This window comes from Sciurus vulgaris (genome assembly GCF_902686455.1).
Source record: "Sciurus vulgaris genome assembly, contig: HiC_scaffold_155_arrow_ctg1, whole genome shotgun sequence".
Lineage (NCBI taxonomy): Eukaryota > Metazoa > Chordata > Mammalia > Rodentia > Sciuridae > Sciurus > Sciurus vulgaris.
The window spans coordinates 1,931,989-2,004,077 of record NW_027632898.1 but is presented as its reverse complement, the minus strand read 5'-3'; the positions used below and the strand labels follow the sequence as shown (position 1 = coordinate 2,004,077).

Here is a 72,089-nt window from a genome sequence, read left to right as displayed (position 1 = left end):
TGCCTGTGTTTGGGATTTAATAGAGGGAGCATGGAAAGTGGCCCTTTTGGGGATGCTTTGTGTGCCTGTGTTTGGGATTTAGTAGAGGGAGCAAGGAAAGTGGCCTTTCTGGCGGCCGAGACGCAGACACTAGCAGTGCGTGGATTTCCATTCCCTTGTGGCTGGAGTTGACCTGTAGCTGGTAGGCCACCAACTGGCAGAGGCCAGGCCTGGTTCAGCGATGGTGCAGCCACTGTGGCTGGGTTAATCAGTGAGCATCTGATGCGAGGAAGGCAGCAAGCTTCGTGTCTCAGAGGCACCACAAGTAGGTGGTTACTGTTTGTCCCCGTGACCAGTCCCGCATCATTATTACCTGATGCTGGCATATAGGGTACTTGGCCCTGAAACCAGAGAGCTTGGTGTGAGACCTGCCCACACCCACTGGGCTCCTTCCTAGTGACCACCAGTGTTAGCACTGAGGAGGGTCCTTAGCCTGGTTCCATTTACCTGTTTTCTGAGCTGCCGCTCCCCAGAACGCCTTTCTGTATGAATCCACATGCAGGGTGCCAGTGGTTCCTTAGGGTCACCCAGACAGTGTTCAGGTGGCTGGACAACATGGTAGGCCTGGGTGCCTCCTGGTCAACCCTGGAGCTCAGAAGACAAGGGCAAGCATGGAGGCTGGGCACTGCCATGGGAGACTGGTGGAACACTGCTTCCACTCTGCCTCCCTCTGAAGAGCCTCTGGCTGCCCTTTCTTTCCTCGGTCCAAAGAGAAAAAGCTGCCTTTCTACTTCTCTCCTATGCCAGTGACACATGCCTGGTACCACACATGTGCACGCGTGAGCACACACCAACACACACGCATGCTCCAGTGCACACTAGCACATGTGCACACAGACACCATCAGTACATGTCTGCACACAAACACACGCACTCACACATGCCCCAGCACACACATGCGTGTATATGCCTGCTCAGAAGGAAGCCACCTGGTGGACACCCATGGCTACAGAATGTCCCTTGCCTGTACAATACCCTCTGGCTCCAGTGGCCACTGGGTCCTGAAAATGTGGCTAGCCAAAGGGAGGGGGGTTTGCCATCTTCCCAGGGAAAAGTCTGCACTGTGGTCATCACTGCCATTGTCAATCTGGCCCCAGGGGGGGTCCCTGTGAAAACACCTCAGGATAGTCTGTGCTGTCTTGCCGTGGTGTCCAGGAGGGTGGGCTTCATGTGGAGTGCAGAGGCACACCCTCACCTGCAGGGGGCTGTGGTAGGGCCAGTGTGTCCTTGTGGGCATGTGACAGATGGGAGCTCCTGCCAAGCGAGCAAGGCAGGGTGGAGCATCATCGCTACCTGAAGAGGCTGGGCATGGGGCACAACCTGCCAGCACCTAGGAAGGGTGGGAGTGGTGGGCCTTGTGGGGCAGTTGCACACATGGCCGCCCGTGTGGAGGTCGGTCATGGAGACCTGCTCTGCTTCCTCCTCATGCTCCACCCTCTCTCATCATGGGAGGGAGAGTCCGACCTCTCACATGTGGCAGGACACTGGGCACCTCTTCCTCTGCTCTGAAGAGCAAGCCTTGCTTTTGGGATCATCCCAGGTGCAGCTGTTCAGGCAAACTGGGGAGGTGAGAGCCACTCTTTCTGCCTGGGCAGGTCATGTCTCACTTTGCTGCCGGTCGCATGGGCAGGATGGAACTTCCAAGCCACAGGGTGGAGCCCAGGTTGAGTCCTGGCATGGCACTGCACGTGCCGACTTGAGTGCCCCAGGGAGTCTGGGACCTGGGACCTGAGCGTCTGCCTTCCTACATGGCCCCCACCCAATTCCCACCTTCACTTTAACCTTCAGACCTGGACACTTGGTCCCACATGCCATGTGCCTCTCACTCTCACCCAGCTTGTTGAGGACCCTGATACCAAAGCAGCTTGTTCCCCTGAGCTGGCCTTGACCCCCTGGGGGAGGTGTGCCTGTCGCTCCCCAACCTTCCTACCACCTTGGCAAGGAACTGCTGCGCTCCACCCACAGGTAGGGCTGGAAGTGTGCCCCTTGAAGGTGAAGTGCTGTGTACATTACTCGCACCCTTCCCCAGGAGAGGTTTGTCCCCTTCCTGCTCAGTAACATTTTTGGCTGTGTGAAGTCCTGATCTAGGAATTACTCTTTTGTGATTTCATCATTATAAACAACACCACCCATGGGTTTTACTATGAGGTATGCAACACTCTAAAGCGGTCTTTATTCACTAAAATGGGATGGAGCCCAGGGCGTTTCCTGGATTCTACATTGATTTCACTAAGTACTTTGTAGGGTGAAGTAACGTGCAGTCAGTGTGAAGTGTTGCTTTACATGATCTCATTCAGCTGTTCCCTGCTAGCTTCCCATCTCCGCTACTGAAGTCCTGACATGACTCGTTGTCTCCATTGCTTTGGGCTGGAGGCAAAGCAGGAGGGTGTGGGGAGGGAAATCTCTCAGCTCATGGCAGCTAGGATGCAGAGAGCAGAAGGATGGAGCTGGTCATGAGTTAAGTCCCCAAGGACTTGCCCTGAGGACCACTCCTGTGAGCCAGCCCAGCTCCCACAGTTTCCACCACTGCCCAAAATGCCACTGAATTGTTAGTCCACCCCTGGGTCAGCCCACTAATGAGCTCAGAGCCCTCATGGGCCAACCCTTCGCAAAGACCCCTCTGACACTGCTGCTCTGGGGACCAGGCCTTCAACACAGGAGCCTTTGGGGGACATCCAGTGCCAACTATAACATGCCCACTGATGTGTCATTAAAGCTAATCTCAGGGCTGGGGAGATAGCTCAGTTGGTTAAGTGCTTGCCTTGCAATCACAAGGCTGTGGGTTTGATTCCCAGCACCAAAAAAAAAAAAAAAAAAAAAAAAAACTCAGAGCTGGTTGGCTTTGACCTTTTCTGATACATGGTTCACAAAACACAACCTGTGTCTCCCAGGAGGCCAGTAGGGTGCAGGTGGAGACCTGGGAAGGGTGCCACAGGAAGAGGCACGAGGAACAGGACAGTGAGTCATGGAGGGACGTTGGCCTTGCTGGGGTAGGGAAAGGTCTGAAATGTTGGTGCCGTCATATTAATTTCAAAGTCATTTTGCTACTGAGTCCCAGCAGCATGTATTGGCACATCATTACCCCATAATGGCAATTGTGTAAATGCACATTGGTAGAAAGAGTACAAGTGCCGAAGATATTTCCATTTATGCAATAAGAGAAGCTTACTAGAGTTTATAGATCTGCTCACAGAGGTTGTGCTATTCTGCCATATTCCCTCCCTCGGCACTGGGGGGAGGGTGGCTAGGCAGCGCACCTGTCAGCATCACCTGCATGCCACACAGGGTGCCTTGAGCTGAGACCCGGCCTAAGGGACCAGGACGTAGGTGTGAAGAGGCTGGCTCCACCACTGCAGGCTGCCAGACATCCATGGGCCTGGCTCATGGGAGGTCCAGCCTGACTTCCAGGGCCCAATGCAAGGACCACTGCTGTCAGAACATAGAGAACAATGGTCCATCCTCCGGTGGTGAGACAGTAAGCCTCCTGCGTAGTGGGAGGGAGGCCCCTGCCCTGAACTGCCCAGATGGCCCTCTCAGCACCCTACCTGGGAACAGGTTAAAACCCATGGTCACCCGAGCGTTGTAGTCCAGGTGAGCAGCATGGCACTCGAGGTGCTGTATTCGTTGAACTAAATCATCAACTAACTTGAGTGTCTTCATGACAGGGTTGTTCTGTTTTGCCCAGTTTTAGCCTGAGTAGCTAGAATGCCCATGGTTCCAGGAACAATTCCTGAAGTAATGCAGTGGAGAGTTCCCAAGTGTCTTAAGCAAGAGGGGCGTGGTGAATGTGGCATTCTTACAAAGGTCAGGCCTCAACCCGGTGGTCCTTGGCCACCCTCTGCAATGCAGTGCCTGCTTGGAGGAGCTGGGCTCTGGACTACCCACAGGTTTACTTTGTGGGCTGCTGCTACTCCTGAGATGCAGGGTTAAAAGCCGGTGCTGTGGAATCATTGACTGAGAAGTGATGTTTTCAGGCTTTTGGCAAAAAGAAGCATTTTCAAAAAATCAGGTGAACTTGGGGGAAGAAAGCCCCGAATAAGAGTCGAGGGTCCTACCCCATGGACTTCTATAGCCCACCTGTGTTCATAGCCCATCTGTGTGCAGACGGCATCCCATGGGCTTCTATAGCCCACCTGTGTGCAGATAGCATTCCACAGGCTTCTATAGCCCACCATGTGCAGATAGCTTCCATGCCTTTCCTTCTGCCGGCTGCAGACTTCCAAGCAGATTCAAAAAGCGCTCCTGCTATTTTTTTCCCTTCCCCCCACCCTCCCACCCCTCTTTTCCCTCTGTACAGTGCTTCCTTCCTCCATACTTGCCCCCCTCCCTAACCCTAACTCTAACACTAACCCTTCCCTCCCCCCATTATGTGTCATCATCCACTTATTAGTGATATCATTCGTCCTTTGGCTTTTTGAGATTGGCTTCTCTCACTTAGCATAATATTCTCCAATTTCATCCATTTGCCTGCAAATGCCATAATTATATCATTCTTTATGGCTGAGTAATATTCCGTTGTATATATATACCACAGTTTCTTTATCCACTCATCAATTGAAGGGCATCTAGGTTGGTTCCACAGTCTGGCTATTGTGAATTGAGCAGCTAACAACATTACTCTATGTAAATTTATGATTACACAAATGGTATGCCTTTACACCATGTACAAACAGAGAAGCAACATGTATCCCATTTGTTTACAATAAAATTAAAAAAGAAAAAGAAAAAAAAAAGAATGAGGGAGAAAATAGAATAGCATTGTAAGGATAGCAAGTTGGGGTGGGGTTGCCATGCTTCTTTAAATATAGTATTAGCTTGAACCAGTTGAAATAATCATTTCTATAGGAAATGGAATAGTGGCAATTATATCTATTTTAAAACAGTTTGCTATCAAATTTTATTGTAAGAGGATTTAATGTTGTGTTTTAATATGCATACAAATTATAAATAGTTCTACCTGATCCAGAGGGCCTTCTTTTAGGAAAAAGTAGTCAAGACAATTAGAATATGATAACATGGCAGTGGCTCCAGATGGGAATGCCTTTGTTAAACCTCTACTCAATCACTTTAGACTTGTGCAAACTTGGGCAAGTTACCTTCTCTGTGCTTATTTGGGAGTAATAAGTTCATCTAATTCTGAAGTTGTTTGGAAAATTAAATATTATATAATATGGTATGTACATATATAATCATTAGAACAGTGTCTGGCAGATAGAAAACATTAAATAACATGCTATTATTAAAAAAAAAAAAAAAAAAAAGCGTTCCTGCCATGGTGCCGCCCTAGGAGGCCCCAGGCCAGAGGGAGTGCAAGTGGGTGTTAGCAGGCGGGAGCAGCGCTGCAGACCCAGTGTGCACAGAGACCCTCCACTGGGACCCTGGCTGGTTCCAACTGGTCCCCTTTTTTTCAGCAGGAAGGGGAGGTGGCTCTGGCAGCAGCAAAGACAGAAAGCTTCTCTGGGCTGGAAGGTTCAGGACCCAGGTTCAGCTCCAGTCCAGGAAGCCTCCCTCAGTGTGGCCTCTCTCAGCAGCCACGCCTTTCCCAATCTCCGGGATTTCCTCCATGGGCTCCATATTAACATTCCCTTGGTGGACATGCATATGTTAATTAACTTATGGTAGTCTTTTCACAATGTGCACATATATCAAAACACCATGCTGTATACCATAAATATATACAATTTTATTTGTCAAAAAAGTAAAATAGAAATGAAGAAAACATGAAATTTCCACCAGCACAGTGTTGATTGTCATTATTTCCCTTGTCTCACAGGATAGCAGGCCTGCTCTGTACGCTTCCTGGGGTGTCCAGGCACAACAGAGGCAGCTTCTGGAACCAATGAAGACAGATAAACCTGTCTCCCTTTGTTGTGACCACCAGTGCTAGGTGCCCTCAGGGAGACTGTTCTGTGCTACTGAGAAAAGAAGGAGGGATTTCTGGGAAAAGGCCAGTGGTTGTGCCAACTGCTTGGGCATCTCAGACCTGATCTGGGATGAGGGCCACCAGGTTCCCTCAGCATTTACTTAGTGCTTCTCAGTGATGGTCTTTAGATCGCTGGGGCCTTTAAGACCTTGCTGGAGAGACCACCAGGGATGCAGTGCAGGACATGGGCTGTTTGTGCCTTGTTGACATCTCTGCACACAGACCACGTTCACCTCTGGCTCCTGCACCAGGGTACTCAGATGCTTGAGACCCCAAAATGGCAGAGAGGGGAGAGCTGCAGTCCAGCCATGCCCCACCCTACCTGCTGGCTCTGCTCAACCAGTGCCTCCTGATGCAAGAGGTCTGGTAGCCTTGTCCAGATAGAGGTGACTACGCTAGGCTGGGCCCCTCAGTGACCTGGCCCCATGACCCTGGCCCTCCTCCACTTTTGTCTTCCTCAAAGCCTACCACCACCCTGCAAGCCAAGCTCTCCCTCTTGGTGGCAACTCCAAGGACCAGAGTTCTGGAGGGTCCCAGAACTTAGAAGAGTCACTGGCCTGCATGGAGTGCTTAGTGAAGATTGTCAAGATGGAGGGACAGAGGGACAGAGAGGCAGGAAAGAGGAAGACAGCATGGGACAGCTGCTGCTCTTCATGGGAGGAGCATGGAGCAGCTGCCATGACACGGATGTCAATCCTTTCCAGGCAAATCCAAGATTGTTGACTGTACCAGGGGCTCCAGCAAGCAATTACAGTCAGAAGTGCTTTTCCACCAAGGTACATAATGACTCATGCTGAGAATGTAATTAAAATATTGTGGTAGTTTAAAAATAATACTCTATTAAGATAATACACCAAAATGGCTAATTCAGAAGGAGTGCTTCCTGCCCTGATTGCATGTGGCTGATGGTACATCAAACGCTTTCATCTGAACACCACGCTTCATAGAAACACTTTGGTGGGATGTGTACTGGATTCCAGGTAGCTGACATTCTAGAATTTCTGTACCCCCAGATGCATCCGAGCAGTGTCTCAAGTTGACTCAGGTTTTGAAGTCTGGGCCTTGAGACACAGCGAAGCTCTTCAAAATGCCCTTTCTGGACAGTCCCAGCAAGGGTGGGGCTGAGTCCTTCCTGGAAGCCTCTGCCTCTGTCCTGTGGGCTTGGCAGGCCAGAATTCCAGATTATAAAGGATGCTGAGCCCTGATCTGCCAGGGAGGAGGGCCAGTGTGGTCCTGGCCAGCAGAGCATGTGAGCACCCAGACCTGCCTCCATCTCAGGGAAGATGAGACTCTGTCCTCGTCAGTAATGACCGGCATTCTTCCCTTGTTATATGGTCTTGGAACTGTGATTCCACACCAGCACTAACAGTCATCATGGACATGAGAACTGCCTTCTAAAGGACCTCCGGCTCCCTGTGTGCCCTCCTTACAGGAATGCCAGTCAGACCACAGCAGACCCACCTGTTCCAGTATAACCTCATCTTAGCTCACCAAGTCCCACGTTTTTGATTTTCTGAACTTTGCAATGAAATGGACACAGGTATATTAAAATAAATTAGAAATCATAATCCAAAGCTTATTACATCTTTTATTATTGTTAGTACTATTAATGAAGCCAATAAAATTAAGGGATATTATGACTTCATTCACCTATTTTCCTCAAAAGAGTTGAACTCTGAAAACATAAATAGTTCTTTCAAAATAATGTACATGTATATTTATTGCTCAACATGCAACAAAATGGATAACAGGATATAATGGGCTAACTTTATCAGTTATATCTGCGCCACCCTATCGCCCACATTGGCAAAGAAGGTAAGCATGGTCCCTACCAGGTGAAACAGGAGCTAAATCCCATCTCATGATCCAGTGCAGGGCAGACTAGCTGTGGAAAGACCAGGCCAGGCTGGCTCCACCTCCATCTGGAAACTCTGGGAAACAGTGCAGTGCGGGGGCGCCTAGCACATAAAACTCATGCCAGGGAAGTGTGCCTGGCACATAAAGACCCATGCCAGAGGTTGGTAATCTTCCTCTGGAGGATGATAGCAAGGACTCGTCATAAGTTGGGTGCTGCCAAGGCCTTCCCTGGAAGACGATAGCAAGGACTCGTCGTAAGTTGAGTAAAGCTGGAGCCCCTTCCTCAGAGTGTTAATCTCTCTTCCTTTTTTGTTTTTCACCAGAACTCACAATATTACGCTGATTAATTATGTTTAATAAAGTTCTTCGTTTGAAGGATGATGGGAACACAAACAGTTCATATGAGTCAACCCAATTCCAGTAAAATAAAGTTCATTTGTTTACACAAAGCACTAATATTCCTATAGGGAATGGTGGACATTCTGAAGCAATATGTCTTGTGATGTTTTTGTTAACTTTTACAAGATTCCCAGACATCTAGTTACATATAAGTGATTCCCTTAGCTTCAGTGATCAACATATTTATTACATCTGGTTTCTTCTACAAAGTAATAAGCCTCCCACAGAAATACATTATATTTAGTTCAAAAGAGAAGTTTTAGTTCTTTTAGATGAAGATTTTTTACTTTGAGGATAATAACTTGGTTCTTAATAGTATAATATGATTTAACATAGCATAGACATGTAATTATAGTCACAAAAAATTAAGAACAAATTACTAGAAGTTATAATTAATCTTAGCGGTAAGAGATCAAATAGAAGTTAAACTTTAAAGAAAAAAACAAGTGGTGTACATCAACTTGCTTTTGTAAGTTTCGGGTCAAAAAAAGTTCATTGTAGGGAAATGTTGACTAAGATGAATGTGCCAGATGGCGCTAATTGACTAACTGTGCAGACCTAACTTCTGTTATCTATTAATAAACTTCTAAGAACTTCCTTCTTCATATGAAATCATAAATATTTTTAGTAAAAAGTGTAAAAGTATATAAACTGTTAAAAAATTCAATAAACTTGTCAGCATCCTAACATTGACCGGAGTCTGTGTGGTTGCTGTCCATCGCCGACACTGCGCCGTCTAATCACTCGGGGCTTTTGTATTTCAGGCCATCAAGGACCCCTGGACTCTGCTGCTTGGGCTGGTCCCCGGCAGTGCAGCTTCCTGTGCCTCATCCTCACACAGGAGGTGAGGAGCAGCCTAGGCACTGCATCCAACCAGCCCAACAGGGAGTGAGCTGCATGGGAGTAGCCTGGAGATCTTGTGCTGTGGCATGCCACGACCTCCCCAGGACAGGAGGACAGGGTACCAGTTTCCTGGGCCACTGCTATAAAACTCTGGAGAAGGTGCCTTAAACAACAGGATAGGGCTGGTACTTCCATTCCAGATAATGAGAAGCAGTATGTGGTGTGGATGGAAAGGGGCCTTGCGTAGTCAGAGGTGCATGCCAGGGGACAGAGAGAGGGGAACTTGGGGCTGGGCCTGGGTCTGAGGCTCAGCAGGTGCAGAGCTAGAGGGGAAGATCCTGGCTTGCTGAAGTCAGAGGAAGGGAAGGTTCTAGGTAAGAAGTGACCTCTGTGATAGTTTCTGCCCAGGCACTTCATGTCCAGAGGATGGAAACAGGTGGCAAAATCACAGCTTTGAAGCCGAAGGGTCACTTGTAAACTATTGGTGCCATCCCCACCCCAGTTGGCCCCACACCTGCTGAGCCCTCGTCAGGCCAACCAGCAGCCTTCTCTGTTTCTCCTCCCTGTGTGTCCGGTCTTACTGCTTGGCCTCCCTTGCAAACACCATGACCCAACCTAACTGACACTCCAGGTCTCCCACACAGGGCAGAGGCCTCTGGGAACTGGGCAGGCTCCTTGTTTCTGGAAAAAAAAATAAACAAAGGGCAGCCTGTATCTGGCCAGGCTGAGCAACCAAAGGCCAGGACACCCTGGACCTTGGCTTCTGCTTTGCTGGTAGAAATGGCTTCTTTTTATTTTCATTTTGTCTGCTTTGCTTTGGAAGTAGGATTTCTCATGTGGGTCTTGATTTGAAGGTGAATGTAGAAAGAAGGAGAACACTGAGAGGAGAAAGGATGGAGGGCAGTGTGCCACCGGCTGAGACTGCTGGGCATTAGGAACACTGAGCCCAGAGTGGCCCTTCTGAGTGGGCTGTGCTCAGGGTTCCAGTGGGTGCCTTCAAAGAAACCAGCGGGAAGGGCTCTCCCAACTGCAGGATTGGCTTGGGATACACCTGTGTGCCAGTGTGGTGTTAAAAGAGAATTTTAGGTGTAATGGCAGCCCTGGTCCATAATCCTTCACTTTTGAAACAGGCATTTCTGCATAGAAGCCAGGTTTCCTGACCAGCAAGCTGCTCTTTTCCCCATGGAAGGGACATCCCCCTTGGCCATGGAGGCAGCCGGAACCATTGTACTGTTGCATGGTGGCAGGGGAGGCCGTGGGAGCAGCTGCAGAGAAGGGCTCAGGAAGGGCTTGGGTGGATGAGCCCTGCCTGGAGCTGGTGCCAGGGCTGCCCGCCCCTCCAGGCCTGCACTCCTCTCACTCCAGAGAAAAGGCCCGGCCCATGCAGGAGCAGAGGGACTGGGCCAGCTGCCTGCTCCTTACCGCCCATCACAGTGACAGCATCACTGCCATCACCATGGTCACTACTGTCACCACCGAGTAGCTCCTGTGCTGGGCACACTGACCCTCACCAGCCCAGGCAGCAGTGAATGAGATTCTCACTTCACTAGAGGAGAAGAGCTTCACCATGGAAGGAACTCCCCTGGAGCCCACAGCAAACTCAAGCCAGGAGTCCCGCAGGGGAAGTGGAGTCTCCCCTTCTCCTGGAGCTCCAGCCAGCCCCCCACCCCATCCCTCTGTCTCTCCTCCCCCGAGTTCCCACCATTTGTGCATCTTTCTGGGCCCTTTACAGGTGACACATGGACATTTTAATGCCTCTCCCATAAGTGATGTTACCTGTTCTTGATTCAAAACACAGGTGAATCAGAGATTTATATTTCTCTTTTGAAAAATATTTCATCCTTAAAATATAAATCTTTATTCTTTATCCATGGACAGTGGAGCCCAGCTAAAATGCAGGTGGGCTGAGATTCCACAAACTCACAGCCTTCTGATCTGAGTATGTGAGTCACAGCACAATGCATCGGCTATTATCTGTTATTTAGAGACTGGACCACAGCTGGGAAAACAGGCCCACAAGTCCCCCCAGAAGGCACCATGCCCTCACTGGCTTACCTGCTGAAGAGCCCTTGGAGAATGTTTCTACCAGCTGTGTGCTGGTAGAAACTCAGTGATTCTCAACCTCCTGGTGAGGTGGGCGCTACTGTTCCTATTTCACAGATGAGGACATGGGGGGACTTGCCCCAACTCCTCTCTTCAGGCCCTGCTGCTTCAGTCTCCAGGCCTGGCCACCAGGGAGAGCAGAGGAAGCCTAGTCTCATCTCAGAAGCCTGGGGGAAAAGCAGAAGACTGGATCCACCTGTGCAGTTTCATCCACTGGCTGGAAGGAGCAGCACCACTTTGAGCCACTTGGAGAAGCCACTGGAAATTTCCTAATGAGAGAAAAGCAGTCAAGGCCTCTATCTCCACAGAAGTCCAGAGATCCCTTCAGTCTGCTCAGCTCTTGGTATAAAATGACCTGAAACATGCATAACTGTCAGATAATTCAGCCATTCATACCTGTCAGAAATGTTGCCAAAATGCCATCCTGCAGCACCAGCCAGGCACACCGAGAAGGCCACGGCCCAAACCCGCCTCCACTCTGCCCTCCCTCCTTGGCCTGTGGGGAGGACCCTTCCTGTTCCATTCTGTCTCCCTGGGTTTCTGCTGCCCTTCCTTGCATTTCTCTCATGGACCCGATGTCCCCTTGCTGCCGGTCTCTATGAAGCTATTTCTGGCCACAGAGCATGGCACAGGGCCCACTCCTCACCTAGTTGCTGCTTTGCCCCTGGTGGGACTGGTGCTGTGGTCAGTGCACAGGCTGCAGAAGTGCTTTGCTCTATTCCTCCCATTGTGAGGGCTCGCTCTCATGGTTCAGTCTTCCTTGCCTTTTTTGGCAGGCCATGCTGCCCTCCTTTCTTCCTTTCTTGGCAGGCCGTGCTGTCCCTCCTGCTCCTGCTTGGCCCTGCTGCTAGTGACAGGCTCCTTCCAGGTGCTCATGCTCCCACCTGCTTCATGAAAGGAACATGGACCTTCTCCTGGACACAGTACTCCCTGCCCTGGTAGGTCTAAGGTGAGCTGGTCCACTTGGGCTCTGGTGCCCATCTACCATGCCCATGGCCTCTGCCACATAGAGTCCCTGCTGACTCTTCTTGGCACCTGCACTTGCCACTCCGACGGCCACACTGCGACTTCAGCCAGGTGGGTTTCCCATGCTTGCCGGCTCCTCCCAGGCTGCCTTGCCCCTGCTGCTTCCTCGAGCGTCTGTCCAGAAGAGTACTCTGAATGCTGAGCACTGGCAGGTGGCCTCTGCCCAGCTCCTCCTCCCAAATGGGTGGGAGTCTTGGATTGCAGTCCTCCCTGCATCGGCTGCAGGTACCATTCTGGAACTTTCTGGCTTTCAAATTCCGTTAGCGATGAGAAACTCAAGGTCCCTCCAAGGTGCTCCCCTGTGTTGCACTCTTCCTCCTTAGCTCTGAATGCCCTTGGAGTTTTGGGATTTCTCTCTTCCTTCCTGGAGAGCCTGGTGGGCCCCGCTGGCCTGACTCCCCAGATTGGAAGCTCATCTCCAGCTCCATTGTCTCTCATCCTCCCTCTGGCTCCTGCTCATCCCAGCAGCCCTGGCCATGGTCCCCAGTCTCTCTTTCTACTTCCTGCATTCTTGGGCATGTCTCTGTGAACCCCTAAACCACAGCACTGGTTCCCCAGAGACTGTTCTCAGGTCCATGTGTCTAGTGACTTTCCCCAGTGGGAAATCAGGTGTGTGCAGTGAAGTACATCACATGTGGGCCCGGCCTCTGCGTGATCCCACTGTCCTCATTCCTCCACTCCTGCAAGCTGTGCTCTCAGAGTCCTCATCCACAGCCCATGGGATGGGGGGAGCTCCAGCCCTTTGGGCCACCTCTGGGTGGACCTCTGCCTTGATGGCCCACTCTGTCAGTGAAAGCCTGCCATCTGAGTGTCCTCACAGCTCTAGTTCAGGAGAAGTAGACAGTGAAGTCGCCACAACCCCAAGCAGTGTGGGCCTCTACTGGGGTCTCTCCAAGATGCTTGAGCCTGTGATGGTTGCAGGAGGCCCCTGTGTCCCATAGCCATCCAGGGGAGGTTAGAAAGTCCTGTGTTGATTCCCAGGACTCCAGCAGAGTCTTCCCTGCCCCACCTCCCAGACACCTGTCTGTTCCCCAGGGAGTCCCTCAATTAATAGGACAGAGGCACTAGGGGTGCCGTGTCGAGTCTTCTGGGAGGTAGCCAGGTGCACCTTGGAATTTTCATTTATTTTCATGATCCTTCTTCAAATTACAGCCCCAGGCAGGTGGGTTCACACTTGATCATTAATGATGGCTACTGCATCTGTGCTGGTCTTGAGTGGACACGGTGTCCCAGGCTGTGCTAAGTAACCACAAGACTTAACTTCATTCTCTCAACACTTATGAAGCCTAGTGAATTTGGATTGTGGTTTTCAGTTTCCAGAGGGTGAGATGGTTGTGTCAAGAAGCTAAGCAAATTGCTGCAGAACTCAGGAGGTGGCAGCCAGGCTAGCGGCAGCCCAGGCCTGACTGCCTCCCAAGTTGGGCATAGTTTTGTATCACTGATGCACTTGGCTGTCACCCACCCAATGTGTCCCTTTGCACATTGTCTGGCATCTGTCCATCCCTGGACCAGCCACACAGGGCAGTGTCTTATCTGCTTCTTTACTGTTGTGGACCTGACAGACCTTATAGGCCAGGTGTGTGTGGGGGCCAGAACAGCCCTGCCCTTAGGGAGCCTGGCTTCCACTGCCCTCCAGCCAGGTGCCGTGCTGACCCACAACACAGCAAGCAGAGTGGGGCACTGGATGTGGGGCATTCATCAGGCCACTGTGAATGTGGGCAGATGCCCTGGATCCCTAGTCCTGCAGAGCAGAGAAAGGGACAGGCAGAGCCCAGGAAGCCAGAGCTTGGGCTGGCTGCATGGCTGGCAGTCTGCCAGGGAGCAGTCCCACCAAGCACCCACACACAGCCCAGGGTTCCAAATGGAGTTTCAGACACCGTGTGGGGCAAGCAAGGCAGGTGCATGTGGGACCCCATTGGGTAGAAAAACTGGGCTGAGCTGAGAACCAGCAGGTATCTTGGTGGGTGAGAGATTAAGCAGCAGATTGTGACCTAGGAGTGGGGCCAAGGGTAGCAGAGCCACTGCTTTGCAGACTGTGCCAGTGGGACCCCTGGAAGAGACAGGTGGGCTGAGCAAGTTGGCCTGACCACCAGCCACTCTAACTGCTGCTCTGCTCTGGCACCACACCCTCCCCAGGGCTTCTACCCACCCGCAAGGTAGACTGTGTGACCCCAGCCAGGCCACAAGCCAGGGTCTTCTGGAGGAAGGAGGCCACACTCCCTGCACTTGTCCCATGGGGCACTCAACTGCAACATAGGAGCCCACACTTGGTGACAGTGTGTGCTGGAAGGTGTGGGGAAGAACCTCTGTGTCCTCCTGGGGGAAGACATGGGGAGATAAATGACAGTAATGACAAATATATTCTGAGATTAGGGGTGGCGTACCTTTCCTCATCAATTTCTATTCTTTGGGTCATTAAAACTTGAATTTTAAGTGGAAAGATGCTCACTCAATCAGAGTAGGCCTGAGAGCCGCGGTCGGCCAGGGTGTGATCCATGGGTCTGCCGCCTGTGAGGGGCATGTCTCCAAAATGGCATGTTGGCCTGCAGAATGCCGTTCAAGCACCACGTTGCTGTCCTGGGGCAGGCTCTGAGTTTGTCTCTCCTCCAGCCCTCCCAGGGCAGGCTCTGAGTTCGGGTCTCCCCCAGCCCTCCTGGGGCAGGCTCTGATTTCAGGTCTCCCCCAGCCCTCCTGGGGCAGGCTCTGAGTTCGGCTCTCCCCCAGCCCTGGCTCATATCCCATGACTCCCATCCTGTGTCCTCATGTGCTCAGTAGATCTCAGAATTCACTGCTTCTGTGTCCACCCACCAGGCAGAGGCAGGTGGCACACGTGATCAGAAGGACCTTTCTAACCTGTCTGGGTGGAAAGAAAGTGGACAGCTGCTCATTTGGGTCCAGTGAGAGTCCACACCATGTCCCTGAAAGGCTCCTGGTAGCTGGCAAGGGTATCCTCTCCCCCAGATTCAATCCCTTTCAGAGTTTCCATCTTTATCCTGGACAAAGTGGTGCCCACGCTTCACCTGCCCTGGACCCCTGGGTCCTGTGACCCTTATCTGTATTTCCAGACATTATGGAACAAGCTTCCTAAGAATTTCTCTTGAGCACCATCTCTGGGCTGGTCCCATGGCTACAACCCCTTGCCTACTTTTGAGTTGAATTCCTGGAAGGTGACAAACATTTGAGCAAAGCCACTCAGAGGGGCGAGGCTTGACTGGCGAGTTTCAGAGGTTGCAGCTGCAACTGTGGCTCCCAGACTCCTGAGACCAGACCCAGCACGGTGGCAGAAGGGTGTGGTGGGAGAAAGCTGGTCAGCTCAGGTGGCAGGGAGGCAAAGCAGAGGGAGAAAGCAGAGGGAGAAAGGAGAAGTGAAGGGGCTGGACAAGCCCTGCCAGGGCATTCCCCCATGACCCAAATCCCCCAGGTGAGTCCCTCCATCCAGTCATCCGTTCAGATTATCAATCCATTAGAATCAAAGGGGGCCACATTGCACTGCTTAGAAGCACAGAGGCTCAGAAGGCAGACCGATTCCTGCAGAAGGGCGTGCCACTGCACCAATCTGGCCAGCAAGCACACTGGGCAGGAAGTGCACCCACTTTTAGCCCCAAGGCAGCACTGCCCCTGGCTCTGCTAGGAGGAGGAGCTCAGGGTGACATTGGGTGCAGTTAGCTAATTTTAAAATTGAGGCCAAGAAAAGGAAGGGCTGTAGTTAAAATGGCTGCAACTGGACACAGGCTGGGGAGCTCAAAGGGGCCCTGACTGGACCTTACATCCCAACTAGGGTGAAATGCCATGTTCTGAAAATGGACCTCCGGACTTGCTATTTCTCACACATCAAATGGAATTACCCACTGCTGAGGCCAGAGCCTCCTGATCCAGTCATTTCCCAGAGCCCCAGTGCTGGACCTCTGCCACCCTTGGGAAAAAGACAAGAGGATAAGAGACTTTGGGCACTCCAGACACAAACCACAACAGGCCACATGAGCCAACTGCCTCCTGTGTGTGAGTCACATTGGGTCCTAGCACGCTGCACTTCCAGGCCCCACCACCCAGATGGCCCTGCCTCCAGGTCAGGAGCCTCATCCCAGGGCTGTGGTTTGTGTCCTCCTCCCTTTGAGTTCTGCTCCATCCTCCCAGCCCAGCACTCGAGGGAGAGGTTGGCATGCTGACAAGTCCTCCTCCGATTACTCAGGGACTCCTGTCGGAAACAGGATCAGCACCAAGGGTTCCCTGGATCTGCCTTTAGGGCAGCACACCCCAGACCCCCACCACCCTTGCTTCCCTCTCCTGCATTACCAGCAAGTTCTCTTCTGGCACTGGACTGTCCATTCCAGGGAACAGACTGGTCCTCCCTGCAGAATCCCTGTGCAGACAGGCTCTGCCTTCCAAGGGCTAAAACCACAGGGGGTTGAAGAACTTTTACAGGAGCCAACAGCAGTGATGACTTGGGAGTTCCTCTGTGGCCTCCTTCATCAAGCCCAGCACTGTGAACACCAGGGACAGCACTTGGCCTGAAAACACAGATGGAGGGGCTAGAGGAAATGCTTCCTGGGTCCCAGGGCAGGGGGCTCTGTGGCTCACAATCATGCAGCTTTGCAGGGAAGCTCCCCCAGTGCCCTGCCTGTGTAAGCTCAGGTCCCTGTGTGGTGGAGCTGGGGGCCTGACAGGTTGAGCTGGGGCAGCCTCCACAGACCTCAGCAGCCAGTCCTTGTGGTCACACCAGGAAAACACCAGAGAAACACAGAGCTACATATGGCATAGGAATAGCCATCCCTTGTTGGAGCACCTCGAAATGAGGATGGTGCATGCTCACAGGCTGGAGTTTCTAAGGAAACTGATTCCTTCATTCATACCTTGATGTCCTTTTCTACCATAAACCAGTTCATTACCTTTTGGATAGCACCAGCAGGCTACTCTGTGGGGCTTGGGCACTGGTTGACAGGTGGTCGTGACACAGCTGTTTGCTGGGGATATGTTGGCACTTATGTGAAAAGCATTGTGCCCTGAAGGGTCATCAGTAGCCGCAGCTGCCAGGTTTGAAGTACCAGAACCCACTTTTCTGATACTTCTCTACTTTGGTTAGGTCCAGGATTTTAGGTAATAAGTCCCTCAAGAGATTACAGTTCTCTGCAGCCTGGGGTGGACTGTGCACTCGGATCTCACCTCTCAGATCTCGCCCATTGGGATCAGGTTCCCACGGTCTCAGTTGTGTGGCTCCTGCACTCTTCTGGGTGCACAGTCCCGATGTCTGCCCTTCACTGTCCCTTCCCTCCACTCACCTGTTCCTAGCTGACTAACCTACCTACCACCTGGAGCAGGGCTGCACACCCTGCAGAGCTGAGGAGCTCCCCTGGCCTCCCTTTACATATAGGGTGATGTGAGAGCCAGGTGGTTTCATTGTGTCCACACGAACCCGGGCAGTCTGGGATTAGACACACTGACCCTGCTCACCCACCACTTGCTGAAGCCTCTATAAATAACAGGAAGTGGTCTTTTTTAAAGGACACAAACTCAGCTGGGCACAGTGGTACACACCTGTAACCCCAGATGGGAAGTTCAGGGTCAGCCTGGCTAACTTTATAAGTCCCCATCTCAACACCCTCCTCTGTGTGAGGTCAGGAGCTGGGCAGGCATGCTGTTCACAGTGTGGACATGCAGAAGCTGCCACAGTTTCAAGCCAGTGCCCTGGGTTTGGACATGTGGGCCTCTGCAGGCACCATGTTCATGTTCTCTCCTCACCTTGCACAGTGTGAATACATAATTGATAAAATACATTTGGAGTATAAAGGAAAAATTGGCGGGTCCTGGGGTTCTCATTCTGTTGGGGAACACCCTTTGGAAGCATGGTGTGCTGGGCTTCTGGCATTTCCTGCTTTCTCTGTCACAGAGGTGAGGAGCGTCAATGATCCAGGACCAGAAACAGTTGCCCTTCTTCAGAAAAATAAATAGCTGACTTTTGCCTCGATACCTGGTTGTCCCTGTTCCCTGACTCTGTGGAAGTGGCAGCAATGTGGGTGTAGCAGGCCAGGCGAGGGAGGGCCACCTCCAGCGCAGGCTGGTACCCTCTAGTCTGGACTGGGCAGCAGGAGGAGCCTCCCCGGCCAGCGTCTCGTTCCTGCCACGTTCCGTCTTCCGTGTTTGAGAAGAGATTTCTCCCCATGGCTCTGAGCACTCATGCTCCATTTGATGCTCACTGAACAGATATCTAACTGGAAAGCTCATTTCCCTCCGCTTCTCCCCTGAGAGACAATGAGGGTGTTGGAGGCCGCGCTCTGCCTTCGAGCTTCCACCTCACACAGTAGAGGGCTGCACAGGAGCCCCATGTGAGTCTGCAGGCACCTGAGGCTGTGGCTCCAGTGCCCAGGGGCAGCGGCTGGGCACCTGGGACCTGCCCCCATGGGAGGTGAAATGTGTCTTCACTGTCACTTGAAGGTAGAGCCCAAAACTCGGAGAGGTAGAACGACTTGCCCAAAGCCACACAGCTGATCTGAGAGAGATGGTCCCAGTGCACTGAGGTCTCTGCTTGTTTGTTTACCAGCTTTCCCCATGCAGTGACCCTGTGGCCTTGGAAGGTCCCCTGGACCCTCCTGTGTTTAAGGGTGCACCATCCTATTTTCTGGGGAAGTACTTGAGAGAGACCTGGAAGCACCCAGAATAGCCAGGCACAGAGGAGGCACAGGGGTGTCATCCTTCCTGTTTTCCTTGTTCTCTGAGAGAAATCTTTTTGCTCTGTGTGGCTGGAAATTGGAAAGTCTGCAGGACACACAGGAATTCTAAGGACAAGGGAGAGGGAACAAGGCTCCGGGAGCACTTGGCATCCTCCCACGCCTCTTCCAGTCCAAATCTGAAAATTACTTTTGCTGAGAAGAGGAAAACAGGCCAGGGAGGCCTCCCCTCTGGTTTCCTGAGAAGGAACACTCAGAGCTGGCCCACTTGAGCAAATTCAGAGGGTCTACACTGATGGGGCTGCACCATTTGACCTGGGGGCTTGGGCTGGCCTCCTCTGCCAGACAAGCACGACCTTCTCTTCTTGCAGTGTCCTCATGGACCTGGCCCTGGAGGGACAGGGACAGACATCTAGGTACTACAGCAAGGAAGGCTCACAGGCAGGGACCCCTGCATGCCATGAGGTTCAACCAGCCTGGGGTCAGCCAGGTCCCCAGGGCCCCAGAGGGCATGGCCTTCTCCCCAGTTACCTGAGCTACTTGAGCAGCTGTCCTATGACCTTGTATCTGCTGGCCAGGGTGGGCTTCTCCTGGCTGTGGTCTGGCCTTCTCTGCAGGGCTGCAGGGGTGAGGGTGGAAGAGACCTGATCCTGGTAGTGCCTGTGTTCAGGCCATGTGAGTCACATCAGTCTGATGTGAAAACTGACACAACAGCACACACCACAGGTGTGAGCTGGGCATGGGCCTTGGGTCCTGGGGCACTTCTGAAGGCCAAGAGGAGTTCTCATGGGTGTGATGACACGGACCTGAGCTCAGGTGGCAGACTGAGCCCTGGAACCTGGTCCCGGAGGCTCAGCCCTGTTTCCAGCAGGCTTGGTCTGCATGCTTGGTCCCTCAAGCAGCCCACTGTGGGTTCTGTGCCTGCAGGAACCTGTGGCCCAGCTGAAGGCAGCATGGCAGGGGTGTGTGCACAAAGCAGCGTGGGTCCTCCTGGTGCCTCTGAGTTCACTGTTGCTCCTAGCTGTGCCGTGGGTAGACTCCACTGCACACACCACAGTTCTACCTGGAGGCAGGGCTCCCCACTGCCCCATCCCTGCACAAGGTGAGGACCTCAGACTGCAGACTATCAACCCTGCATGGTTTGCTGAGTCCCAGCAGGACACAGGTTGGGGCCCTGGTGGCTGTGCCACTCAGGAAAGCAGGCCATACTGACCACTGCTGACCTGGGAACCCTGCCTGAGAACCCTGCCCAGGCCTTTCTAGAGGGGTGAGGACAGCAGGGGAGGGGCAGAAGTCACATGTGTCCAGAAATAGCCTCAGACACTCCAGCATGTTGGCTTTGGTCTCCTCCTGGTAGAGTCAGAAGCCCCGGCCCTGTGGGTTAGTGAGTCTCCCCACCAGCCCTTCTGCTGTCTCTCTACATGTGCAGTCTCAGGGTGCCCATCTGGGTCATCTGGACCTTTGTGAAGGATGTGTGTTCAATTAAGTCAGTGCTGTCTGACCTGATGCTCCCCAGGCAGCACAAGAGGTAGCTCTCGAGGACTCTGCTGAAGCACCCTCCTGCAGAAGGTGCAGATTTCTGCCCGGCTGGGCGGGGTGGCAGTGTGTCACAGGGTGGTGCTCAGAGCTGCTCCACCGCAGGACACTCCCAGGGGCCAGTCTCCACTCATTCCCAACCCACAGGCCATGGGAGGGAGGGCAATCTGACCATGCTGAGGAGAAGAGCCAGGGCTGTTACTGCCTCGCTTAGGCCTCCTCCTGGCCTGCTTCACTTCTCATCCAGGCTATTGCGAGGGTGCTGTGCTCACTCTCTATTAGTGCTGCTCAGTCAAGTGTGCACACTAGTCACTTGAGTAATCGGTTATTTTACAATACAGCCAGAGTCTGAATGTGGCCATGGTGATGTTTGGGGCTGGGGTGCTTCCCTTGTCCAGACCACTTTGGTCCCATCTGCTAATGGAAGCAGGAAGTTTCCAGATCATTCATGGGGTAGCAGGAGTTTAGCCAGCTGCCTTCACCTGATAGGAGTCCCCTCTGCCCATGTGTCTGTGTTCAGCTCACGGGAACCAGCTCAGCCTGGCCTGGAAATGTCTCCATATTCCCCACCCCAACACCTTTCTTTAGAAAGTGCCAGATGCCACCTCACCTACCATGCTCTCTAGCACTAGTGCCCCCAGCCTGGCTGGCCCTGATTTTCCAGCTCTCCCATGTCCTCCTTCACCTTGTGCCACATAGCTGTCCCTGACCTTGGCCTGAAGCAGAGGCTGCGCCGCTTGGCTATTGCACACTCCCTACTCCTGTGTTGTGGCCTCCAAGCCTCAGCCCTACCTTCTCCACCACCTCCACCTCCAGGGTCCTCTGAGGACCTGGCCCCTCTCACGAGATCGGAGCCCACACCTCCCTGCACAGATGTTGTTGCCCCTGATTCCAAATTCTGCAGGGGCATCACATTCCACTCAAATTAAATGCCAGAGTCTGCAGCGTGACCTGTGGGGCCCTGCCGGGTCATCACAACTGCTTCTCTCCTCTGCTTCCTGCTTTTTCCTGTGCACCCCTGGCTACCAACCTCCAGCCAGGGAGGGCTCAGCCTTGAGCCCAGCCTGGGCTGCTCAGGACTGCTCAGGGCAGCTGACCCATGAGGGAGGCCTTCTGCAGCCTCCCCATAAGCAGTGCACACAGCCCTGCACCCACCTCCCTGCTTTGCTGCTCTCTGGGACTTGCCCCAGCTGCGTCCTGGACACAGACCTCCTGTGGGTATATCTGTGGTCTGCCCCTCAATAGAATGCAATGCACTCACCCTGTGGACTGCCTCAACCTATCCCCCACCTGGACCCGTCATCACCCTTACACTGGGTGGGCCCTCAGTAAAGAGCTTGTTCCAGGAGTGCTCTCTCTCACCTTCCAGGTGACATGCCAGCCACCACCAGGAGTCTGCTGCTGTGCTGAGGGTCAGGGACAGAGCACGGTATGGCTCCATGTGGGTGGACGTGTGAGGAGGGCAGGGGAAGGCTGCCAGTCCTGTAGCCAGTTAGGGGACAGTTCACCAGAACCTGGAAGTCAGTCCCCATTGGCTCTCCTAGACTCAGTGGAGGACTGAGATCTGCAGGGTGGGCAGGACAGCACTACCCACCAGCCTCCACGGTCCCTCCAGCCACAGGAACACTGAAGTTGGTGAATCTGTGGACACGCAGGAAACCTAACCTGCCAATACTAGTCACAGGAGGAACAAGGAGCCCAGCCTAGGGGACTCTGCTGTCAGACAAGAAATTCCAACCACAGGACAATGGAGGAACCACCTGATAAGGTCAGTCCTCACAAATGCTTGAGGGACATAACCCTGCAGTGCTAACAAGAGCCAAGTTTATGTTTTGTGCTCAAAGGCCATGGTGGGTGGCGGCTGCACAGGTGCTGTAGCCACGGCAAACCTGGCTTCTCCAAAGCCATGGAGTGGATGCTCGTGTTTTGGCACATATCGCGTTTGGCAATGGCACCAGCTGCAGGACACGGTGCTCATGGCCAGGTGGGTGAGGAGAGCTGGCACTGGGCCACCCCGTCCCCCAGTCAAGAGTCACCTGGCCCCCTGCAGTCAGCCACTGCGTGTTCACAGGGGAGCTGGCCATTCCCACAGATGGGGCAGTCTCTTCCTGCTTCTGTTTCTGTCTGTGCTCAGTCCTGTGGTGTCTTCCAAGCACCAGTTGATAAACATTCTCCAGCACGCCACTGCCAGCACCCCTGTCCCTCATCCCTGGGCCTGCAGGGGCTCTGCTTGGTTCCCATATCTCCAGCCCCACAGGGACATGCAGAGGAAGGGGCTGTGTGGAGGCAGGCTCTCCAAGATGATGTGGCTTTGGCAGCGGACTGAGGAACAGCCAGCTCACCTCCATCCCCCAAGGGTACTGCTTTCCCTGCCCCTGTGCTGATGCAGGAAGCACTCAGGCACAGGCAGGGCCCGGCAGGGAAGATTCAGGTACAGGAGCCTTACTCATTAGAATGTGGGAGTTCAGAGCTGAGACGCCTTCCAAGAGGACACTGGCAAAAACCAAGACTGTCCTGTGCCAGGGCACCCCACTGCTACCGAGCTGTGGAAGCAATCTTCTCATAGTAGCGGAAACGTCATCTCCCAATTACTCAAAATCATCTCTGAAAAAAAAATCATCTCTGGATGATAAGCATACAATGTAAGTATTTTATAGGTGTAATTCAATTAATCTCCAAAAGAAAAATATCTGTTGGATGTGTGTAAACATACTGGTTAAATTGTATATCTCCATTACTTCCATTCCAACGACAGAGACTGTGAAGAATAGACTATAAAAATTGCACCAAAGAGCTTATTCTTTTTTATCACCTGTCAAATTATTGTTGCAACGCCCATGGCTGCTGGCGGAATGCTGGGGTCCAATGCTAGCGGACCATGGAGCATCAAGTGTGTGTTGACATTGAGTTCAGGTAATGTACCAGAAAACACTGCAGGAAAACAGTTATTTCCTCAATATATATCAGTAGACACCGTGTTTACCAATGAGAAGTGAGCGTGTTGTTAAACAGTTTGTTAACTCCAAGTCCTGGCCAGACTGCAAGAAGTCTTCTCTGGCTTGTGTTGGAACTGGGGGCTGTGGTGGGGAAGGGTTGGGCTGCTCCATTCAAGCCCAGAGTTCCTGGGAGATGTCCTAGATCATGTGGCCTTGACCTCAGTCCCACCTGTGATTTACTCTTTGGGCCCCTGCAACTTTCCTAACACCAGGTCAACCAAGGGCAGCATCCTCTCTCTCCTTGTGGTCTGTCAGGCATGCCAGCATGGAAGGCCATCTCTGCACCCAGTCACCCTTCTATGGAAGGCCATCTCTGCACCCAGTCACCCATCAGCTGGTCCTTCTCAGGGAGAACCAGCATGGAAGACCACCCCTGCACCCAGTCACCCTTCTATGGAAGGCCATCTCTGCACCCAGTCACCCTTCAGCTGGTCCTTCTCAGGGAGAGTGGGGGCTGAGTTAGAAGCCATTGCAGGCTGTTGAGCAGAGAGCTGGTGTAATTTAATTTATCCTGCCTATAAAAATAAAGTCAAGAGAAGAACAAGATCTGTTGCTATCGGCCTTGGATGACATTGGCATTCAAACATTTTATTATCTTATTATTGAACAGCATCTCCCACAAGAGCCTCTTAGGAAAAGGGTTCTTCATTGTTTTATTTTTAAAGGATCAAAATATTGCTAATTGCCTTTATATTGATCTGTGGCTTGTGGGGGGTACATCTGCATGTGTAATTGACCCATGAGACAGCATTTTAAAAGAAATGGATGATGTCTGAATTAAAAACTATCCCCTAAGGACATCAGCAAATGCAATGAATTTGTAGTGATGGATTCTCTTTTTCTCATCTCAAGTTCTCAGGGCTATTTTTTGTGCCATATCAATGAAAAAGAAAACATATGAAATTAACATTAAATTTTCAAGTTTTAAAAATTGATTGTTCTGAGTCATAGGACGACTGTGCTTATTCCACATGGTTTCCTGCCCCTGTGGTGGTTGTATGGAGCAATAAACCAGAAAAAGATCCACTACCCCCCTGCCCATTTTTTGCACTGTCCAATGAGGAAATCACTAGCCATGTGTGGCTTTTTAAATTTAAATTTGAATTTAATTTATTTTTGATCAAATAAAATTCAAGACTCAGTTCTTCTCCACATTAGGAGCCACCTGAGGGGATTCAGGTCCACCACAGTGTGTGGGGCAGATGGACATGTCCATCACAAAGGGACACTGGCTTTGCTATCTCAGTAGATCAGATTGTTTCTAGGGCTCATCACAGCAGAATCAGGGTCTGCCCAAAGCTCTGACTCTCCCTTAGTAAGTCAGCCTTGTATGTACACAGCATACTCCTATTTCAAACAGTTTTTTGATTGTGAAAATTGTCATTTTTTGATGCCTTGAGAGAACATTCAGATTTATATAAATATGTTTTCACAGTTGGCCTTAGAAAGGACTATGACTTTGAGTCCCATGAACTGTTCAATGGTCCCCAGTTCCCTGTGTCCCAAGACACCCTGTGCAATCTCCACAGGACACTGGCAGACCCCATCACCAGCAGGAAGGGTCTTCCATGGGGAGGCATCTCCATTTTCAGCTCTGGAAGGACGGCTGATTTAGGAAACAAAGCTACTCTCAATTAGAGGAACAACAGCCTGTGGGTCACCTCCCCAGGCCTCTGGGGTTTTAGCTTATTGTAGTGGGGCCCTGCTGGACCAGCACCCAAAAAAATTGGGTCAGCAGGAGGACTTGGAGCTGCCTGTGGTTTTGAGGATGACAGGTGAGAGGCAAGAACTGCTTCAGCTGGTACCTGCCCAACTCCCTCCTGAACCCTGGAGTCCTCTGTGTGACCTGCAGGCCTCTGAGTATGGGGTGCTAGCCATCCTGGGTTCTGTCTCTGAGGCGTGACTCACTGTATGATTGAAAAGTGCCTGCTGTGCCCCAGGGGCCATGGCCACAGTCCCCTTCCTGCTGGGTACTCTTGTATTCAATCCCTCCTGTAGCCCCAAGCCCCAGGTGGGACCCACAGCCTTGAATTACAAAGACTCCAGCAGAAGCCTGGAGCAAATGCCCATGGCGAGCAAATGCCCAGTGTGGGGACCAGGGGCCTTGCCTCCTCCCTCTGACCTGTGCTGGCCTATTGGTGTCTCTGTGAGACTGGCTGACCTTTCTGACTCCACTGACCCAGGGGGAGCATCTGACATGGCTCCGTTGATTACCTAGAAAAATGTAAAAATATGTGTGGACATATAAATTTCTATTAATATGACAAACAACTATTTTAATCTGAGCCGAAATGTTGGCATGCTTGGAGGACTAAGAAATAAGTAAGAACCCCATGCTCGACCCAGGGAGTTTGGAAAAGTGGGAGAAAGTTCTAGTTGGGGCCCTGAGGAAACCATCTACACACACCTTGGGTATTTAAGATGTAAACTTACCTAAAAAGCACAATTTTGGAACTAAAGCTTTATCTCCTACTCAGCATCACGATGGTTCCTGACCAAGTAGACAGCAGAGGTCAGATCCTCCTGCGATCCCTTGGTCTGAACAGGTCTACAGAAAGCAGGACCAGGATGGGCTGGCCGAGGTCCCCTCTGCAGGCTGTCCTGGCACCTCTGTGGGTGTTGGGGGGTCAGGCTCCTGTCTGGCTTGCCCCAGAAGTGGGGCAGTCCTCTCTGGCCCAGAAAGCAGAGCTTGCTGGAGTGTGTGGTTGGAAAGCCATCAGGAACAGTTTCCAGATGGAGATTAGACTTGTTCACAAAAGGGCAGCAAGGACAGTGGGGCTCTGTCCCATTCTGCATCTGATTACATGCAAAGGGCGTCCTTTGTGACCCTCTTCTGTCCTCAGGGGTGGGGAAGCCAAGCTGTATCACACAGCAAAGTTGTTTGCTGTGGACACAATTCTGAGCAGAAAACTGAAACAGAAAATTATTGTAGAAAACACATTCTAGCCAGCTCCACAGCCCACATTATTTCTCCTTTATTAAGTCCAGACATGATAAAGACCCTGGCACCTCCCTGCAGTGTGGACAAGTGGGTGTCTAGAATCCTCACAGACAATAATTATCTTTATAAATAGCTGGTGAATGCTCCACCACCCATGTTCCCACCACAGCCCACACATGTGCAGGGTCCCATCCCACAGAAGCACTCAAACCTCACAAATGATGGCTCACAAGGCACCAGGTATTAGTCACACAACTAGGGACAGAGGAGAAAGCTGCGGCATAAAGAAAAGTTAATCAATGGTGACCCCACCTGAAAACCCTGTTTCAAGAACCTCCACTCCCACACTCCAGTTTCCATTAGCAGAGAACAGAGGGAGCCCAGTCAGGGCCCTGCTGAATGGGGCCTAGGCAGGCGGTGAGAGGGAGGGCTTGCAGGAGCCAGCTGGGCGCTGGACTCTGGCTGCATTTGGGACCTGGCTGTGAGAAGCTGCCGGGTGAGCCCAGCCTGCCCCGGGAGGGACGGGCTTTCCCTGGCCCTCGGCTCCTGCTTGGGGTGGTCTTGCTCCCATGAGGGAGTCTGTGTGGCAAGGGGCTCTGCCAGAGAGTGGGTGTATGCCACCAGTAGGGCCATGGCCAGAAGATGGAATGACCCCAGGAAGTGCACAAATGCTGGAAAGACCACTGCAGAGCTTGAACATGAAAATGCTGAGTCAGGTCTGAGAGGTCACAGTGACTCAGGTGGCATTTAAAGACACAGGGGCTGTGGCTGGCCGTCCCTCTCCTGCAACCCCATTCAGAAGGCTGGACCTGTGCTGGAGCAATTTTGTTTAAAATGTGGCAGGTGGAGGGGGCCCTGAGACCAGCCAGCCAGGGGCTCCCTGTGCAGGACACTGCCCCTGGGGGCATTTCCACAGTCCATCAGGAACCACAGCTCCTACATGAGAGGGCAGAGCAAGGATACTGGAGCTCCTGAGACTGGGGATGGTCCCAGTCCCAAAGACCAGCTGAACCATGGTGCCAGCCTCACATTTGACACATGAGACAGGCTGGGCCAGGACTTCCCAGGTTTGGAGGGGGCTGGGAGGCCAGAGAGAGCCAGGTGGGGCAAAGCAGGGGCCCAGCCCAGGAGGGCCTCTTCCTCACTGTGGCCTCACTGTGGGAAGCAGGCCTGAGAGTGGCTCGTGAGCCAGCCAGAATCTGGCAGGGTGGGAAGCCTTTCTAAGGCCACTGCTTCCTTCAGCCAGGGGACAGACCTCGAAGGAGATTTGCCTACCCCATCGTTTCCTCAGAGCCAAGCCTGTTTTTAAACTAAGACAGTATTTCCCCAAATGCTCCAAAAGGATTCCTGCTGAGAAGTTGTAGTAAATTATGTGATAAAAAAATTCAGGAAATAATGCAGCTCCATTAGAAATTTTTAAAAAATTCATAAAGGCATGAAGACAGGGAGGACTTTGCATGATTCAGCATTTTCGCTTATCCTGTTATGCAGGATAAGTACCATCAAGAAAACAAGTGTCCGCCATGGCAGTTCATGTTGCGTCAGCACCAGGAGCAGCAAGGCTGAGCGGAAGTGTCCACAGGAAGAGACAGCTTCTCACACAACTGGAGTCGTGGTGGCGGCTCCAACCTTGGTTGGGCCACTCCATGGCGTGAGGACCACTGTCTCTGCAACTCCTGTGAGACTTCCTCACGGTCACAGTGGCCTCTGCATGGCCACCAGCTCCATGTTGTCCACTTTCAAGTCACGGTGCAGGCGACTTCTTGTCATGCTAGCTGCAGGAGTGGGGAGAGCTGTCAGTCGAGGACATGAGGGTTAAGGGATTAGGCTCAGGTATGAGGCCAGTCATCCTGTAAGTGAGGAGGCTTCAGGGTGTGGAGGGGCACGGTGCTGGCCACTCCAGGTCCCTCAGCAGAGGGCCATGTGTTTATGTGGAGTGCAAGCCTAACTTGCCATGTATGTATTTACTCACCCCCAGCATGCACACTGCGCAGGACTTCTGATTGGGACGCAGAGTGACTAGTGGACAAAGGCAAGGAGGGGCATCCTGCAGACCTGCGTGCCCCTGGATGGTGTATTATGAAGGAGTTCCCTGGGGTGCCAACATCAGGGCTTCTCAGGGCCACAGAGGCAGAAACTTGCTATGTTGGAATGTGGACAGGAAAGGCAGCAGAGCACTATGGGGGACCCTCTGGGCTCTGGGAGGATTACAGATGGTGTGTTAGTTTTCCATCACTGTGACAAAATACCTGAGATAATCACCTTATAAGGAGGGAAGGTTGGGAGGATTCAGTTCATAGTCATGTGGCCCTATTACTTTGGGCCTGTGGTGACACAATGCATCATGGCAGCAGCACAAGGCAGAGGAGGTCTGTGCACTTGGCCTTTGGTGACACTGGAAAGCATAGGCAGAGAGAGGGCTAGGCCCCCATTTCCCCTTCCAGGGGACATCTCCAGTGACCTCACTTCCCACCAGGCCCTACTTCCTAAAGGCTCAGCACCTCCCAGTAGTGACACAGGTTAGAGAACCAGGCCTTCCACACAAGGACTTTCAGGATAGTCCAGAGTCAGATGACATCAGCTGGTACCCTTGGCTCCCGGGTGCGGCATGCAGGCTAGGCTAGGGGGACCATCCTTGCCACCCTGGGCACCATGCAGACCAGCTAAGGCTGAGGACATAGTGCTGTTTGGAATCAGAAGAGTCCCTGCCATCCCTCTCAGGATCCATGGTTCCATGACAGAGTGGGCCTCCCCAACACAACAGTGCCTTGTTAACCACCAGGAGACAGCAGAGGACAGGCAGAGCATGACAGGGCCAGCCAGAGCAGCGCCTCCCCCAACTCCAAGTCTCACCCCCACACGTCTCCTTTAACCCATCACTTGGGTGCCCCTCTGCACAGCCTGACGAGTACCATGAAATCAGGAGACAAACCAGGGGTGGAGGAGAAAGCACAGGCAGGCGTGTGTGTGCAGGCCCAGGCTGACCACTTAACTGAGTACTTATCTGACATGAACTTAGTTCTAAACTAAAAGCAACTAAGGATACTGGACGCTCCGGCACTGGCGTGTCCACTGCTTGACCTAAGATGGGCTGGAGACAGCTCCCTTGGAAAGCAGGGATCCTCTTTGGAACCTGGGGCTGTCCGCTTGGCTGTGTGGAAAGGCAGGTGCCAGCTGCACAGCCAAGCACAGGCTTGTGGGTCGCTGGGATTTAGGGAGCCCTGCCTCCGACTCACCCAGCCTGGGGGCGCATCCCTCCTGCTCAGACATGTGTCCTCCCAGTGTTACCAACTCATGTCTGGAGCCTGTGGTCTGCAGACACCAACACTGGAGGGACCTGTGTTGGGCTTTGTTGAGGAGGAAGGAAGGAGGCAGACTGATATCCCAAGTCCCCCTTGGAAGTCTCCGGGGAAGTGGGATATTTCTGTGGGGTCAGGTCTTATTTGAGGGCAGGATGTTCCAGTATTGGGTCAGTTTTTGTGATCAACAACCAATGTCCGGAATCAACTCAGAAAAACAAGCCAGATCACAGAATGAGGGCACATGGAATATAACCTTCACACTGGAAGATGTTTTAATTTATAGTCATCATAAAAGTTTGAATCATTCACGTGAATAATTTTCAAAAAATGAAAAAAAATTGCCACAAGTTCCTGGGTAGAGACCTCATACCAGGAGATCGCAGAGTCAGCAAGGGCGGGCGCTCTCACTGTGAATACCCAGTGGACAGTCCACTCATGGGCTCTGGTTAGTGGATGCTTCTATTTGAGTGGAGGGATAGGGATTATTTTCTCTTTCTAAAACAAGAAAGCAAGTGGAAATGTTGGATTGAAGTGGTCAAACGTGAACAGGTCTTACACTGTGGAACCAGCAGGAGGCCTACTATTGTCCCCAGAAGAGCTAAGCAATGAAGATGCAATTTAAAAAGTGAAGAATCTTGATACCAAAATTGAAAGAAAGCAGCCCAAACATAAATAAAACCAGATTTTATTAGCACATGAGCTGGGTTATTCTGGCTTCAATACCAAGGGAAAGGATTGTGTAGGCAGGATACCAGTCCCACCCAGCCTGCCCTGCTGAAGCCCTCAGCCAGACGCTGGGTGGCGCCTACGCTGTGTTCTCAGCAGCTGTCCACTCCAGTGTTCCCAGAGGAAGTGCAGGAAGACAGGGTCCCTGATCCCAAGCTGACACCACCTTCAGATGTCATGCAGCCAGGAACCCTCCTTCCCAGCAGTTCTCCTTCTGTCCCAACAGACACATGTGGGACAGCAGACAGCTCTCTGACAGCCCTGGGGTGGGGCATGGGCAGAGGGATTCCTGTATTTGACCTGATGGAGAAAAAATACTTTCCATTACTCCAATAGCACAAAACCATTCATTTTTTAAAATTAAGGCATAAAATGGTTTTGAAAATGGTCCCTTTCCCCCAACACCATTCAACCAAAACTGGCCAAAGAACCACAGGATAATGAGCAACCGTGGATCCTCAACCAAACACGGGATTTTCTTCGAATAATGCAGAGATGTTGTTGTATTTATGAAGAGTGAGTCACACTATAAAAGGAAGCAATAACCATCTCAATAGATGGTTAGACATACAAGCAATGTGAACATGCATGGGAGCAAACCACCCCAAATAGACCATAACATGTAAACAATTGACTCCACTGACACAAAAGTGGAAATGTCAGAAAAAGAATTCAGAAAGTTCATGGTTAAATTGTTCAGCAGGCTAAAAGAAGACGTCAGGCGTGAAATTAGAAAACACAGAAAGTGAAAGCGAAAGATAATTTCAATAAAGAGATAGATTCTGAAAAAAAGAAAATCCTAGAAATGAAAGACTCAATAAACCAAATTAAATGGAAAGCATCATCAACTTTGAATATAGATTTCCAGATCTTGAAGACAAAATACATAATCTTGAAAACAATGTTAACAATAAAAAATGATAAGACCAGAATATTCAAGATGGGATGACATCAAGAGTCCAAATTTAAGAATCACTGGGGTAGATCAAGGCTCCAAAATGTAAAGGAAAGGAATGTATCACCCTTTCAATGAATACTTGAAAATTTTCTAAATCTTAGAAATGAGATGGAAATTCAAATACAAGATGTATATAGAATTCAAATTCATAGACTCAAAGACAATCTCATTTGAGATACACTATAATGTAAATGTCTAATATGCGAATAAGAATATAATTCTAAAAGCTTCAAGAAAAAAACAGTAGGTCACGTTGAGGGAAACCAATTTGGATTTCAACTGATTTCTCATTCGACACCCTAGAAACCAGGAGGGATTGAAATAATAAATGCCATGCTCTGAAAGAAAATGAGTGCCAACTAAGATTGTTATGTCTAGCAAAATGATCCTCAGTATTGAACATGATAAGCATATTCCATGATAAGCAGAAACTAAAATAATTAATAATCAGAAAGCCTGTACTATGAAAGTGAATGAAATATTTCATGAAGAAATGAAAAATAAAAATGAAAACCAGCATAGGATGAATACACTAGAATAGTGAATTAAAAGAAAATCAAATCTGAATGAAAACTTAGAGATAAGTCAAAAAGGCAAGAAATTTAAAAAAATCTCTCTATAACACTGAATGTAAAAGTTATAAACTCTTTAATCTTAAGACATAGATTGGTTGATTGGATTAAAACAAGACTCAACAATATTGTGTTTGTAAGAGACTAACCTTACAAAGACATCCACAGACTGAAGGAGAAAGGAGCAAAAAACATATGCCATACAAATAGTACTAGAAAAACAAAGAGGGTAGCTACTCTTGTTTTAGACAAAGTAGATGTCAAGTCAATGTCAATCAGAGGAAACAAAGAAAGTCACTGCATACTGGTTATAAGAATCATCCAACAAAATATAATGATTGCAAATATTTATGCCCCAGACAATGGTGGATCTACATACATAAAATAAACCCTTCTTAATATTAAAAATCAAATAGACCACTACAGAACAACATTGGGTGATGTCAACACACCTCTGTCCTCAAAAGACAGATCATCCAGACATAAACTAAGTAAAGATTTTTCAGAACTAAAAAATCCTATTAATTAAATGAACCTAACATATCTACAGAATATTTCATCTATCCATGAATGGTTTCACTTTCTTCTCAACATCTCATGGAATGTTCTCTAAAATAGATCAAAGTTTAGGGCAAAAAGAAAATATTAGGAAATACAAAGAATAGAGTCAATTTCTTTCATCCTATCAGATCATAATTGAATGAATTAGAAAACAAGATAAAAAACAGAAATCGCTCTAACACCTAGGATTTAAATAATACACTATTGAATGATGAATTAATAGCAGAAGAAATCAGGGGAGAAATTTTAAAAATTCTTATAAACAAATGAGAACAGTGATACAGCATATCGATATCTCTGGGACAGTGAAGGCAGTTCTAAAAGGAAAGTTGATAGCACTGAGTTTGTGTATGAAAAAAATAGAAAGATAGCAAATAAATAATTTAACATTGCACCTCAAACTTCTAGAAGAACAACAAATTAACACCAAAATCAGTCAAAAACAGAAAAAATTAAAATAAGAGCCAAGATCAATGAAAGTTGAGAGGAAAAGAACAATAAAATGACTCGAGGAAACAGAGTTTTTTGAGAGGATAAACAAGATTGTTTAACCTTTAGCCAAACTAACCAAAAGAAAGAGATTACCCAAATTAACAAAATTAAAGATGAAAAGAAAATATCACCACAGACACAAATGAAATCCAGAGGACAATTATTAACTATTTTGAAATTTATACTCCAACAAGCTAGAAAATCTTGAAGACTGAAAAATTCCTGGAGACACGGGATGTACCAAAATTGAACCAAGAGGACATAGAAAACTTAAACAGATTAATATCAAGTAATTAACTGAAGCAGCTACCAGAACTTAAAAGAAGAACACCAATTCTCCTCAAATTACTCCATGAGATAAAAAAGGAAGAAACACTATCAAATTCATTTTATGAAACCAATACAACCTGATATTAAAATCAGACAAAGACACATCAAGGAAAGAAAACTTTAGGCCAGTATCTTCAAGAACAAAGATGAAAAAATTCTTTTTTAAAAATTTGTTTTAAGTAGTTATACACAACAGTAGAATGCATTTTGGCACTTAGTACATAAATGGAGTATAACTTCTCATTCTTCTGGTTGTACATGATACAGAATCACACTGATGTGTAATCATATTTATACTTAGGGTAATAATGTCTGATTGGCAAACCACATATAAAACACATTGAGTGATAGTGCACCATGATCAAGTGGGTTTCATCCCAGGGATACAAGACTGATTCAACATATACAAATCAATAAATGTGATTCAACACAAAAATAAAATTAAGGACAAGAATCACATGATTATCTCAATTGATAAAGAAAATGCATTTGACAAAGTACATCCCTCATTCATGTTTTTAAAACACTAGAGAAACTAAAGATAGAAGCAAATATTAGGAAATATAAAAAATAGATTTAATTCCTTGCATCCTGCCGGATCACAATGGAATGAATCAGAAAACAAGATAAAAAACAGAAACCACTCTAAAACCTAGGATTTAAATAATACACTATGGAATGATGAATGAATAGCAGGAGAAATTTAACTTTGTAAAAGTTATATATGACAAACCCAAGGCTAATATCATACTAAATAGAGAAAAACTGAAAGCTTTTACTCAAAAAACAAGAAACAGACAAGGGATGTGCACTCTCACCTCTCTTATTCAATAGTCCTTGAAACTGTAGCCAGAACAATTAGGCAAATTAAAGAAAATTAAAGGGATACAAATAGGAAAAGAAAGGGTCAAATTATCTGTTTGCTGATATTTCAAAGTCCCCCCAAAAATGCACCAGAAGACTTCTAGAGCTGATAAGCACATTTAGTAACCTAACAGGATACAAGATCAACATACACAAATCAATCATTTTCCTATACTCCAATAATGAATCTGATGCAAAAGAAATTAGGAAAACTATCTGACTCACAATAACCTTAAAAATACTTGGGAATTAACCTAATCAAGGAAGGGAAGATCCTCCACAATCAAAAGTACAGAATACTGAAGAAATTAAAGAACTTAGAAGATGGAAAGATCGCCCATGTTCTTAAATAGGTAGAATTAACATTGTCAAAATGGTCATATTCTAAAAGCATTGTACAAATTCAATGCAATTCCTATCCAGATAACAATGACACTCTTCTCAGAACTAGAAAAAGAAATTCTAAAATTCATTTGGAAAAGTAAGAGACTCAGAATGCTCAACGGAATCCTGAGCAAGAAGAGTGAATGTTGGCGGCATCACAGTACAGAACCTCAAATTATAATAGAGAGAAATAGTAACTAAAATAGCATGATACTGGCACCAAAACAGACACGAAGATCAATGGAACAGAACAGAAGACACAGAGACAAACCCACATAGATACAGTTATCTGATATTAGTTTTAACAAATGGTGCTGGGAAAACTGGATATCCATATTTAAAAGAATGAAACTAGATCCCTGTATCTCACCTTGAACAAAAGTCAACTCACAGTGGATCAAAGACTTAGGAATTAGACAAGAAACTCTGTAACTGAGAGAAGAAAATGTAGGTTCAACACTCCAACATTTACTTCCTTACCAAGACTCCTAAAGTGCAAGGAATAAAACCAAAATCAATAAGTGAGATGGCATCAAATTAAAAAGCTTCTGCACAGCAAAGGAAAAAATGAGGCAATGAAGAGACAGCCTATGGAATGAGAGAAGATCCTTTGCTACCTCCTCACCAGATAGGAAGTCAATATTCAGAATATATAAAGAACTCAACAAACTTAATGCCAAAAAATCAAATAATCTAATTAATAAATGGGCAGAAAAACTAAAAAGACACTTCTCATAAGAATACAAATGGACAACAAACATGAAAAAAGTTTCAATATCTCTAGCAATTAGGGAAATGCAAATCAGAATCACATTAAGATTTCATGTCATACCAGTCAAAATCTCAATTATGAATAATAATAATAATAAGCACTGATGAGAACGTGGAGAAAAAGTTATACTCATACACTATGGGTGGGACTGCAATTATGCAACCACTCCGGAAAGCAGTATGGAAATTCCTCAAAAACCAGTAATAGAACCACCATACAACCCAGCTATCTCACTGCTTGGAATAAAAGATATAAAAATCAACATACTACAGTGATGCAGTCATATCAATGTTTATAGCAGCACAATTCACACTAGCCAGACTGTGGAACTAACCTAGGTGCCCTTCAAGAGATGAATGCATAAAGAAAATGTGGTATGTATACATAATGGAGTATTACTCAGTCATAAACAAGAATTAAATTATGGCACTTGCTGGTAAATGGATGGAACTGGAGACTATTGTGCTAAGTGAAATAAGGCAGACACAGAAAGTCAAAGGTTGAATCTCTGATACGTAGAAGCTAATCCAAAATAAGGGGGTAGGACGAAAGGCAGAGAAGGGGTATTCCATCAAACTAGAAGCACAATCAGTGAAGTAGAGGAAGGGCAATGAGGGTGAAGAAGAGACTAGATAAGGGAAGAACTGTGGAATGAACCTGACCTAAAGATCCTAAGTACAGATATAAGTATACTGCAATGAATCTCACAATTATGTATATCTGCAAGGCACTGATAAAAAAATTATAAGTAAATAGCAGAAAGATTACTGAAGGGAAGGTAACAGTGGGAGGGGGAGGAGGGAAAGGGGAAGTGTTGGAGACTGACTTGGAGCAAATTGCATTCTATGCTTTTATACTTATGTCAGAATGAATCCTAATGTTATATATAACTAAAAAGAACCAATAAAAAGCTATGAAAAAAAGGTTAGTTGTAAAACTGGAGTTATGATTGTTTTCTAAAGAATGGTTTAACTTCATAAATATATAGACTTAAACCAATTTTTAATTTGAAAGAAATGTACTTAGTTGTTCATGATTTAAAAGAGCACAAGTGACAGAAAAATAATTCAATATACTTATGTATTAAGATTTTTTCAAAGTTTGGATATTTGAAAAACACTAGAGAAGATGAACCACTCATAAGGAATATTTATCAGTTTTGTCTATGGATCTAAAAAAAAGAACAACACAGAAAATTAAAATATTCTTAAACCACAGTCACTGCACATAGAGGAGAAAAGTGAATATTAATAAATTATTATATAAACCATAGTTTTCTGTGATGTAACAAATTGTAACCAATTAATTTATTTTAAGTAATTTCTCTCTTTTTTAATATAAATGTTCACATTTCCAAACAAAATAATAAGTTTAACAATGATAAAAACAAGTTTTAAAAGAATGTTAATTGGTTTTGGATCAGTTATTGGACATTGACAGACAAAAGTTACATTCAGTTATATGCTCATGTAAGACAGCCTTGATTTGCCATTGTTACAAGCAAAGCATTAACTTTATATACAAATGTAAATAGTGAGGGCAAACAAAAGAAGTGATGAAGAAAAATATTTTAATGGGAATAGTGCTATGGGTCAAAATTCACATATAAAAATAGTATTTATGAAACTATTAAATATTATAGTACTTGAAATTGAATCAATCCTTCCAACTAACAAGGTTAATAATATATGCTAAGAAGGCCAATGGTCTGCTTTAAAAAAAAATCAGAAGAAATAGCCTCATGTTTTTAATGTTACCTCACTCCACTCACTAGCAGCCCAAATGGGACAGAAAAATTCATTGCAGTTCTCTAGAATCACTCCAGGAAACTCTTGATTTCATGATTTATAAAGAAAGGAAATTCAAGTGAAAGGCACACAGTAGAAGAAAACAAAACGATAAGATTGAGAATACCATTGTACCGATTTCCATGGTTCCCAACGCCGTGATGCATCATCAGGGCAAGCATGCTATGAAATTGTATCACACTAGGTGGTTTCTTTAGGATTGCACAGTTTTGGTCTGGTGACAGCTGGCCATCGGAAAACTGACATATTACAAATCTTGATTTTATTCCTCCTCCACATATTTGTGTACACTAAAAATAAGAAGAAGAAATATCAAATCTATGTGACTTTCAAGAGATGATTATATTGCTTTATTCATTGTTTAAATATAATTAGTAATGCTAGAGCTTCAAGTTTATTATTTCTAATTGTCAACATTTATCCCTAAATAAAAATGTTTTAGTTTCATGCTTATTAGAAAAACTGACAATTTTTGAGACTTAGTAGGAAAATATTTCATAAGGGATTAAGTCTATAACAATACTACTTGTTAAGGCAGAAATAAAACTGATTTACCTAAGTAAAGAAGATCAATTAAATAATGTATGGATTTTAATCAATGAATTATTATGTAGCCATGAGAACTAATAAGACAGGTCAAATTTTATACACATGGATAGATACTCAATACATTTTATATGAAAACCATAGACAGCAAAGCAGCATGTATAATATAAATCTGTTTCTGTAACCTGTACAGAGCAAAAATCTAGCAGGAAATATACCAATATAATAAAGGTTCTTATTTGTTTATATTTCTCCTTTGATTTGAATTTTGAAAATGAACATACCTACCTCAGAAATAGTAAAGTTAGCTGAATTGTGGAAAACAGTAAAGTGTATATTACAATTTACTTGATATTTATTAGCACTTGGCAAAAGTATGCCTGTAAACAATGATTTCCAATGAATTTCCTATGAAGAAAATTATGTAATAAAAATAATTAAGCAAAAACATTTGACTAATTAAATCAGCTGATTTGTTTAATTCATCCAAAAATAACATACATCATTGCTTCCTATTCTTTCCCACCAAAGATATGGTTGGGATTCATATTCAAAGTGACCATTTTAGAAATTATCTTTACATTTACAGTGCCTAAGAGTGCCAGAGCTTGATGAAAAGTCTTTTTTTTTTTATTCAGTTGTTTCATTTATTCAGTTTTGAATAAATCATTCAACAGGCCTCACATTTTTTATAACTCATTTGTTGATCCACTGGTGTTATTTCAAAAGATGTTCTTTCCCATCATGGCATCCAGTAAATTTCGTCATAGGTACTCCAGCTCTCAGTGATTTGGGAGAACCTGTTTGATTCAGAAGAGCCTGTCTCAAACTGAGATTCCTCCCGTTTGGTAGGTTTCTTCTGGCACCCAACATAAATCGTCTCACAGCCTTCCTCCATCTTCAGCCTGTGAGGCTTTGGGAGATTCTCATATGCACCAAGCTTCAACTCACCCCTCTTCCCACCACACCTGACTGATAGAAGGGGAGGGACAGGGCCCTCAGACTTCAAGGGTTTCGCTCTCCCAATCTCTTGATAAATTTTGCCCTTGTGAAAAATCAGAGTGTCTTGCGCATGAATTTCTTGATAAAGGCCTTCTACTGCATATACCTCGTCATCTTCACTGTCTTCTAAATCTTCAACTAAGATGTTAAACCTGGGGTGTCTCTTCAACATACATATTGTCCTTTTATTTGGAGAGAAGGCAGTGGCTTTCGTCTCTCTGCTTTTCACATACTTAATCTCTGGGCTACTTGTCAAGTGACCATTGACAACCTCAATGTCATCTTTGACCATTTCTCCATCTCTTTTGTACTTTCTATTCCTCATTTTCTCTCTTCCTGAGGACTTTTTACTTGTCAGTGACCCCACAGATGCAAGGCTGTCAGGCCATGACTCTTCACTCAACAATGAGTGCTGAGCCACTGCCACACAGGCCTTCTCAGTGGCCCTCCTGTCAGGCTGGTTGAATTTCATTCTATTGGCCTGAGCCAGCCCAGGAGCAGGGGAACAGACATTCCCAGAAGAGCTAACCTCAACCATGATTATGTCCTCCCTGTTTTCAAGATAGTCTGAGAGTGAATCTGAGTCACAATCAGGTTTAACATGCATCACTTCCATGAAACGTTTCTTTTTAGGACGGCTCATATCACATTGGATCCCTTTGTCCACTTGGATCGTAGTTCTCTCTTTTTGATCATAGCCATGTAAAAAATGTGATTTGGGGGAAGGCATATCATTTTTTTCCTCATATGGCAATTCATTGTACGTTTCAATGTTATCTTCCTCTTCATAAAATTCTGCGTCTTCCTCAGAACCAGAAATCAAAGGTCCTATTTGCTGTGACTTCTCACTACACATAATACTGGAATTGAATGGTTCATTGACTTTGGAATTAGCCCTCTCAAGGTCGTAGTTATCATAATCCCCCCATGTCGACTCTGGGCACATTCCTCCTGATTTTGATTTACCATGCACTTCATTGTTGGACTCCTTGAGTGGATATGTGTCCAGACACACTTTATCCTTACAAACTTTAGGCTCCACACATCCTAATTGATGTTGGGTCTCAGTTGCCTTAACACCCGGTTGGATTACTGTAATAACTTTCCTGCACTGGGCCAACTGTGTGGGCGAGGGGCAATGGTTCTTTGGGGAGCCTGGCTCTCTTTTCTCCTCACTAAGGTTCTCCTGGGCACCTATCTCGTCTCTGGCTTTATTGGTAGTTGGCAGGATTTGGTGGTCAGTCCCACATCTATTCTCTTTTTGACCTAAGTTCATCCCCACACCTGCACCTGACTTCATATCTTCCTCTTCCACTTCAAGGTGCTGCTCCCGCAGCCTTGTACCTCTTTGCTCATCTGTGTTTGTGATGCCCTCACCCTCAGGAAGGTGGCAGAGCAAACCCTGACTCTCACAGGAATGCTGGGAAATAACATCTGGCTGGACTTTCTCTGGCACATTTTCATAGGCCAGGTCATATAAACGGATGCTTTCCTTAAAAGCCTTCCAGAATGCTCCTTCTGGGGATCCACTGCCCCTTTCTACTCTCACTTTCTTTTCCTCAGAGGCAGAGGTAATATGTGTGTTTGAATTCAGAGTGTGATCAGGTCTCATACCATGGAGCAATCTCTCTGGAGCCATAGATAAAGCCTCATCAGTTTTTCTAGGAATGTTTTTGGTGTCTGTGTCAACAGAAGGGATACTGGTCATAATGCCTATGTCATGGCTGATGGCTTGTGTATGGGTGTCTTGATTTGTGTATGTGCTTCTAGCCTGCTCAGAACCAGTTTGATTCTCTGTTGTTTGATTTCGTCCTCCAAAGCCATTACAGGGTTGGATCTGAGCTATATGGCAGGACATCGGGACTACAGGTCTCTGGTCATACCCAGTAGTCAAGGGATACTGCGGCACTGGAAAGGCAGGATAGCCACTCAGAGTCGATGAATAAGGAAAACACAGACTTCCATTTCTGAAAGCTGTCCCAGGAACACAGAAAGGATTTTGGACAACAGGATTCTGGAACCAAGGATTAATCAATGATGATAAAGGCATGTAAAAAGGCTGGGGGTTGTTACTTGCAGTATAGGCGTTCTGGTCCAAAGGGTTCATTTTCAAAGTTTAAAGATAGGTCTTCAGGCATGGACAACCACAAACAGTTCAAGCTGTTCCGTGGAACTCCAGGAAGCTGAAGTACCTGGACTGAGATGAAAAGTCTTAATGACTGACAACTCTCTAACCTGAAGGAAAAAATTCATCAAATGAATGACTAAACAACAGGAATAAAATATGGTCTTCATATCAAACTTGCTTTCTGTGTTTATATCAATCCAATTTTCTAAGAAACTTGAATAATAATGTACTAATTTTAGAAAGATAGTAGCAATTTACAGACATACTGGGTAGCATAGCAGGTTTTATTTATAATCTGGACTACATGCTTTCTATCATGAGTTGAGTGACTTATACAACGAGAGAACACCTATTAAAAAAGAATAGGATTTTGATCTCTCAATTAAGAAAAGAAAAGAAACCTCTTTCTGTATACAGTGAAGTAAAATTATCCACCAGTATGGGATAGTGAAGTAAGATTAGTTCAATGTTATAAAAGCACTTTACTTTAGGTCTTCAGAGATGTAAACATCTCCACAAATTTAGGGAATATTATGACTTACTTCTCCCCAGCTTTCATAGTTCCAGTGTGGACAAGGCCCCGAATCACAGTGCTTTGACTCCGGGGGTTTTGAGGGTGCATCACAGTAACTAGCACTCTGTCCATTCTCATCCTGGCTGACCACGACCCTACGCTGAAGACCTACAGCACAGCTGCGAGAACACAGGCCAGGATAAATCACAGAAACACACATGAACTGCGGATTCCACAGTGTGAATTTGCAGGGTGAAGAAAAAAGAAATCACTCCCTGACTCAACCCTAAGCAAACTGAAGCATGAAAACCTGACAAAACACTTAAGTTTTACTGAGGGCATCATTAAAATTTGTTGATGAAAAGTAAGTCTTTCAAGCATACATTAGGAAGTAATTTTTCACCCTGATCCTAAATGTTAAAGTAAAAAGGAATTAAAGGTTTGAGATCAACTGGGAAAATATAAAAAACAAAACACAGTGCTAAGTTGCCTAATTTTACCTTTGTATTTTTCTTTAATTTGTATCATTATTATCATGTAAAATATGAACTTTGGTAGTTTACTCAATTGTACTCTATTCCATTTCTATCATAGTAATTTTTGTTTTTTTTATAAACATTTGTAGTCTTACTTCTTAAAGGGTTTTCTCTTGTTTTTATCACAGTGTAGCCTAATCAGATTATTTTTAAGTGCATTCCTTTGTAATCAAATATCACATTATTCTGCAATTCAGTAAGAACTCAGGGGAGTTGTAGTCTACATCAAAAATGCTTAATCCATTTAAGATTTAAACTATCCATCTTCAGTTAAATTTAGCATTAAAAGCATTTGATGTCATTATATACAGATCTGCTAAAGGAAATATAAAAAATGACAGAAATATAACAAAATGATAGAATATAACTCAATAAAGAACAGCTTATTGATCCCCATGATCCTGTTCTCCATTAGTTTCCTCTGAATGACAGATGGACCCCCTGATTTTGATTATCTTTGGTTTGTGAGTTAATGGAAATGCCTGCCTGGGAACTGGCTTGGCTGCTCGGAGGAACTAGGAAAGTGGCTGTCCCTGGGTGGGCAGGCAGCATGTTACATTCTTGTTCTACCAAAGGGCGAACTTCAGGGTCATAGTACTTCTCATCAATTGGCTGCTGGTGGTTGATGCATAAAACTTGTTGAGTTGTTTTTCAGTGGCCACAGGATGCTGAACACTGACCAGAAATTTAGCCAATATTTAAAATGTAATGTACTACATTGATATTATATAAAATACCGTATATTATATTTAAACATTTCACTTCCTATTTTCTCATAAGGATACTTACAGGTGACCAATTTCCTGCTTGCCATTCTCCACAAGGGCTAAAGCAAAAACAGATATTTCAGAAGGTCTGGGCAAGTGTGCACACTGTGATTCACCTGCTATTCCATCAGGAGCATCAGGACAGCTTATCAATCAGTCTTGATTAACTCTTCCACAAGACACAGAGCACTTAAAAAATAAAATGACATCAAAAGGTTAGATAGTACCTCTCCCAATTCTCTTAACCATAGATGTTGCTCACATTCAGAAAACATCAAGTTTCCTGAGAAAACATAAATTAGGAATAATATCACCTGGCTTCATTTCTCAAATACAGATGGGGCAGAAAATATCCCAGTTTAGATCACAAATTTCACAAACAGATATAAAAATATGAATGAATATAATGTTTTGGAATAATGCTTAGTGATATGAAAAAATTAAAGATACTATATAAGATAATTTTAATATATCATTAACATTAATCTTAAAAGACAATGAATATTTAAGACTAAAGCAAATTATATATTCTAAATATGTTAAAGCTTTTAGTTCAGAAAAGCAACATAAAAATGTCCGTAGTTTAAGTAAAGGTTGATAAATGCTGATGTCACATCTGCTTCTTATAACAACCTATGACCATTATCCTCATTTTGTAGATTAGAAAATCTACAAAATGCTCAAATTTCCTGCACATGAACACAGGCTGTGGAAAGGCAGAGCATATTAGCCGTTAAGTGACCTAATTCTAAGCCCTATACTTGGTCCATCCCATCAAAATACTTGAGAATGAATACACACATTAACTTAAGCAAATCTGTGCCAAACATTCTGCTGATATCTAAAGGTCCCCATAAGAAATACTGCATCTCTTCAATAAATTCACTTACTGGGTTCCAAGTACCATGTCTCCACTGTACTGCTTTTCCCATGGGAACAGCTGGTAAGGAAGTAGCACCAATATTGGGGATAAATGGGCAGGGAGTAACTATATAGTCCTATTCAAAAGAAAAACCAATTTCAAAGAACATCATTTAATTAATCAACCACATTTTAATTAAATCTGAAATTTCTTTGCCTCTGTCACATATCTTCTTCAGGAATAGCTGCACACCAATTTAAAAAATGAGGTAAAGAATTTTATTTTCAAATATTCAAAGTACTGTCAAGTGCTAGCAGTGGATAATAAGACTGAATATCAATGTTTGGATCATTGCATCTGATAACTGAAGAGGGAAAGAGCCAAGTCCTTCAAAAATACCACTAGGCTGAAACATTCTGAAGGAATACAGAACTCCACCTTAAAAAAGCACAACACACTTTAAGATTCCATAATATTCATAATAATAGATCTTGTCATACATGCACAGTTCAAAGAATAGGAATACACAAGTTAAATAAATGATCCAATGGCAGATAAAAGGTAATCTATTTCATAATAAAGCTATAAGACTGGCAAAACCAAGAAAGATAAATTCTATCTCATGCACACATTTTTAAGGCATAGAAGTTTAAGTGGGAAAAGTACATAAAAAATAATTTGAACACATTAGTGATCCTCTTGTTAAATAATAGATATTTTTTTGTTTATAATCCACAAAGAGGTTTCCTTTACCTGACTATCACCTGGGCGACGGCCCCTTGACATTCTTTGTCATCTAATACTGCACTAACGAGCTCGTTGACATGTTTAACAGCACATATGTGATACCCAAGTCCGCAGGTAGCTGTGCACTGAAAGATAAAGATAAAAAGATATCAAAAAAAATATTGCTTTTAAAAAATTACAAAAACTTCAATTTTCTTAACAAATATATAGGTAATAATATGCTTTCAGTACATCTTTTGTACAAGCCCTTTATGCCACATTCAAAAATCTAAAATTAATAAATTCAATCAATATGCCTACTTATTTAAATATATTATGTAGACATTACTAAATACTGAAGTTAATGAAATGTATATTATGAATATAGTTTTAAAAATTATCATATCAGTAAACGCCTGATATTTTAGAGGCAGAGTCAATACAATTATAGAAACAATATACTTTCAAACTCTACCTGGCATATCTCACTTAATACATTAAGTATATTTCAAAGAGATAAAGAAGGGAGAGGTGAAAAGGCTTCCATCAGCTCTGGCAATCTTCACAGAACAATACACTACCCATATTCATCTAGTCTGATCACTGCTCATCTTGCAGATTTCCAGCTGCCTGGTCAGCAGAATTTCTAAACAATGCCTATTCTAAATATAGTAAAGATACCAATTGAAACACAAAACTTGAAAATATTTATAGTTTGATCAAATATGATAAAACATGAGATTTACAGCCTTTGGGTAACTAAAATGAATCCAAAAGCAAAGCTAAAATATTTAGTACAGCAGTAATGTCAAAAATTTAAATATACCCACAGACCTCCATGATCCTACTTTCCAAGCAGCACATGCATGAAGCTCACATGGTCTTAGAGATTCAGGTTTGGTACTTGGATTACAGAAGCCATCACTCAAGTGATCTTCATTGAGTTGACAACAAACCTACCACTGCTTTGATCTTTTTTCCATATGTAACAAGACACTGTAAGAAGTCAACAGGATGCATTACAAAATGATGCAATGATCAATCTGCATGATAAATTACAGCTGTAAGACCATTCCTAATGCATTATAACCCCAATCCTTTATAGACAGTCACTGGGCAAAACTGCCACCCCTAACTTCTGTGGCCCAAGTGTCACTGAAATGTCCACTGTTCCTATGAACAAAGATACAAAACTAACCTTAGAAGAAGGTTACATTCCAGGTTACTGCACTTGTAAAACTAGTTATAAACATTAGCAAATGTTATTGCTAACTTGATAACTATAAACAGATTAAGGATAACCATTTTGAAAACTTTTACTGCCTTTATAAAAAATTTCTTAAATGATAAAATTAAATACGTGTGAATTTTATAAAGTCTTTGATGCAAAGTTTCCTAACAATATTATAACAGTTCTAAGCCTCACGTTTTTAATGTTACCTCACTCCACTCACTAGCAACCCAAATGGGACAGGAAAATTCACTGCAGTTCTCTAGAATCATTCCAGGAATCTCTTGACATTTTGTGTCAGCAAGGTGGTGGCCAAAGTTATTTATACAATAAGATTCTCTAGACCTTTACCCTCCTCCACAACTCTTGGAACACTGATTTAAAAAAAAAAAAAGAAAGGAAAAGAGGAAAAAAAGATATTTGGAGATGGAAAAAATTAAATTCTTTACAAAGAAAATACTTCAGAGAAGTTTAATATTCAATTAGGACAAAGGAGGCAACCTTCTTTAAGCAACAATTATTGTACCTGGGACCATTCTAAAAAAGGCCATCTTGTTAGGACACAGTCACCGTGGCATGACTCTCAGGTAGGAGGTTTAAGCTGGTCACTGAAGTTGTGGTCATAAATTAGAACAGTCTGTCCTTTATGAATGGAATACTTCATGCAGTGGACATACAAGGGCCTGTATCCTGGACCACAGTGGGATGAACATTCACTTTTGCCAATGATGTGCCATCTAGAAAAAAAAAAGATGCTATTACACTTGGCATATGTGCTAATTAACACAAATTTTAAAATGAATTCTGAGAAACTCAACCATGAGATTCAATATTAAAAATTCTGAGACCTCACAGAAAAGCCACCTGAAAAGATTTAATATATCACTGAATCAGAGATGTAAACTTCCAAGATATTATATAGCTCAAACTTGTAATTTATAGATTTAAGAAACAGGCTTCAGATGGATTACATATTTCAATGGTATAAACACTTGAAAATTTTTCTCCTTGGTTAGAAGTTTTACTTTTTCCACACCAAATCTTAAGTTGCTTCCAAGATAAGTAAAAATTAAATAGTTGAAGTGGGAGACAGGGCACCAACATCAATAGTATATCTATTAACATCACCTTAACACTTGATGATAACTTTGGAGGTATGTCCAAGAAAGTATAAGTTTCAAAAGCATTTGAAAACATTGGGTTTCGATCAAGATGAGTCAAGTACTCAGTGGCAGATTTAGGACTGTAACTGAAGACATCTGACTCTCAGGCAGGTATCCTCTACCGATGAAAATACCTGACAGTACTTTGATACATGAACAGAGAATGTCTGGAAATCCAACATCAATAAAGACCCAGCCTTTAAAAATGGGCAATACAGTTTCTGTAAAGCATATCACACTGCCTCATTAATTCATTCTAATCTCTAACTACACATCTTGGCAGGAAAAACACTGTTTACAAGCAAAAATGCTAGTTTTATCTAAATTATCCCAATTATAGCCTAGGAATCAATCAAACAGTATGAGTATCTCCATATAAAGAAGCACAGAAATCACAGAATTCATTTCTGATAGATTCTCAAGGATTTCACTGTGTTTCATGAAACTTAAAACAGGCAATTCTACCATACTTTTGTTATGTTTTCAAACAACATAAAAATATATGCATAAATTCTTACCCTTCAATACTGAATGTGACCTGCTACAATGCAAAAGTAAAAAAATTTAAAAAATGGAAGATGAGGTCATTTTTCTTAGTATCAGTCTGTTACCAATCATCAAAGGGGAGGAGAGGACAAGGAATTTAGATTAGAAGTACAAGTTTTTCTGCCATGATCTACCATCGTGTTGCTTACTACTTAAAGGATTAATTATTAACATACCAGGAAGATCTATAAATTCTCTAATCCATAAACTTTTAAATTTAGTAGTTTATGAATTCAATGGGAATTACAGCATCAGGCTACTGATTTATTGTTTTAGATCTTTAAACCATGGCTTTTCAGAGTAGAGTTTACTGAGATTTGCTTTACAGGCAAAATGACTTCCATTTTCTAACAGACAGTGTGGAGACCTGCATACTGGTATTCAGCCAGTAATATGAATAAAAGTACAAATAAATTGCTGAGTTTCATCACAAATTAGTGAATCTGAAATTTTATAATAGCAGAGGCAAATGATGGGTACTAATGACTGGTCTGCTCTGTTTTAGGAACTGTTTTATATCATATCTCACTTATTTGTTTAGTTGTATTATGCACTGGTTATATCATACATTATTTGTTTTTGACCTTAGTTCACAGTCTGTATTGCGCCTTTCAGTCACAAACAATGGGAGTGGCATGTGGCTGCAACTCTGATCAGATACAATCATGAGATCACTCCTACATATGCAGATAATTTTTCTACTATGAAGACCTTGGCCAGAGTCAAATGAAAATTAAAAATGAAAGGAGAATTTGCATAAGTAGAAGTTCCCTAATTAATTAATTCTATTAATAGTCTAAAGGGTGAAACTAAGAAAGCTAAATGTTTAATACTACACATAAAATATGCTAATATATTAATCCAGTTAGGAATGATGTTTTATAATAAGTAAACTGAATCCTGAATAATTGAAGATTTTGCTTAATGAAGAGGACCAGTGGGACTGGTCCAGAGTAGAAAGAATACATCAGGGCTAAGACAGAGACTGGAGGAAACTGAGTGGCTAGGGTCATTGCTGATACTACCTGGTACATGGTATTATTGATCCCCCGTATTTGTTTCCCCTATATCTGAAGAAAGTGCACATCTCTAGTTGCTACAATGTTGTGGTAACTTCCTGTTGGAGAACACTTCCCTGTCAATTGACATCATCCTTATGCCAACTGACTAAAGTGGATGGAACCTACTCCAGTTCCACCAGCCCTCTTTCCCTTTTCCCTCTGCTTCCAGAACAGCATTTCTCAGGAAGGGCTGCTCTTTCAGCCTGGAGTTATGAATGAAAAGGCACTGACTGACAATAAAAGGATCAGTGGTGTCACAGATGGCAGGGAGGGAGGCAGGATGAGAAGGTGAGCACAGAGGATTCTCAGGGCAGGGAAACTTCTCTGGGTGATAACATCACCATAAACATATACAGCACAAAGAGTGAATCCTAATATAAGCTACAGACTTTAGTTGATAATAATGCATAAAATTGGCTCATCAATTACACACATGTGCCAGACTAATGCAAGATGATAATAGATGGAGTGGGTAAGGGACGGGCAAGGGGAAACACAGAGGGAAGGAAGAAGGCAGAATATTCAGCATTTCTGTACTTTCTGTTCAAGGCTTTTCAGTAAACCTAAAGATGCTCTAAAAAGTAAAGTCCATCATTTTTTAAAAAATGACATGATACAGATAACAAGTTAGAATAGAGTCCTAACAAATTAGCAACAAACATGATATGGGCAGTCAATAAACTTTTGTTCTAAGCCACTGAGATTTGGCGCCTGGTTGTGAGCAGCATGTCAGCAAAAGTAAACTCAGAGAAATGGTTATAAGTAGTCAGAATAGTCTAAATTTACATTTTCTGAAATGAAGAGACAGTAAAGAGTTTAAGCAGTCTGTGACATGACCAACTTTCTGTTTATAAAGCTCAACTATGTACTATCAGTTGACTATCTCTGATCTTTCCTAAAGACCCTTTAAAATAAAAATTTTTTGAAAAGGCATATGTCTAAAAGAACTGGGATAAAAGGAAACACAGTAGGCAAGAGAAAGAATTTTTTAAATATGAGAAGCAGATTGGAATATGTATTTTTAAATTTTTTTGTAGTTGTAGATGAATAGAATGCCTTTATTTTATTTGTTTATTTTTATGTGGTGCTAAGGATAGAACCCAGTGCCCCACATGTGTTAGGCAAGCGCTCTGCCACTGAACCCCAGCCCCAGCCCCAGTCCTGGAATGGACTTTTGACACTCAAGAAAGATGAAACCTAAACCTGTGAAGGTGGAGAGTGAATTAAAAAACAAAATTCATGCCACAAAATCCAAAAGAAGTCCAGGAATCAAAAGACACCAGGTTTATCTGAAGAGGTGAATGTTGTGAGAGGTAGATCTAAAAAATGGAGACTTGATTGAAAGGTATTTATGAATAACAGTTAAGTCAACAACCCTTCTAGCCAAGGGCAGCAGAAAGTAAGCCACCTGAGTTACTTGGCATTTCTAGTGGTCACATTAAAAAAATAGAAACAGGTGAGATTAATTTCTGTAGCATTTGTATTTAATCCAATTATCTGGAATAGAACCACTTCAATATGGCACCAGTGTAAAAATTATCCATAATATGTTTGCATTCTTTTTTTCATATTAAGTTTCCAAATCCAGTGACTACATCACACTTACAGCACATGGACTAGCCACAGGTGGACAGCATAGCTCTAGGAGAGGAGAACTTGAAGGAATGGGACATAATGCAGGGAAGCAATAGCACAGCAGATGGAAATGGGGTGATGAAGTGAATTTCCATAACGAAAGAACAGATTCCAGCCTGACTCGCCACCTGCTGTGTCCCAAAGATGAAGTCTCTTGTTTCCCCCCATCATGACTGTCACAAGAAGAGAGAATTCCTCTCTTGGGGGACCATTTAACAAAGAAAAATGATCAACTGACAAGGACATTTGGTTCTTCACCCCACTGACAAACAAAAGGGCCGCTCAACAATCCAGCTACCCTAGAACGAAGCCCCTGGTTGACTCGTCTGCCCCACAGAACTTCCAATCAGCATCTTAGTCCTTCCTGAATATGAACAATCAACAAGTGATCATTGGAAATTATGGAAAGCCACTGACAAAAGAAGATAAAATAAATAAAAAAAAATAGGACTAGGATGAAACTAGTATATCAGAGCAGTAGAAAACTCAAGACTACACTTATACTCAGAGGCCTAAAAGAAGATATTGTAACCATGAAATAAAAGCAAGACATTATGAGAAGAAACATGAAAACAGTGAAATGTACATATTAATGAGAAATTAAGTGCTCAGTTTAAGAGGTTGAATACACAAACAATAAAACTTTCAGAAACGTAAGAGAACAATGAGTGAGAGGAAATTATCAAAAACATTAATGGGGCTGGGGATATGGCTCAGTTGGTAGACTACTTGCCTCCCAAGCACAAGGCCCTGTGTTCAATACCCAGAACTGCAAAAAAATAAAATAAATAAATAAATAAAAATAAAAACAAAAAAATTTTAAAAATTAATGAATGCAGCTAAATTTCTCAAGACAAAGAATCAGTGTTTCCAAGTTGAAATGACAACCTAATTTCTTAGGAAAATAAAGAAAAAATAAAATGAAATGAAACATCAGCATCAAGGTATTAGCATGAAGGGATCCACAAAACTTCCAGAACATAAAATGCCACATACAAGCACAGGCAATTGAAAAATAAGCTGAGGAAACAGTCATAAAACAAGACTTTCCAAATTCTAAAGGGAAATCCCATATTTTAGAATTTGTATGAAAGTATTTGGCAAGAATGAGTATTTGGCGTACTGTGTGGGAAAAGATTTAATAGTTCTTTTCTCTTGCACGTGATTCTTCAAGGGGACTCTCCTGGTCTGGACACCCCCACCACTTCTCACTATATATTTCACAAACTCCAAGAATCATATTATTATTTATTTGGTGTGTACACTGCACTTAAGAATGTGCCTTCATTCACCTGTTGCTTGGCTTTGTCCCCCTAGGTCCCCATGCTCCCCAAATTCCAATACTCTTCAATAAAGTACACCCAGGGCCTTTCCACCAAGTTAGTTCTTCCTTCTGCATTACCAAAGTCCCTGGTTCTACTTTAACATTTATTCCAGCTGACCTGGTAGTCACCCACTACCACAGCCCTTCTCGGAGACACTGCCCAAGCAGTTTCAGGAATGCCTGTTCCCATGCAATCACTCTGTGCATTACTGTCCCAACGCAACAGGCCCACAGGTGGGCCTCTTCCTGAATGAAGCAGCACAGTTCCTGTGGAACCTGGTCACATCAGTTAACTAGATTGTCCCCCACATTCTTATCATCTGTGGCCACTGCCTCTGGTCACCTGCTTCCTCCCACAGGATCACCTCCATACTGCTCTAGGATTCCTTTCCTCTGACTACTGTTTTCCCCTATTAAGCTTTCTCTCTATTCTCCATGAAAACGACTTCTCCATTCCATACATCTTCTCTATACCTAGGCTTCAGTCTACTCATACCTTCTTTCTCTGATCATCTCTGATACACACAGAGATAAGGTATTGCATGTACCATTTTATTACTATTATACTACTATTTAACATTATGATTTCTACTCATGCTTCTGTTGCATCCACTAGACTTTAAAACCTGAATGCATAACTGGGGTCTCATTAATAACCTAAAACAAAGCAACCCCTCAATAAATGTCCTTCATTGAACATGTATTGCACAACTAAGCATCCATAATTATGCACTACACAAAGACTCTAGTCTTCCCATTTGCTGTCCCAACTATAAATTTCTCTTCCATTTCTTCTCTGCTCCTTTCAGTCATTCAAGCCACCAGTTTAACCAGGGAAGGGAAATGAAAGAATGACAGAATGTTTGAAATCTCAACACAAAAAGAGGGAGACAGGTTGCTAAGAAAAAGTGTGTGGAGGAGAGTGGATGAGAAGGTAGGTATTTCACTAGGAAGAGGGATGTAAGTAAGTTAGAGAAAACATCTGCAACTGTAAAAAACAATAAGTAAGAGAGAGAGAGAGAGAGAGAGAGAGAGAGAGAGAGAGAATAAGAATGTGAGAATGTACCAGGAACAGTTGAAAAGGGTAGTTTTAAATGGGGGCTGTTATGTAAGAAACACAAAGAGAGGGAAAAGTAAGGAAAAAATAAAACTACACTTTTGTATGTCTGTGTGTCATGTGGAAAGGAGGAGGATTCCACAGCAGCCTGACTCAAAGGGACTGAATGATAACAGCATGCAGTTAAACCACCATCTCTTTTTAAAACCGGGGTACCTTGACACATTTTGGTATAGTCTTGTGGTGGTCCATGTGCATCCCATGTGAACAGGTCACTTCTATCCTCTACAGGGACATGGAAGGAATATCGTACATCAGGGTTGTATAAATTACCCACACATAGCACCTCAATAGAGATACAAAGGAACATACTATCAATTTATAAAATATACATGCTTCAGACATAATTTCTATGTTTAACCATGAATGCTAAGTACTTACCCACTATAGTTAACTAACATGATTAAAGCAAAGTCTTACTGACCACCAAAGAGTTCCCTGTAAAACAAGTTCTTCTAGTTGATCAGTACTGTTAATTCTTTCAATTGAGTTGTTTGAGCCACTGTATTCAAAAATAGCTCCTCGTATGTTTATTTCTTTTTTAAAACTTCCATTTAAAAGAAAATTCCTTTAGGCATCAGATAGGGCTGTAAAAGAACAAATGTATTGCTCACGAAACCATAAAGTCAACAGTACAGAAAATGCTTTTTTAACTGTTTAAATTCCTGTATTGAATTTAAAGAATAAAATTTTAAATTGATATTAAGAATAATATTAAAGAAATAAACCTTACTTTGCTACAGTGTGGTATCAATTCTATAAGTAGGAGAACTTCAGCACATCAACCAAAGATATTAGAATAAATTCACCCTACACTTTTCTATCTGAAAGGGGTACAGAGTCTCAGGAGCAACCTACACAAAGTGGCCAGGCAGAAAGAAATCATGCCCCTACCAGACAGATCAGCTAAGCCAATTTTGGCCATCAACAGAAGGAAACAAAGAGCATACTGTGGCAAGACTCCATTTATACTTGTCTTGGAAAAAAATGTACAAAGCTTAAAATCTAGGGTCAGTGTTCTAAAAGGCTATGCAATGACTACACCGCTCTCTATGCACCTGTCTTGATCTTTTTGTAGAGGCACTCTATCCCTGTTGAAATATATGTGAATATCAGCTTTTCAGAATAATACTCCTATATCCTTCTCTATTCATGCCTTTTCTCATTCTCTCTTTCCCATTGATAGGTAATAAGATAAGCCTATCAAATACATGCATGCAAAAGAACAGTATAGTATATATTCTTAATTTGTTGCTTTTTAAATATAAAATTGCATAGTGTCCACAACAGTGTGGTAGTAAAAAGACAAAAGAATTTAGTATTCAAAAAGTGGGTTAAGTTCAAGTTGTCTCAATTAGTTGCTCTGTGATGTTAGACAAACTTTTAGCTCAGTTTCCAAAATTGCCTAATAAATCAATACAAATTTCTGCCTTAACAGGCCCTTCATCAGCATCAATTTGGAAAATGTTTACAAAGTGTGTAAAGGGTAAAATCTATGCTATTTATTTTTAATTTTCAAGAGAATATGTAATATTTAAAACTTTATAATAATAAAACTCTGTAATAATCAAGTGCTTCTCTTGTTGTTTTACTAGTATTACACTTCTCAGTGAAACAATAACCTTTTGGGGAAAAATGTGTTTGACATGCAGAGAACTGCACCAAAAGCACAAAGGTGACTTACTTCATCATAAATGCTAAACTTCGTAATAAATGCAATACCCCTCTGAAAAAGCAATCTTGAAGGGAACATTGCAAAATCAGTTACATGTTTCTGTGTATATGTGAACTAGTTTAACTGCCTTTATATATTATACTGAGTTCAATGAAGAACAAATAACATTCTGAATTTATTCTCTGAAAAAGAAATTCCTCTGTGTAGGAATCTGCACTTGATCAAATGTAGACAGGCCTATTTAAAGAACCATCGGCTACATTAACTCTAAGGGAAACAAAAGTTTCTTGAAAAAAATTCTACATATTTTGTTACTTTTAGTTACAAAATTTCATAAACATTTAAAAAATCCCTTCTAGTGAATTTATGTTTGTTTTGCTCACTTCAAATTAAACTTTAACCTTTACATTTGTAGTTTTCTTAGAAAGGACGATACTTTATTGATGAACATTTCCAATTTTTTAACTTTGGGCAAAACCTGTGGTCCATTCCCAGGAAGATACAGAAATGTACACTTGGAACCTTAGAGAGACCTACTGGATTATTTATCTACATATACTGTAGCATTTTTCTGTGTCTATGCACACAGTTTAATATTTTTTAGCAGAAGAAAAAGAATTTCAAATAAATATAAAAGGGTAATATATCAAAATACATTTTATTCTCTGGGAAAATTAATCATTTGCATTAATTAGGATGAAATTCAGAAAACACAGAATTAATCACTTTAAATGAACACTTCAATAGCATTTAATACATTCATAATGTGCAACCATTACCTTAATCTAGTTCTAAAACTTTTCTATCACCCCAAAAAGATTCCCTGTACCCATTATGCAGCTGATCCCTTTACATTTGACTTTGGTAATGCCAAATATAATTCATGAAATAAGCTATTCATAACAGATTCACATTCCCTGTTATAAGTATTAATTATCTGGGCCAATATTTCATATTTTATTAATGTGAAGTAGATAATTCCTCAATATCAGCTGAACATCACCACCTATTCCAGCATGGTAAACTGTTGGTAAGTCAACTTTTAAGATGTTTCTCAGATGCAAAAGTTTTGTAAAATATTCTTTTCATGTTGTGTCTAAGCAAAATTATCTAAATTTTAAAGCTAATTTCCAAATATAAATGCCAAAAAGCTGCTTAATTATTATTAGCTAAAAGGAGGAGAATTGTATTCTAAATATACAGGTAACTTTAAATGAACATACATTTGGTTATCTAAAATATCTTTATGAAGAAGAAAATTGAAAAAAAATTTTCAGAATTTCATTCAGTGTTTCTTTTGAAAAGGATGTATTTTGTGTAGCTTAAGAAGAACATATGTACAGAGGCAGAGGACCTAAGCTCAGTAGGAACTGAAACTGTGTTTGCTCCAGGGATTCTTGTTGCCTTCCAGGAATGCACACCAACCTCAGACCTCCATGAAATTGCACACAAACCACATATTGGCTGCTGCTTACCACAAATGTTTACCAAGGTGACTGTCATCTTCTGGTTTTCCAGAATAGCTATGCTGAAGAATTTCAATGTTTGTTGCTCCTGTGGGAATCATTACAACAATATTGTCATCTGCAATATAAAGTTATACATGTTCAATTTCACAAGAGCAGGTGTCCTAGAGGATATTACTGCTAAATGAATGATATAGTCAGTTCTAATTTCATTTTACCTTTAAAAAATGAAACTGGTTATTCCTTTTGAACCAATACCTTAATAAGTTACTAAGGACTGGAAAAAAGCAGCTGTCGTCTAGAAGCACATAGGGTTTCAGATTCTTAAATTATAACTATTCTTAATTTTTTTATTTTTAAAGTTCTGTTTTTTCTTCCTTTTATTATCATCGTTATTATTTTCAGTAGTAAGGATTGAACACAGGGACTCTCTAAATTACATCCTCAGCCCTTTTTATTCTTTATTTTGAGACAGGTTCTAAGTTTCTGAGGCTGACCTGAAATCTTCTTGCCTCAATCTCCCCTGTCACTGGAATTACAAGTATGCACCTCCAGGTCCAGCATACAATTCTTAACATAAAGTAGAATAAAATTAGTATGTTAGCACCTTAAGTGCTTAATTAGCATATTAAAGTTTGACTAAGCATTTAGATTTTCTAAATCTAAATTTAGTTTGACTAAATTTTTAAGTTTGACTAATGCATTTAGATTTTCTACTGGGAAAAATATGAACTTTCAAATGCTATTCACAAATTCAGAAGATATCAATACAATTGGTCTTTGCATGTGATAATGTGAACAGACAGTAAGCAGTAAATTCCATTGCTGAGAAATAATAATACTAATAAAGAAAACCTCAAGCTATTTCATAAGCTTAGTTTGTAGTATATCCTGGAATCCCTATACTTATTTACCCCAACAATCTGGAATCCTTTTATCTACCTCCCTCAATTTTAAATTGCTCTTAAAAGTCTATTAATAAACTAGCTATAAGAAAAATTAAAAGTTTACTGGAATAAAATAAAAGTAATACCTCTATTTTATGAGATCAAATTCAATAAAGAAAAAGGGGAAATACTATAATAAATATACATTAAACAAGAAACAGAAACACAGAAACATTCTGTTCCTGACAGAAACATTCATATTACTTAGTTATCCAAATACTCTCAGGGAAATGTTCTAGTTATGCTAATCTAAGTTTTTCTTGTCCTTTCTTACTAGGATTCTCCCCTACTTAATAAACAAGTGAGAGAAACTGTAATACTTCACATGCACAAAATTTTAAAACATTGGATACACTTAAGAAGTAGAAGTTTTATAAAAGCTTAAATTTGTTATCCTGATATAACTGCAGTGCATTTTTCTATCTCTTTAAGGCATCCCATTTTAAATATAATGTGATAAATGGTAGGAAGAGTCTGCATACAGTATACATACATATTAGTTGTAGGTTATCAACCTTAAAGAATAATTTCAACTCACCTTCTCTTCACTATAAAATATTCCTGTTCACTACTTTCACTCTATCTGCTAGAGTTTTTCAAGAAAGCTATTCTGATACATTGCAAACACAAGATAAAGGTGACCAGCAGGGAGCAGAAATGTTGCCAATGCCATTTAAGGTACTGAAAATGACTTCAACACTTTTCTCCATTTACAAATCAATTAATTCACAATACAGTTTTTGCAAGGTTAACTATTTAATCCTAATTTGAAATACGTGTTTTCCTCCTCCAAAAATATACTTTTCAACATACTGTGATAAGTATGAGTCATTGATTATAGAAGAACAAATGTGTGTGGCTTTCCTGAAATAATGAATAAAAACAACTAGAAAAATAGTACGTCAAATCATCTAATAAGTACCACCAGCATGGAAAAGTATGAAGTGCTCTACACTTACTTTATAGGTAAAAATATAATCTTTGAATTTTAAGTTATACCTCTTTAATTGAAGTAACTCACAATAACTTAACACATGTTCAAACACATATGAACACAATATAATGCTGAAAAACAGCTGTAAATAACACACTTTGTGCAAGGGAAGTCTAATGGTCTGCTTTTATTTCATAAAAAAGAAAAAAATGGTTTTTCTAGAAAATTTTAGACTGGAAAATATCTGAGATATTCTCACAGCCATTTTGATTAAAAATGAAATCAAGACCAAATATCAATTATTAATATCTGTAATTCTGATACTGCTTGAGAAATCAAATGTGATGATACTATGATCCACTATTTAAGTTAATGGTTTTATTCTTTGCCTTCAATCAACGTAATATTAATAACAAACACAACAGCTAGACCAGGTCCAGATGAAAAAAAAAAGAGTGGTTCAAATGATAATAATTTAAAGCAAGTTTCCTGAAAAAAAATCATTAAGTATATACATTTTAGATTACGGGAACCTTCAATCTCTAGGAATCTATTTATACATCTTGGTCAAATAACACTGAATTTACTCTTATTCTCAAAATGCACCTATTATATTTTTAATAATTAGATTTGTCTTGGGAAGGTGAATTCATTAATTTAAAAGTACATTTGGTATAAGATGTAATTTTTATATTTAGGAAGTATTTCTTTCATAATCATTTTGAACTGAGGGTATAGAGCACAGAAAACAATAGCAAAGTGTTACTATTATACCTTCATCATGTACTCTACTATTACATTAAATAAAAGGGAAAACTAGAAGCAAATATACAGCTGAACATAATGGGAACTGCTGAAGACACCTGCCATTGTCCTGCAGTAAGAGTTATCTCCACCACACACTCCATGTACGTCTCTCTTGACCTTGGAGTTTAACACATGATCACAGCCAGACTACTTCAAAACACAATTAGTACAATTAAGATACTCCTTGAACACACATAAGAAATAAGAGACAGAGGGCTAGAGAGAGAATTTTAACAAAGGTGTTACCCGTTAAATGTCACCACAGCAGGTCACAATCAAAGTAGCAAAAGCAGTTTCTACCTTTTTAGGGAGCTCACACCATCTTTATCTTGATTCTGAATTGCCTAAGCAAAACAAAATCAGCAAACGGTGCTTTATGACTCATTATTAAATGACAGAGAATGGCCTAGTAACAAATTTAATCACATTCCAATAGATAACATGATATAAAAATTAATTTATTGGAAGTCACAAGAATGTACCAGGAAGCCACACAAGGAATATTTGGTTAGAGAAAGAGAAGAAAACTAATATAATGAAATCACTGTGTGTGTATATATATGTAAACGTCTAGTTTACTTACCCGACATAGGCCTTGAACACAGATGTCACTGGTTTCAGCAACCCTGTCCTTCAATTGGTAGAAGTTAGAAGTTCTGGCAACCTGAAAATAGAGTTTACACTTTATGGCAACTGTAAAAATTAAAAAAAGAGTCAATGCGGGGTGTAAAATAATAAAGCCATGTGTTCCTAGGTCTCAAAAAAATTTACATCAAAGATATTATAATTACTCGCTCCCACTGTACATTGGAAGCCACCTCCCATTAGGGGAAAGACCACTGATGTTGAAATGTTTCCCATCAAAGTCAGAGTACTGCTTCTCTGGAAATTCTTTTGGACATGAATCAGTGTTACATGATCAGAATTTCATCCTGCGGCCCACAGAGTACTTTCCTCCACTTCTTGGCCTAGTCACATTCATTACATTTTAATGCACATCAGTACAATATTATTTCTGTCATTTACTTCCATAACTGATCCATTCTCTTCCAGGATCAGGAAAACCAATATATTATATATTATATTTTATATTATGTTCCAGTAATATAAATTTTTAAAAGGAAATATATAAAGGGGATTTTTAAGCAATTCTTTGGCTAATAAACAATAAAAATATCCACCTTCGTGTGGACACTGAAGCCTGGAAGGCAGAAATGTATCTTATTTTTGACAAGATTAACTAACAAAGAACTAATGATGAACTTTTGTTGTAAAACATCAAACTGAAATTTGTTCACTTTCTGGGTGGGAAAAAAAGACATGTAATGAGCCAAAGACAATAAACAAGGAAGAGAGTATGTTAAAAAGGAAATATATATGCATTTCCATTGTGTATATACTTCTTGCCACTCAGTTTGAGGATTTTCATAGTATCACTAACACGGAACCTTCAGATCTCACTTCATGGCACAAAGAGTTATTAATGATTAGCCCCTGTGCTGCACCTTCCTGCCCTTTGGAGAAGAAAACAAAAGAAGATAAGAGAAGGTGGGGGATTCTGGGGTCTATAAATGAGCAAGACACACCCACTTCCATGGGCATCCAGCTCTGGGCCCCACTTCTTTCCAGAGAAGTATGCTATCGCTGTCTTTTTCTTAAATAAAACTTGCTTTCTATGCTTGCCTCGTTGTTTCTCAAGTATTTAATCTTCAACATCAGGGGACAAGGACCAAATCCTGATCTCTAAGACTGGTATCATATGTATATAGGGAATATTTGTGGCTATCATGGCCTCTTATTCTCTGGTCTAAGTCAAGCCCTGCATTTACAGAGTAGAGAGGGTATTTACCATTGTGAGTACAAGAAACAGAAAAGGACTGGAAAAAAAGAATAATTTACAGAAAAGTAAGAAGAGTTGCCTAAAATAAATAGTTGGTTCTTTGAAAAAATAAACAAAATTGATAAACTCTTAGCCACACTAACAAAGAGAAGAGAGAAAACCCAAATTACTAAAATTCGGAATGAACAAGGAAATATCACAACAGACATAATTGAAATATGAAACATAATTAGAAGTTATTTTGAAAATCTATACTCCAACAAAATAGAAAATCTCGAAGACATCAACAGGTTTCTAGAGACATATGAATTACCTAAACTGAACGAGGAGGACATACACAATTTAAATAGATCAATTTCAAGTAATGAAATAGAAGAAGTCATCAAAAGCCTACCAACAAAGAAAAGTCCGGGACCAGATGTGTTCCCAGCCGAGTTCTACAAAACCTTTAAAGAAGAGCTCATTCCAATACTTCTCAAAGTATTTCATGAAATAGAAGAGGAGGGAACACTCCCAAACTCTTTCTATGAAGCCAATATCAATCTGATACCTAAACCAGAGAGAGACACATCGAGGAAAGAAAATTTCAGACCAATATCCTTAATGAACATTGGTACAAAAATTCTCAACAAAATCTTAGTAAATTGCATACAAAAATGTATTAAAAAGATAGTGCACCACAATCAAGTGGGTTTTAAGCAGATGATGACACATATAGGGGGTGGGAAGGGGGCAAGAATGGAGGAAGGAGGGACTCTATAGCGGGATAAGAGGGGTGGGAGGGGTGGGGGTGGGGGAACCAACAGAATGAATCAAAAACTATTACCCTGGGTAAATGTATGATTACACAAATGGTATGCCTCTACTTCATATACAAACAGAGAAACAAGATGTATCCCATTTGTTTACGATAAAAATGAATTTAAAAAAAATATATATATATATAAAGCATAGTTGCCTAAATGACTTTGTACTCAGGTACAAAGTGCTCATGGAAGTTTCTATTTATGAAGATTCCTAAAACCAATTGCCTCAAACAGGAGGAGTATCCAGAACACATATTAATAATTTATGTGGTTGGGCTGGGGTTGTAGCTCAGTGGCAGAGCACTTGCCTGGCACAAGTGAGGCAATGGGTTCAATCCTTAACACTGCATAAATATAAACAAATAAATCAAAGGCATGCTGTCCATTTGTAACTACAAAAAATCTTTTTAAAAAATTTATGTGGTTAAAAATTATCAAACAATGATATAAATTAATATAAATTAAGCCTACAAATAAAGAGTATGAGCTTTAAAAATATTAAAGCAAGTATTGCCAGGATTGGTGATGCAACACCTACAATCCCAGTGACATGGAAGGCTGAGACAGGAGGACTGCCAGTTTGAAACTAGCTTCAGCAATTTAGTAAGGCTTTCAGCAACTCAGTGGGACTCTGTCTTAAAATAAAAATTTTAAAAAGGACTGAGGATAGGGTCAGGGGTAAAGCCCCCAGGGTTCAAGCCCCAGTACCAAAAGGGAAAAAAATAAAACCTGGAAAATTATACTACTACTGAGGATAAAATTAAGTGATAAATATCCCCCAACTTGGGATATTTTGTCCTCTATCAATCAGCATCATATCTGACAGACACAATGAGGGAAGATTCTGAGGAAAATTCTGAATGATGTGAAAAATATGAGATTGAGATATTATCTGAATCTTTATAAAAATAGACAAGATCATGGGGCTGTGCGTGTAGCTCAGTAGGTAGAGCATTTGTCTAGCATGTACAAGGCCCTAGGTTTGATTCTCAGGACCACAAATTAGCAAAACAAGCTAATAACTTATTGTCCATGTTTCATTATATCTCACAGATATGACAATAGGCCAAGAAATAAGTGCATAATCCTAAGGAAAAAAATAAAATTTTATACTCTGGAGTTACCCTCCCAAATTGAACATTAAGGCAAATAGGAGGAATCCCTCCCTTACTACTAATTTACGGAAAAGTAAGAACAGTTGCCTAAATGACTTTTGCTACCTTTCTAATTAAACTTGAGGAAAGTATATGGAGAGTAGGTATGTATTTGATAAATACAACAATGTTAAAAACTAGTAACGCAACAAAATAATTAGGTATCTACTTACAAGGTGTTCCTTTGCTGGCTTCTTCCATAGTTACCCTGACATAGGGCTTACTAAAGTCAACTTCAATTTCATCAGAAACAGGAGCTGGCTGCCGTAAAGCCTTAAGAGGAGAATTAAGGAAAAGAAAGTTAAATTCAGTGGTACACACTGAAATATTAAAAAATGACAGCTTTAAAGAACAATCGGTTCAGTCACAATGGCACATGTCTCCATTCCAATGACTCAGGACGTCTAAGACAGTAGGATCACAAGATCCAAGCCAGGCTAGGTAACTTAAAATAAAAAATAAAAAAGATACAAAGGGCTGGGGATGAAGCTTAGTAGTAAAGCACTTTGGGTTCAATCCCTAGTACTGAAAAACAATTCAGTTATTCAATATGGTGTAACAAAAACTCCTCCTAAACTTTATAACATGAAGAAGTGTCACGGTATGGTATTTCAAGGTGACAACTGAAAACTGGAACCTTTTACAAAGTGAGTAAATCATGGCATGAAAAATAAATGCTTTGTTGGTGATTTCAGGGTAAAACTGAGTGATCCAATTGGAAATCTAAACACAATCCCACTACCTGGATCTAAAATGATGGCTCCTGCTCCTCTGCAGAAAGACAGAACAGGCAACCCTGTACCATGTGACAAAACTGCCAAGGTTCCTGATGTGTTTTCATACTACTTCAACCAGACACCTGGGAAGGCAAACAGCTCGTGGGGGCGATATTTATTATAATTATTCACTGTATGATGCTTTGTACTTTAATTTTGTTTTAATGTTCATAACAGCTCTGTAAGGCAAGTAATACTACAGTAGAATTCTCAATTTAAAGATGAGGGAAACAAAGTTCAGAAGTTTGTATGAATTGTATGCAGTTATTCAGAGGCAAAATTGAATTAAGAATGCAAGTACAGCTGGGCATGGTGGCGCATGCCTGTAACCCCAGTGGCTCAGGATGCTAAAGCAGGACGACTGGAGGTTTGAAGCCAGCCTCAGCAACTCAGCAAGGCTGTAAGCAACCTACTGAGACCCCATCTCAAAACAAAAACTAAAAAGGGATAGGGATGTGGCTCAGTGGTTAAGCACCTCTGGGTTCAATCCCTAGTACCAAAAATAAAAAAAAAGAAGAATGCAAGTAAGCATGCTCATTTCTCTGTACATTACTTTGTTTGAGAGTTCTTGCCAAACTTATTCCTAAGATTTTATTCCATTTGATGCTATAGTGAATGGAATTACTTATTTTATTTTTGGACTGTTTCTTGCTAATATACAGAAGTATACTTGATTTGTACCTAATTATGTAATTGTAATTGATTTGTCTATTTCTGTGTCCTGTGATGCTGCTAACCTCAGTTATTAGTTTATTTAGTGTCCCCCCACCACCCCAAGTCTGGTCTATTTCCAAAGGTGAAAAAGTCAATTATTAGTTTTAGAATTGATTCCTTAGGATTTTCTATGAGATCATGTTGTCTGTAAATAAAGATAGTTTTACTTACTCCTTTCCAATCTGAATGTTTTCTTTCTTTCATTTATTCTTTTTGCAGTTCTGGGGATCAAACACAGGGCCTCACACATGCTAGACAAATGCTGTAGAGTCACATTTCCAGCCCTGTTTTCTTTCTTTTTATTAGCTTCCATTGCAGTCAGAATTAGTACAACACTGAGCAGAAATGGAAAGGGCAAATATTCTTGCCTCATTCCAAGAATGGGGCGGGAAGCATGCACTATTTTAATATTAAGTATGATATTAGTTACAGGTGTTTCTATAGATGTTCTTTAGGATGAGGAACCTCCCTTCTTTGTGCAGTTTCCTGAGAGTTTTTATAATGAATGAGTGCTAGATTTTGTCAATTATCTTCTCTTCACCCACTGTAGTAATCATAATTTGGATTTTCCTCTATTTATTAATTATGGTATATTATATTAATTGACTTCAGAATAGTAAAGCAATCTTGCATTTCTGAGCTAAATCCCTGTTAGTCATGCTGAAAAACTTTCTATATGTTCCTGGATTCAATTTGCTAACGCCCCGGGAGAACCAGGAGTTGCCTGGCAAAATGGGGTGCTAATTCTTTCCCCATTCGAATAACCACCAGACGCAGGGGCGTCGCTAGGAAGCAGCCCAGAGCCCTGGCCCAGCGGAGCCTCCGAAACCCTCTGAGTGCTGCCCTCGGCTGGCAGGCGCTCAGGGAACTGGGAGGCAGGGCGCCACCCCAGGAGCAGCTGCCCTTGGAGGCCAGTGCCCGGGGTCGCCGCCTGCCCCTCCAGCGGCCCGACCTCGGTGCTGCTACCCGCGCCTTTTCCTGTGGGCAACAAATGTCCGCCCTCCGCCCCGCCCAGCCCTCACCCGCACAGGCCGTCCACGAACATGCGCGGGTCCAGGTGGCAGGCGATGGTGGCGCTGGGCAGTCCTGCAGGTCCACCTCCTCTTTCTCGCAGCAGATGAAGCTCCAGTCGCCGCCAGTCGGGAGAAGTGCGTGAAGGGCCGCAGCGTCACCCCGGGCCGCCCCCGCACCTCGGCTGCTTCTGCCGCCGCTGGGAGCCCGCGGGCCACGCGGCGCGCCCCTGTGCTCCCAGCGGGTTGCGCCGGGCTCGCGCGCCGTGGCCTAGCGCTCTCCCCTCCTCTCCGCCGCCCTGGACCCGCGTTAACCACCTCGGGATTTCGGGGCTGTCCGCCGCCCAAGGTCTCCAGGGTTCCAGACGCTGGGACTCCGAACGCCCGCTCCGCACGCCTGCGTCCAGCGCGGGAGGGGCAGGAAGCCCGCGCGGCGCCCGCCCGCCCAGCCCCGAGGGCGGAGCTCCGGAGGGTTCTGCCTCTACTACCTCTTTTGCCCGTTTCCAAATTGGATATTTTTGCTTCTATATACTGTTGAGTTTTGAGAGATCCTAATGTATTCTACGTACTCATTCTTGATCAAATATGTTATTTGTAAATGTTTTCTCGAAGTCCGTAGCTGTCTTTTTATTTTCTCATGGGTGTTTTGCAGAGCAAATGTGTTAAATTTGAATTTGGTACATTTACCAGTTTTTAAATTGGGATTATAATTTGGCGTTAAGTCTAAGAACTGTAATTATTTGGGGTTAATTTTTTAGAGGCATGAAGTTTAGATCAAGGCCTATATTTTTTGCCTATGAAGGTCCCATTGCACTAACACCATTTGTTGTAAAGGCGTCCTTTCTCAATTTAGGGACCCCCTTTGTCAAAAATCAAGTGGGTGTATTCATGTGTATCTGTTTCTGACTTCTCTACTCTGTTCAATGCGTCTATGTATCTGTCCCCACTAGCACCCAACTGTCTTGATTGCTATAGCTACAGAGTAAGTTTTGGAATCAGTTCAAACAATCCTTGATAGCTATTCTTCATTTTCAAAATTGTCTAGCCATTCTATTTCTTTTGTCTTTTCATTTAAATTTTAAAATAAGCTTGCCTATATGTACAAACATCTTTGCTAGGATTTGGATAGAAATTGCTTTAAAACTATAGATTATTTTTGGGAGAATTGACAGCTCTACTGTGTTGAGGCTTTTGATCTGTGAATATGGTAACTGTTCATTTTCTTGGGATAATTTCTTTCATCAACATTTTCTAATTGTCAGCATGCATATTATGTATGTGTTTTGCATTTGCTTTTTCTTGTTTTGCTACAGATTGAACCCAGGCCCTTGAGCAAGCTAGGCCAAGACTCTACTGCTGAGATTTACTCCCAGCCCCTGTGTACATGTTTGTTAAGTTTATAACTAATCATTTAAATTTCTTTGAGGTAATTATAGATGGCATAGACAAAATTTTTGCATGCTCATTTTTAGTATATAAAAATGCATTTTTATCCTGTGACCTTGTTCAACCCACCTATTAATTACAGGGTTTTCATAGATCTTTTCCATGTTCTATGAGGTAGTTATTTGCAAATAGGGACAGTTTCATTTATAGTTTTATAATCAGCATGCTTTTTCTTTCTTCTATTTTTAGTTTTCACTTTTTTTTCCCTAATTGCCTGAGCTAAAACTTCCAACACAAATGTTGAATACAAGTGTCAAGAGTGGACACCCTTGTCTTGTTCCTGTTCTTAGCTGGAAAGCATCCAAATTTCCATCGTGAAATACCATGATTGTGATATTAAAGCTCATGTTTGTTAGTTTTTGTAGGTGCTCTTTATCAAGTTGAAGTCATTGTCTTCTGTTCTTTACTTGTTGAGAGTTTGTGTGTGGGTTTTTGTGTGGATGTTCTGCATCAATTGAAGGGATTATAGGATTTTCATCTTTAGCTTGTTGATGAGGTAGATTCATTAATTGATTTTGAAATATCAAACCACTCTTACATGCTTCAAATAAATTCCTCTCCTTTATGGTCTCTAATTTTTTTAGAGTGTTGGATTGAATTTGCTGATATTTTGTTGACGTTTTTTGTTTTATTTGTTTGTTTGTTTGTTTTTGTTTTTAGTATTTTGCAGTGCTGGAACTAAACCCAGGGCCTCACACAAGCCAGGCAAGTGCTTTACTACTGAGCTACACCCCTAGAAAAATATTTGAAGAAGGTTTTTGAGTCTAAGTTTTCTTTCTTTCTTCTCCACCCCGACCCCCTTTCTTTGTTTAGTTTGGGTTTCATGGTGATATCTCATGAATTGAGTTGGAAAGGGTTCCCTCATATTTTCTGAAAGAGATTGTGCAAATCTAATATACATTCTTCAAATATTTGGTGAAATTTTCTAGTGAAGACAAGTAGGCTGTAGATTTTTCTTTCAGGAGGATTTTCATTACAAACTTCATTTGTTTCATTGTTATAGGCTTATTCAAGGTATCTATTTTATGTTGGTGGATTTCGTTATCTGAGTGATTTCTCAGCTGCCATATTTGTGAACTAAATTATCAAATTTGTCAAAGTTGTTCATAGTATTACTTTATTGTCCTTCAAATGGGTATAGGATCTGTAATATTTCCTGTCTTGTTTCTGATATTAGCGATTTATTTGTTCTATTTTATCTTACTTTATTTTACTATAACAAGAACTCTTGGCATGAGATCTTTCAACTCTCCATTTCTTCCTCTCCCCTTCCTACCCCTGGCAAACTTTTCTTCTATGAGTTTGAATATTTTGTTGCATCTGCACTTTTGATTTTTTCAGATGCCTCATATAGGGGAATTACATAGTATTTAAAGTTTTTTGCTGGGCTCACTTAGTGTAACATCCTCAGAGTTCACGCACCATGTCACATGCTCATGGATGCTCCTTTTTATCTTTTTCCATTTCTAGTATTGAGGATTGAACCCTTTAACCCATGGGCACTGTGTGTGTGTGTGTGTGTGTGTGTGTGTGTGTGTGTGTGCATGCACATGTACATGTGCATCCATGCATGCTCACATGTGTACTCACATATACAATTTTTTAAATTCTATTTATCTTTTCAGGCATGTTTAGGGTTTTCACATCTTAGCTATTTTGAATATTGCTGCAATGATCGTGGAAGTGCAAATATCTCTTCAAGATCCTTATTTTAATTCTTTTGAATATATATACAGAAGTGGATTGTTAGATCATATGGTCATTCTATTTTTAAATTTTTGAGGAAAACATGTATATTGTCTTTTTATTTTTGTAAAAATAAAAAGACATCAATTTTGTTTTTTCCCACAGAAGTTTTTAGCTGTATTTTTTCTCTGTCTTCAATTTTATACATTTCTGCTGTCGTTTTATGATGTCCTTCCTACTGCTCACTTTGGGTTGTTTTGACATTCTTTTCTAGGTAGAAGCAGATTATTGAGGCCTTTCTTCTTTCTTAATGTATTCATTTAGGACTCTACATTTTCCTTTTGGCACAGCTTTAGTTGCATGCCACTTATTTTGGTATGTGATATTAATAATTTTAATTAAATTCTGTGTTTTTTATTTCCTTTATGACTTCTTTAATCCATTCATTGTTTAGAAATGTCTTAATTTCTAAATGTTTGTAGGGTTCCCTCTTGTCTTTATTTCCAGTTTAATTTCATTATGATTAGAAAACATATTCTTTATGATTTTGAATTGGTTTATATCTGTTGAAATTTGTTATTGTCTGAGGTTATGGTTTATCTCGGTAAATGTTCCCTGACAGATGATAAGAGCCTGTGTTCTGCTGTTCTTGGGAAGAGCATTCTATAAATGTTAATTATATCCTCTTGGTTGATAGTATTGTTTAATTCCTTTATCTTTGCTAACTTTTTTTTCCTCTTTTTTTAGATAATTCATTTATTTTGATTCATTGTAAGCAAATGGGCTACAACTTGTTTCTCTGGTTGTACATGAAGTAGAGTCATACCATTTGTGTTATCATATATGTGCATAGGGTAATGGTATTTGTCTTACTCTGTTATTTTCCTTTCCCCCACCCCCTACCCCTCTATTTCCTCTATACAATCCATCCTTCCTCCATTTTTGCCTCCCTTTCACCCCCAATTATGTATCATCATTGGTTTATCAGAGAGATCATTCTTCCTTTGGTTTTTATGGGTTTGGCTTATCTCACTTAGCACGATATTCTCCAACTTCATCCAGTTGCCTATAAATACCATAGTTTTAGTCTTCTTTATGGCTGAGTAATAATTCATTGTGTATATATCCTACAGTTTCTTTATCCATTCATCAATTGAAGGGCATCTAGGTTGGTTCCTCAATCTAGCTATTGTGAATTGAGCAACTGTAAGAATTGATATGGCTGCATCACTGTATTATGCTGATTTTAAGTCCTTTGGGTATAGGCCAAGGAGTGGGATAGCTGGGTCAAGTGGTGGTTTTATTCCAAGTTTTCTAAGGAATCTCCACAGTGCTTTCCAGAGTGGCTGCACTAATTCGCAACCCCACCAGCAATGTATGAGTGTGCCTTTTCCCCCACATCCTTGCCAACACTACTGCTATCCCACTCCTTGGCCTATACCCAAAGGACTTAAAATCAGCATAATACAGTGATGCAACCACATCAACGTTCATAGCAGCTCAATTTATAATAGCTAGATTGTGAAACCAACCTAGATGCCCTTCAATTGATAAATGAATTATTTTTTTCTAGAGGGAAATGAAAATAAAGATATATGAAAAAAAATTTGTAAAGATCCAGGGCACCTGCAGCCATATCCTATCAAAAATGCTTCCAAGAATGAGCAGGTTTGGTGACTCACTCTGTGGGACCATTCAGCAGAGTTTCAAGACCAGAATGACAGGGCCTGGGAGGCCAACTCCAGGGAGACTTCAGGTGTAGGTATAGAGCTAGAGTCCAAGGCTGAGTATCCTTTGTTCTGGCAGGTGGTGGTCAACTTTTAATTATTTTGATGATTGAGGGAAATGAATGTAACATAAAAGGAACCCTTTTGAAGTGACAATTCAGTAGTGCTGAACACACTCCAGGGTTGTGCGAACACCATTGACCCTGGAGGGTCTTTTGCATCACCCGAGAGGGAGACCTGCCCATGCAAGTAATTTCTCTAATTTCTCTCCCCTCTAGACCCTGGGAATCAAGAATCTGCTGTGTCTCTGTGGATTGCCCATGGAGGTGATTTCATGGAATTGCACAACCTGTAGTATTGTGTGTCCAGGTTTTTCACTGGGTATAATGTTTTTGGGATTCACCCATGCTATAGTATGTATGGCTAATCAAGCATTCAGGTTCAGGTACTTGTTAGAGAATCCATTTTCAATTATTTTTGGGTATGTGTATGTGCCTTGGAGTGAAATTGCTGGCTGATTGGTGGTTGCCCATTTAACTTTTGGAGGTCCACCTTGTTTTCCTTGGTGACTGCCAAACTGTCCTTCCTGCCCCCAATGTACTAAGCTCCCAGTTTTTCCATGTGCTCACCAAACCTGAGTGTTCTTTGTTTTCCTGGCTATGCCTGTCTCAGGGGATGTGAAGTAGTGCATTTCTGCCCCTGGACTAAAGGATGCTGGGAATCTTCTCCTGTGCTGATTGACCAATGTCTACCTTCTTTGGAGAAGGTCAATCATGACCCATTGTTAATGGGTTTGTACATCTTTGGGCTGTTTCTGGTTCCAGGCTGCTCAGCCCCCATAGTTGTTTGTCTGTGAGTTTTGTGGTGAAGAATTCACATGCCAAGAACTTTCCAGACCATTTTTGGACAAAACAGTCAGGAGATGAAAGGGGGATGCTCAAGTGAGTGTAGGGTATGTTTTTCCTTCTTTTTCTTTAGGTGCTAGGGACTGAACCCAAGGGTGCTTTGCCACTGAACCATATCCCCAGGCGCCCCCCCCCCCGTTTTTTTTTTTTAATTTTGAGATTTTGTCTCACTAAGTTTCAGAGGGCCTCACTTAGTTGCAGAGGCTGGCTTTGAACTTGCAATCCTCCTGCCTCAGTCTCCTGTGTCACTGGAATTATAGGCTACACCACTGTGCCCCATGTGTCTATGGAATTTCTTTTTTCTTTCTTTCTTTTTTTAATTGTAAACAAATGGGATACATGTTGTTTCTTTGTTTTTACATAGAGCCAAGGCATACCATTTGTGTAATCACAAATTTACACTGGGTAATATTGTTTGATTCATTCTGTTATTTTTTTCCTTCCCCCCCACCCCTCTTTTCACTCTATACAGTCCTTCCTTCCTCCATTCTTGCCCCCCTCCTTAACCCTAACCCTAAACCTAACCTAATGCTAACCCCTCCCACCTCCCATTATATGTCATCATCCGCTTATCAGTGAGATCATTCATCCTTTGGTTTTTTGAGATTGGCTTATCTCACTTAGCATGATATGCTACAATTTCATCCATTTGCCTGCAAATGCCATAATTTTATCATTGTTTGTGGCGGAGTAATATTCCATTGTATATGTATATGCCACAGTTTCTTTATCCATTCATCAATTGAAGGACATCTAGGTTGGTTCCACAATCTGGCTATGTTGAATTGATCTATGGAACTTCTAACAGAGAAGCTGGGCTGCAGTCACAAGGAAGTTCAGAAGACTTCCCTCTCTCAGCACACTGGAAAGACCTGTGCTGCACTCATTTGAGAAAACTCTTATTCTAGGATGCAAGCAGTCTCTGTGATGAGCACATTCCCCACCACCAGCCCTTTTATTCACTTACAACAGTATCTCTCATGTGGAAACAATGTGTGTTGGTTTTCCTGTTCTGTAATTACCCCTTTGATAGATAATGACACTCATGTCCTGGAGGGTCAGTGTCATTCAGCTGGTCCCATGGAGGAAGCTGGAAGATGGCTGCCTTTTTCCATTACATTCTTGCTAAAGGTGCTACGAACTGGAACATTTACCAGTCATAGAATGTGAAAACCTCCTCGCTAAGAAAAAGGAAAGCAGAATCATGTTGTCAGGAGCACTGACTTTGAGGGACCTGGCTCTGGATCACACGGGGTGTCCTTGGATTCTCCAAGAACTTCAGTGTCTTCTCCACAATGGGGTTAATCAGAGAACCTGCCTCATCCACTGGTCATGAAGGCAGATTAAACAAATACATGCGAATCCCAGTGAGTTGGCGGTAAGAATTCTGGAGAACTTGAGCTATTAGTGATGTGTGCTTGTGTGTGGTATTTCTCTTCACAGAAAAAGAACAACATTCTGCCTTTCTGAGGACTAACAGGAAAATTGCCATGGAGTGGTTGAAGACAGAGCCAGCTTCCCCTCCCCAACACCACTGTGGAAAATTAGCTATTTTGCTTAAAAGCACCCAGACCCTCAAGGAAAGTAAAATGTAAATCATGGACAGAGAGAACCTGGGAAAATGCCATCTTTTTATTGACACAACTAGAGGGAAATATATGGACTGTATAATGCCATCAGAAATAGGGATATTTGTAATGTCAGAGTAACAATGTGAGCCACAGTACCTGCTTCTCTCATCCTCTCCCCTTAGAATGCTACATAACCAAGCACAAAAATCACAGGAAAATGTGAATAATATTTTTATTCATTAGGTGTTCATAATGATACATTAGCTAAATTATTCCACAGGCTTCAGTATAAGGTTCTCTGATTTTCCTCAAGAAGAAGGTTGGTTCTTTTTTTTTTTTTTTTTTCTGTCTAAGGGGCAGAGCTTTTTCATTT

General features: G+C 42.8%; 1 long non-coding RNA gene and 1 pseudogene across 3 annotated transcripts; both read right to left on the bottom strand.

Moving 5' to 3' along the window:
• Positions 1–28,020: 28,020 nt before the first annotated feature.
• Positions 28,021–52,769, bottom strand: LOC306652251 (A disintegrin and metalloproteinase with thrombospondin motifs 20-like; annotated as a pseudogene). The gene is made up of 7 exons (XR_013766610.1): positions 52,409–52,769; positions 45,010–45,171; positions 44,209–44,321; positions 43,478–43,529; positions 42,610–42,776; positions 42,201–42,495; positions 28,021–28,100 (listed from the first exon to the last, which is right to left on the bottom strand). The product of XR_013766610.1 is annotated as an A disintegrin and metalloproteinase with thrombospondin motifs 20-like (transcript).
• Positions 52,770–52,795: 26 nt separating this feature from the next.
• On the bottom strand, positions 52,796–64,673 carry LOC306652246. 2 transcript variants are annotated; one of them, XR_013761337.1, is made up of 6 exons: positions 64,394–64,673; positions 62,055–62,154; positions 58,665–58,745; positions 55,891–55,963; positions 55,403–55,511; positions 52,796–52,839 (listed from the first exon to the last, which is right to left on the bottom strand). It is a non-coding gene; the product is annotated as an uncharacterized lncRNA (long non-coding RNA). The 2 variants fall into 2 exon arrangements; XR_013761338.1 differs by lacking the exon at positions 64,394–64,673 and having other exon boundaries at positions 62,055–64,065.
• Between the last annotated feature and the right edge of the window lie 7,416 nt (positions 64,674–72,089).